This window comes from Budorcas taxicolor, chromosome 11, assembly GCF_023091745.1.
Source record: "Budorcas taxicolor isolate Tak-1 chromosome 11, Takin1.1, whole genome shotgun sequence".
NCBI classification, from domain to species: Eukaryota; Metazoa; Chordata; class Mammalia; order Artiodactyla; family Bovidae; genus Budorcas; species Budorcas taxicolor.
In genome coordinates, this window is record NC_068920.1 from 69737390 (window position 1) to 69798337 (window position 60948).

Consider the following 60948-nt stretch of genomic DNA (forward strand, 5'->3'; position numbering starts at 1 on the left):
GGAATTGTGGGTAGAAGCAGAATATGTAGACGAACCATGAACAGAAAATGATCTCAACACTAAGAAAAGACTCACCAGGGAGAAGAGTAGCAAATTGATAGTCTCAGAGTAATGACACCAAAGATTAAGCTTTTTTTTCTAACATTAAATAATTATCTAAAAATTTTAAAAACAACTTTTTTAGTAATTCATACACCAATGAATATAAAAGTAGAGGTGGAAAGTACTTATTTAAGACAATAGTTAACATCAACAAGAGTCCCCTAAACAGACACCTCCACCAAAAACTTTTAGAAAGTCTGAAGTGAGGAAAAAGTCACTGAATCAAGGATCTGGAGTTATTCCTACTTTGAAGCCACTCCTTTAATTTTAAGCTCTCTAGAGACAGAGATGAAACAAGGAGTAAAGTTCTGTGAAGATATTTTTAGTACTCTGCTTTCTTAAAAGCTTAAGGGAATTGGCACATTCATATTTCTTATGTGTAAATGGTCTGTCCTGGTTTCTTCTTTTCAGCTTCTGGATCTCATTCACCAAGGGTCAGTGAGCTGGATGTTCCATCGGTGTGATCCAAAATTCTTCCCTACTAGCCTTTTCCCTTCCATCTGGGGATTAGCCCAGGCCCATGGGTAAATCATATCTTTCTGCCAGGTAAATAACCCACTGCTCAAACTCAGAAAAGACTGCAGGGCTGGGAGTTGGGGGTAAAGAAAGGGCAAGATCTTACCACCTGATTCAGTCTTCTGGTTGTTTCAAATTTTTCTTACATAAACTTTTTATCATGGAATAATTTTAGATGTACCAAAAAGTTGCAAACTTAATATAGAGAATTAGTCTATACCTTTCATCCAGTTTTACCAAATGTTAACATTTTATAGTATATAATACATTTGTCAAAGCTAAGAAAATAGTATTAGCACATTTTGATTGAATAGACTTTATTAAGATTTTACCAGCTTTTCCTCTAATGTCATTTTTCTGTTCCAGGATCCAATTCAGGATATCATATTGCAATTTGTAATTCATTATTTTAAATTTTAATTGTATAAAATTAACACATATTCATGGTTTAAAAAGTCAAAAGCTTGTATACCACTTAAAACAAAGAAAAGCAATCTACCCAAACCTTCCTCACCTCAAGTTCCTTTCTCCCAAAGGTAAACAATTTTATCTTTCTCTCCCTTTCATCTTCCCTTCCTTCAATCCAGTCACACTGACCTGTGGACTGTTCCTTGAACATGCCAAGCCTACTTTCATTTTACGGCCAAGTCTTTACTCAAATATCTTCTTCCCAAAGAACTCTACCATGACTATCCTATTTAAACTTGTAACACTCATGCACTCCCAATCACTCTTACTTTGCTTTCTTCTTTCTTTTTTTCTATAACACTGTTGTTTATTATGCACATTGCTTATTCTCTCTCTCTACTAGAAGATAAGCTCTATGGAGGCAGAAATATTATCACTGATGAATTCTAAACACCTAGAACAGTGCTTGGCATACAGTAGTCACTCAAATCTTTGTTCAATAATTGAATGAATAAATGAATATTGAGAGAAAAGGAAGCAAGTAGGGAGATATAAGCTTGTTTCTCCTCCAGTTCTGCAATATTCTTCTTGTTCCCAGAGACTAACATGGAGCCAGCTGGCAAGGGAAAATTGTGGTGTGCAGGGTTCTAGTCCCAGCATTACAGAGCAAAGTGCAGAAGGGTGGGTTCAAAGCTAAGACACAATCATGTAATAACTGGCATGTGTACACACACACACACACACACACACACACTTATCTTGCCCTAATGCTTACAATATAGTGTACATTTCTATTTTTGGTTAAATCAATGTTTATCAATTATGTTATGGTTAGTATATACTATTGTTTACAGCTGAGTCATGTACTGTGCATGATAACATTTCCTTTCTTATACAACTTTCTCCTTTTCTTGAATTGAATAATTATCTTATCTTTCTGTGTTCTCAATTTTATCCCCAAAATTCTTCCATAGAACTATATAAACTCTTCTCAAAACAAACACAATTGGTCTATGAGCCCAATTCTTTTCTTGACCACATCCTTCTTGTCCTCCTACCTTGTATTCTCATCTATTTAGTTTCTTTATTTCTGTGGTTAAGTCTTCCCATAAGAGCCTGTATATGTGTGTGTGTGTGTGTGAGAGAGAGAGAGAGAGAGAGAGAGAGAGAGAGAGAGAGGCTTTTAATACAACAGTCCACAAAATCAAATGTATCAGATGATCCATTAGTACTTTAAATTTCTTTCCTCCCAGAGTCCTATACTCTGCTCCAGGTTGGCTGTTGCTTGGTTGTTATGCTGGAACTTTCCTTTCTGTCATCCTGAATGTCTTCTCACTTATGTTGAATCCTCTATATTTTAAATTCTAGGCTTCTTCTTCTTGGTTTAATTGTTTTTTGAGACTCACATCTTGCAGAATCTTCCTGAGAAAGTATGGCATGGGAGATAAGCGTTTGTCTGAATTGGCATAGTCTCGGTCTTGATAGATAGTTTGTCTGGGTAAGAAAATTTAAGTTGAAAACTATTTTCCCCAGAATAATGAAGGTAATGTTCCATTATCTTCTATTTTCCAAGTTGCAGTTGAAACGTCCTATGTTATTCTACCTCCCAGTCCTTTATATGTAACCTATTTTTCTTTCTCCTCTCCAGAAAGGCTTTGGTGGGTTGGTTGGTTGTGTCTTTGATGATCACGACTATTTACTCATGTGTGAAAATAAGAAACCAAAAGTCTGATCAGTGTGTATGGATGGAACATGTTGAAAACTAGCTTTTTTTTTTTTAAAATAAATCCATTCTGTCAGTATTTCTTTTTGGACTGGTCAGTTTCTCTAGATAGAAATAATATAGTTTTTTATTTTAGGTATTTATGATGATTGGAGAGCCTGCTAAGTATACGAATTCTCACTTAATGGCACTCTTCTCAGTATAGTACTCTGCTCTGCCCTCTGCCCTCTGCCCTCTGCCCCTGAGATCTCAACTACAGAGCTTCTTTGCCACAGTCTCTGCAGAAAATATATTTGCTCCAGTTCCCTGTCAATCAATAACTGCTTGGTTGTGTGTAGTAGGGAAAATGATATGAAGCCTAAGGGTTTTATTCAGTCCTCTTGTCTGAAGTCATACCCTGAACCATTTCTTGTTTTCTACTACTGTGTGTCCCTGAGCAAATCATGTTGAGGCCTTCATTTTTTCCTCTGAACTCTGAGGATCTTTGAGACACATGTGTTCTCTAAGGTCTTCTCAGCCCTAGTCTATGGACCTTCACAAGGTAGAGCTCTCTGCCTAGCAAGTAGCACAGATAAGAATCTATAGGAGGCCAAGAAAGGGGTGGTAACAGTAAGACAGAGTTGTAGGGAGACGTCAAAGAAAAGATGGGACTTGAGAAGGACTAGAGACAGTTGGAGAAGTAGGTCATGGGAGAGAACCTCATCAGGTGGTCCAACATGAAGATATATTGGGGCAGAATTGTCAGCAATTTTGGAACCTGGTAAATAGACAAAGGATTCTAGAGGATTGTGAAGTTGGAGAGTAAATTTTGATCAGATTGTGACGAATTTTATTCTCTTCTCTAAATCAGTTGTTCTGATGATTAAAATTATCTCGAGAGCTTTGAAAAAAATGCTCAGTTCAGTTCAGTTGCTCAGTTGTGTCCAGCTCTTTGTGATCCCATGAATCGCAGCATGCCAGGCCTCCCTGTCCATCACCAACTCCCGGAGTCTACCCAAACCCATGTCTATTGAGTCGGTGATGCCATCCAACAATCTCATCCTCTGTTGTCCCCTTCTCCTCCTGCCTTCAATCTTTCCCAGCATCAGGGTCTTTTCAAATGAGTCAGCTCTTCACATCAGGTGGCCAAAGTATTGGAGTTTCAGCTTCAACATCAGTCCTTCCAATGAACACCCAGGACTGATCTCCTTTAGGATGGACTGGTTGGATCTCCTTGCAGTCCAAGGGACTCTCAAAAGTCTTCTCCAGCACCACAGTTCAAAAGCATTAATTCTTCAGTGCTCGCTTTCTTTATAATCCAACTCTCACATCCATACATGACCACTGGAAAAACAATAGCCTTGACTAGACGGACCTTTGTTGACAAAGTAATGTCTCTGCTTTTGAATATGCTATCTAGGTTGGTCATAACTTTCCTTCCAAGGAGTAAGCATCTTTTAATTTCATGGCTGCAATCACCATTTGCAGTGATTTTGAAGCCTCCCAAAATAAAGTCAGCCTCTGTTTCCCCATCTATTTGCCATGAAGTAAATGGGACCGGATGCCATGATCTTAATTTTCTGAATATTGAGCTTTAAGCCAACTTTTTCACTCACCTCTTTCACTTTCATCAAGAGGCTCTTTAGTTCTTCTTCAATTTCTGCCATAAGGGGGGTGTCATCTGTATATCTGAGGTCATTGATAATTCTCCCAGCAATCTTGATTCCAGCTTGTGCTTCCTCCAGCCCAGTGTTTCTCATGATGTACTCTGCATATAAGTTAAATAAGCAGGGTGATAATACACAGCCTAGACCTTATAAATCAAAATGTTAGAGAGTCAAGCCCAAGAACCTGTATTTCTCTAAACTTGCCACTTGACTCTGCCAAACCAGAAAGTTTGGAACCACTTCTTCAGGCAATGAGCCATGGATGATTTGTAATCAAGAATCATGATTGAGGATTCTAGAAAAGATGAACTTGATGAACCATATGCAATGTAGACTGGAGTTGAGGAACAGGAGACAAGGAATCATTGGAAACAATTTCAATTCCCCCAGCAGAAGGTCACGAGGGCCTACAGAAGGGAGGTGGGTAGGGAGAGAGAAAAAATGGAGTGTGCCAATTCATCTGTTATGGTAAACTTTGTCCACCACCCACCCCCCCATTCACATGTTGATGTCCTAGCCCCTGGTACCTCAGAATGTGACCTCATTTGGAATTAGGGTCATTGCAGATGTAATTAGTTAAGTCAGGATGGTATTATTAGGGTGGGGCCTAATCTAACATGATGTGTTCTTATAAAAAGGGGAAATTTGATCACTGGCACAGACACACATAGAGGGAAGATGGTGTGAAGAGAAATAGGGAAAAGATGGCTAATTACAGACCAAGGAGAGAGGCCTAGACACATTCTTCCTTCAGCCCTTGTAAGGAACCAATCCTGCCAACACCATGATCTTGGTCTTTTAGCTTCCAGAACTATGAGACAGTAAATTTCTGTTTAAGCCATCCAGTTTGTTTTACTTGGTTATGGCAGTATAGCAAAGTAAAACATACCATCTTTTTGGAAACATATTCCTGAATTCAGGGTACTTCTCCTTCACTTTTTCATGAGCAATGATTCCCCACAGCCACACGCAGAGAGGACTAGAAGCAGTGGTTCCATGTACAAGATCCTCTTCTACCTGAAGAGTGAGTGGGGGTGGCTTTTCTGGGTCATTGGTCAATTATTCCCAGAACCACCTGAAAAGTCAAAGAACCAGCTCTAGTGATTGGAAATTGCTGGGCAGAAATGCCCATTCTCCCCACTTGAAAAAGTAATCAGTGCCAAGACTTTCAGATAGTGGGTAAACCACAGAGGAGAAAGGAAACTCATCTCTATGGAGCCATTAACATCTCAGTGGTGGCTCATTCAGAAAGAATCAGAGCTGCAAAGGTGGAACAACCTACAAAAAAAGGTAAACCCTGGCTCTGTAATTTTATAACTTGGCCTTTGCTGAAGTAACTATCCCTCTTGGCTAGACAAAGAATTTCCAAGAACTCTATATATCAACGTGCATGGCATGATGAGCATGGACAGGCAAGGCTACCGGAGAGATCCTGGCCTCCAGCCAATCAGTGCTGCCATTGCTAACATCGTTGTCTTGGCCTCCAGCCAATCAGTGCTGCCATTGCTAACATCGTTGGCCCCCTTGGCCCTTTTACCTGCCAGTGTTCTCAACACCAACCCTCACTGTAGGTCACTGGACATCTGCTCTCTTCAGAGCTGCCAAGTTTTGCTAGAGAAAGTATCCCAACCATTCCACAGGACCTGCTAAACATTCCACTTCCCAACCACATCTGGGCCCTCCCTGCTTTCACAGCTATCCGCCCGAAATCGACTTCCTGTTGCTTCTCTCCCAGACCTTGCACCATGGAAATATCATCAGCAAAATCCATACTGTGGATTTCTTCAGAAAAGAAATTCAAGGAACAACAGAAGAGGTAAAGAGGTAGCTTTAAAAAGGTTTATGAGCTAGAGTAACCAACTGCAGTGTGTAAACTATGGATCCCAATTTAAATAAACTAAAAAAAAATTATTATAAGACAATTGACAAATTGTGAATGCTGAATATTTGGTAATCTAAGGAATTATTGATGGTTTTAAGTGTGATAATGTTTATGTTTAAAGGACATTTATTTTAGAGATACCTGTTGAAATATTTATAGATGATATGACTGCTTCAAAGTAATGAAGTGGGAGGAGCATGTGGGGGTGCATATGAAACAGATTGGCCGTGTACTAATAATGTTGAAGCTGAATGAGTCAGGTTCATTAAAGTATTTTCTCAGCTTCTGTGAATGCTTGGAAGTTTTCCATCATTAAATGCTTTTTTAAAAAAGAAGATTCATCTATACAACATTCAAAATTCATTAAAAATGAATTTCAACTTTTGCTTCAGTTTTTCAATAAAGTACACAAGGAATCACATTGTTTGAGAACTGGAAATATCAGCGCAAAAATCTGAAGACTTATGTGTCTCCTCCAAGTCCCACTAACTCAAGCCATGTCTCTCTTCTCTGATTCCCTCTCAAACTCTCTGCCCTACCTGGACTCATCTGCATTTTTCACCACCCTTTCCCTCTTGCATCTTCCTGCCCTCTTCCTGATCTTCTCTGATCCTTCATGCAAGTAGCTCCAAGCCCTTTTCAATCTAGTCTTCTGAACTCCTTCCAGTTCTCACCGGTACATATACCCTGATTAGCTCAACAAGAGCAGAAGAGCCTGGCAGAAAATACAGGAAAGCACTCCAATATATGTTAATATTTTATTCATGTAAAAAAGGAGTGAGGACTAAATAAAATTAGGATGTTATATATAGTTTGTGTCCTCTCTCTCAAACTTGTTTTATCTATGTATTTATTGCTTAATATTATATTATAAGCACTTTCCCAAATCCTTAAGCTTTCTTAGAAAACCTGGATTTTTTCATGTCCACAGAATATTCCACCATATGTATTTATCTCATTCTTTTGTTAGATCCAGTGATCCCTTAGTTGCCAAAGCATTCAGTCCTCTTTTTCTTTGACTTTCCACAGTACATTACTGATTATCCTTCTGCCTTGAAATTTTCCACCATTTGCTTTTGTAAAGTCCCCTTGGTCTCCCTTCTCAGTGAAGCCCTACATCAAGTCAGGGAGAGAGGCTTTATCCTAGCTGTTGGCTAGAGATTTGCTTTGAAAGACATACTTCTGCTCTTTATCACTGTTAGCAGTTTTCTAGGACTGCCCTAACAGACTGGGAGGCATCAACAACAGAAATGTCTTTCACAATTCTGGAGGCCAGAAGGCTGACATCAAGGGGTCATCAGGGCTGTTTTCTCCAAAAGCCTCTTTCCCTGGCCCTACACCCTCAGCCCTAACCTCTTTCCAGGGTTCCAGACCTGCATCTCCCCTGCCTATTGTGCACGACCACCAAAATATAGTCCAATACAGAATCCCCAGCTCCACTGACCAACCTCAGGGGGCCATCTTCAACTAGCCCTGCTGCCTCCGTGTGCCTGCCCATGTTGCTGCCACTTCCTCAGGGTTCAGCTTGATGCCTCAGAGTCACTGTCCACCCTTCCCTTTACCCTCCACTTCACCGAGTGACAAGCCCTACAGAAACCTATGTCTGGATATTTCCCACAACAGTTTCTTATGTCTCATTCTCACTGCTCCACTCAGACTTTGGATTTTCATCTTCCACTTGCATTCACCACCTACTTGATCTTTTATCTTCTATTTCTGTTCTCTCCAATCTGTTGCATCCAATCACCATATTAATCTTCCTTAAGTTTGGCTTTCAGTGCGTGGCTTACCTGTTCAATAATCTTCAGCAGCTCCACATTACTTACCAAACTGAGTTTTGATGTTTAAGGCCCAATTGAATATGACATGCCAAATAACATCCCCAATCTTATCTTTCATTTCCTCCCACACACATCTTGGAGGGGGAATAGCATAGCTCCAGAGTCAGAACCCAACCTAGTGCTTTGGCCTTGGGTAAATTATCTTAAGCCTCTGCTTCACCATCCACAAAATAGGAGTATTTGCAGCACTTACCTCATGTGTTATTGGGAGGATAGGATGAGATAAAGCACACAAAGCATAGAATCAGGCATAAACAACCATCAGACATTGTTACTATTATGACATCACTGCAATCAAACTGAACCTCTTGGTCTCCCCATACAAGTTTTGAGATTTATCTTTCATCCCCTACTTTTGCTCATACTGTTCCCTTGCCTGCTGTTTTTACCCCGTCTTCACCTTCTGAAATCCTATTCAAGGCCCTGCTCAGATGCTCTTTCTCTGAGCTTTTCCTCAACCACAAGCTTTAAGAGCTTTATCCTTACCCCTCTCACCTTGGCTTACAATACTTCTCAGGCATTTACACCACCTTCTGGTAAGCTATGTGAATGCTCTATCTTCCTACAAATTAAGACAGTGCGTGTCTTCCTCATTTTTAATAACCTCTACAGAGCCCAGCACAAGGTCTGTCACAGAGCTGAAACTCAGGAAACTTTAATCAAAAGTTTAAGTGGATGATATTTCCTGTTTCTCAACCATAAAGTGGCATCCCGATACCTGTTTATTAATCAAATATTTACTAAGCATCCTATTAATCTTATTAATACCTCTTATTAAGTCTAGGATTAATGAATATGGTTCTTGCCCTATCAAAACTTAGAGCCTAGTTCAGAAGATTATGCTTTCAGAAATAAAACTGAGAACAAGTCAAGGCAATATTTAGCAATGTGTTTAATCAACTGTAATCAAATTTCACAACATATAATCCAGACAGTTTCCTGGGTGGTCAAGCTAGAGAGGAGTCTTTGAAGGAGTCAGAAAGTGGGGAGGGGAGAGACAAAGACAGAAATCTTCACTAGAAGGTTGAGCTCACTGGAAGGCAGATGAATTCAGACAGAGAAAGTAGAAGGAGGAGTAATTTTACAACAGAATTCTTATTATACCTGCCTTATCGGGGAGGAAGATAAGCTAATTGGAATATGATACCTACTAAGTTAATGATTCTTTGCTATGAAGTATCAGTAGATGACAATGGATACCAGCTACAGTGTTCACATACAGTAATTATCATAACTATAAACACCAGGGATTAGCATTTCCCGGTCAGAAGTCCATGTGAGTAATGGGAATTTCCCAAACCTGTAGCTGAATAAAAATAGCTACAGTTTCTGAGGAGTCAACTTTGATTGAAGAAGTTTTTGAGTTTTTTGCCTTTTTTATTTTAAGGCTCTAAGTTGCTATTCAGATTACTAAAGTCACCCATGCTTCATCCAAGAGAAGAAGGTTTGCAGGGAAGTCAGATTTCCCTCTACATCACATACATATGGTCTTAAGTAAAGGTCGGCTCCCCTGAGAGTTCAGCTGGTAAAGAATCCTCCTGCATTGCAGGAGACCTGGGTTTGATCCCAATTGGGAAGATGCCTTGGAGAAGGGGAAGGCTACCCACTCCAGGATTCTGGCCTGGAGAATTCCATGAACCGTATAGTCCATGGGGCTGCAAAGAGACGGACACGACTGAGCGACTTTCACTCACACACTCAAAGACTTGAGCCAGTTGTGAGGCTCACTCACACACTCAAAGACTTGAGCCAGTTGTGAGTTAGGAGATGCAAGGTGAGGAATCCTAGGAAGAAAACTATTGTCCTAAAAGATCTCCCTCAAAAGCCTGTCCACAAGCCTGAAGCAACACCATTATACACCATGCAGGTGCATCCAGTTCTTTTCTTCCGGAGGAAGGCCACATGGTTTGGATGTGATTAGCATTCATTTGAGAGGAGGAAAGAGGACGTAGAGACTGAGGATGAGTCCCTGCCAGGAAAATTGGGAACAAAATAACTGGGAAAAGGGGGAAATAACTTGGTAAAGGCAAAAAAGCCTCCTGCCCCGAGACGACTGAGCCCGGGGCGCTTCCTCCGCTCTGCGGGCGCCTGCAGTAAGTGGGGAGGCCCGGCGGCCGAGCCCGCCGGCGCGCAGCCCTCAGACGCGCCGAGCGGCAGCCTGTGCCCTGGGCGGGGAGCACGTGAGAGGGCGGCTGGCCCGCCCTGGTCCGGGTAGCAGAGGATGCATTTCTGTCCGGTCTTACGAAGTGGGAACGGCCGGGCTTGGCCCAGCAGTTTGGCCGAGAAGAGACTGATATCCACGCAGGATATTACTCAGCTCCCTTACCCACCGCGACTTTCGCGAAGGCTTCCTTGTGGGCCGGGCAGAGGATGCTGCGCCTGCCCGCCCTGGGCCCGCCCCGCACTGCACGTCTCCGGGGCCAAGGCCTGCTCACCGGGAGTTTCAAGTTCAGCCAGACGGGAGGGGTTTAAATGAATGACATGTTTCATCCGAAGTCAGAATTCATGGGTCTAGTTTCTGTATCTAACTCCTTTCCCATCTTCAGTTTTCTGTGTCATGAACTCCGCAGCCCGCAGCGTCCTAACCAGACCAAGACCGGCGCTGCCACCTGCGGGTGAAAGAACTCGAGCGGCCAGCCGACTGTGTTGGGTGGCCAGTGACTGGAAGGAGGATTTCAAGACAAGATAGAGTATATTCCAGATTACTGGAACTGCTGCTGCTGCTGCTAAGTCGCTTCAGTCATGTCCGACTCTGTGCGACCCCATAGACAGCAGCCCACCAGGCTCCCCTGTCCCTGGGATTCTCCAGGCAAGAACACTGGAGTGGGTTGCCATTTCCTTCTCCAATGCAGGAAAGTGAAAAGTGAAAGTGAAGTTGCTCAGTCGTGTCTGACTCTTAGCGACCCCATGGACTGCAGCCCACCAGGCTCCTCCATCCATGGGACTTACTACTGACGTTTAAATATACTATTTCCAAAGAGTACAACAGTTGGCAGAAGACTTGGTCTAGGCTCCACGGGTCCTCTGGAGGTTTCTCTTTGGTTTCTTTTTCCGTTTTGTGGATTTAGAAGGGGATTGATATTTGCACAAGTGCAGTTTAGTGCAATAAAACAGATGTTCACCACCAAAGCATGTAATGGATCCGCATAGGTCAGAGCTGGTGAGTTACTAATGCCACCTCCATGATGTCACTGTGATTTCCATCACAGTTGGCTCTGCCCTGCCTAAATTGCTCAGGATGCCCCCTATGACACACCGGTGGTCATCATCTAGGTAGTCCACAGCCCAGTGGGTTATCTCATTGCCCTGTATTCTGGGCCATAGTGACTCTTTCTTCAGACACCCTGATAGTATGATTTTGAAAGTGAATGAATATTTTAAAAATAATTTTAGAACCATTCTATTAGAGTGGTGGTTAAGAGTATAGACCCTGAGGTCAAGCTGCCTGCTTTAAATCCTGACTCAAACTTTTAAGCTTTCTGGCCTTAGAAATAAGTGACAGAGTCACTTATTCTCTCTATGCCTTACTTTCTTGTCTACTAAATGGAAGTGATAATACAGTCCTCATAGAATTGTTGTGCATTTTAGATGAGATCATGCACATGAGTGCATGCAGTGAGTCTACTAAAAAAGAGGATGTGCTCTAAGCTCAAATCACTCAAGTGTGTGTTCAGGCTTTGACACTTGCTCGTTTGGGGGATATGGGATAAGTTACCTCACTTCTCTGTGCCTTGGGTTTATCATCTGTAAAATAGATATGATAACAGCATTATCTCACAAATTATTTATGAGAATTAAATTAAATAGGTCTACTATGGTTCTTACACAGCAAGAACTCAAATGTCAGTCTGTTAAACCTGAACTAGATTTTGCTATATTCAGCATTTTGTTGCTTGGGAGATTCTGGTTTTTAAATTCCCATATAAACAATTTCCCATTTGTTCATCATTTTACAGTTGTCTTCAGTACAATTGTATGTATTCTTTCCATTGCCTTGGGTGGTAGATGTCCTCACCCCCATTTTATAGATGAATAAACTGAGGCTCAGAGTGGTTTAGTGACATACCTGTGTCATACAGCAAGTAGGCCAGAATACACATCCAGCTCTTCTCTCCCCAAGATCAGGGCTCTACTTACTGTATCACTCTTGCCTTTATAATTCTTCTAAATGTGATGAGTACATATATTATGTTTTAACTGTTTGTCAAATATCTATGCAGTGCCGTCAGTTTTTCAAGTTTTAGTAACTTCCTAAAACCAGACCTCCAAATTTTAAGGAAATTGGGAGAAATAAGTGTATTATTAATAATTGAGCCCAATCCCCTCACACTCCCTTTTTGAAATGCTCCCCTACAGAGCTGAAATTGCTTCTTTCTTCTTTTTTCTTCCCTGCAGACTGAGAGCTCTGTGAAACTTGAGACTGAACATGTCGGTTCAATTTTCTTTCTGTAAAAAAGAAATACAGAGAAGAAACTGTTTGCACTGAAAGGAGTCAGGAAACAAGATGAAATTTCTTTAAACTCTCAATAGCAGGTCCATCCCAGTCTATAGGGAAAGAGATTAAGGATAGATTTAATAATTGAGAGCCAAATACTTCATTGAAGATCTTTCTTTCCTGGTTAGTAAAGTAATAATAACAAGGAGCAATTATCAAATGTCAACCATGAGCAGGCGCTAAACTAAGCATGTTACATGTATAAGCTCCATTCACATTCTGCAGCAACCCTACATACGAGTACTTTCGTTATCCTCATTTTACTGATAAAGAAGCAGTCTGAGAAAGAACTTGGGTTTGCCAGCATCACACAACTAGTAAGTAAAGTAGCAGAAAAGGAACTTGAACCCAGGTCTGTCTAACAGTAAGGGAAGAAGCTCTACCCTTTGCCTGGCCTGCCCCCCAAGAAGGAGCAGGGCAGCTGCTGCCAGGCTTGCACAGGGAAGCTGACTCGTGTGGAGCAACAGATGGGGGGAGTGAGTGCACACTCCCTACCACAACCATCTCATTCCTTCTCTTTGATTTAGTCTCCACCTCCAGTGGCCAGGGTTTATACCAGAGTCATCTTCTTTGGCTCCTTCCCTGGTTGTGCCTGGCATTCCTAGCCCTGACTCATGCCCCAGAGCACTCTCTCCCCTAGTTCCTGGCAGCAGTGTCAGGGATCAGCAAAGCCCTTCGTGTGACACAGGGCTACTCGCCTTCCCAGTGAACAGCACCTATGTCTCCAGAGAGTGGTTTCAATGACATCAGCCCGCCCAGAACTTGTCTTTCCTTCCACAAGTCCCTAGGGCCCAGCTCACAGGGAGCAGCTGCTCCTTGCAGCTAGCCAAACATTTCTACTCAATTCATGCAGTTCTGAGCTTCCCCATTCTCTTCCCATGCCCCTGTTTGTTCTTACTCATCAGGATCTCCCAGGGCCAGATCTTTTTATGACTGATGGCACAGCCAATTTGTTTATGGGATTTGATTTCCAAATAATCAACAGCTCCAGTAATTTCAACAATAACTGCACAAGTAGCCCCAGACGATTCATGGCTTCTGGTCTCAAAAAAATTTTTTTTAATTTTTCAAAGGTTGTTTAGAATTCCAAGCTCATTTTCCTGTCATATCTGGTTCTAGTCTGTCAAATCTGTGGCAGACTATAACAACCATCTATCACATACTGAACATCTGTAGTGGAAGTCAAGGGAAAACTGAACACCTCTATAGGACTTGAGGAAAAGCAAGTACAACAAAGGAGGGAAAGAAGATGAGGATTCTGAGAGGTTAAACTTCTGAGGAACTTCAGATGCAATAGGAAAAAGAGTTTCCTAGCTCCCAGATGCAGAGGGACAAGAGGAGACCTTGTTGAAAAGCAGATTCCAGGGTCCCTCCCCCGGGTCTGATATAGGGCAAGAACTCTCAGGGTCAACAGAGAATTCTTCCAATACAGGAGGTTCATGGAAAACACTCAGAGAAAGGCTCACTGCAGGACCAAAAACACCTGCTGAGGGGTACTTCACCCTCGAGGGAGGGGACTCCTGGAGCAAGGAGAGAGAGAAGGGCTTCCTGGGGAAAGCGTTCAGAAAGAACAATCAGGAAAGAGGAGAGGCGGGAGTGTGCTACAGATGAGAACGAGGTCAAGACCCCCAGAGGCCATATCATGAAGGGATCTAAAAGTTCAGTTCAGTTCAGTTCAGTTGCTCAGTCGCATCCGACTCTGCGACCCCATGGCTGCAGCACTCCAGGCTTCCCTGTCCATTGCCAACTCCCAAAGCTTACTCAAACTCATGACCATCGAGTTGGTGATGCCATCCAGCCATCTCATCCTCTGTCGTCCCCTTCTCCTTCTGCCTTCAATCTTTCCCAGCATCAGGGTCTTTTCCAGTAAGTCAGTTCTTCCCATCAGGTGGCCAAAGTATTGGAACTTCAACTTCAGCATCAGTCCTTCCCATGAATATTCAGGACTGATTTCCTTTAGACTAGTTTGATCTTCTTGCAGTCCAAGGAACTCTCAAGAGTCTTCTCCAACACCACAGTTCAAAAGCATCATTCTTCAGCATTCAGCTTGCTTTATTGTCCAACTCTCACATCCATACATGACCACTGGAAAAACCATAGCTTTGGCTAGACGAACCTTTGTTGGCAAACTAATGTCTCTGCTTTTTAATATGCTGTCTAGGTTGGTCATAGCTTTTCTTCCAAGGAGCAAGCATCTTTTAATTTCATGGCTGCTGTCACCATCTGCAGTGATTTTGGAGCCTAAGAAAATAAAGTCTCTCACTGTTTTCATTATTTCCCGATCTGTTTGCCAAGAAGTAATAGGATCAGATGCCACGATCTTAGTTTTCTGAATGTTGAGTTTTAAGCCAGCTTTTTCACTCTCCTCTTTCACTTTCATCAAGGGACTCTTTAGTGCCTCTTCACTTTCTGCCATAAGGGTGGTGTCATCTGCATATCTGAGGTTATTGATTTTTCTCCTGGCAATATTGATTCCAGCTTGTGCTTCATCCAGCCCAGCATGTCTCATGATGTACTCTGCATGTAAGTTAAATAAGCAAGGTAACAATATACAGCCTTGATGTACTCCTTTCCCAGTTTGGAACCAGTCCGTTGTTCAATGTCCAGTTCTAACTGTTGCTTCTTGACCTGCATACCTGTTTCTCAGGAGACAGGTAAGGTGGTCTGGTATTCCCATCTCTTAAAGAATTTTCCACAGTTTGTTGTGATCCACACAGTCAAAGGTTTTAGTGTAGTCAGTGAAGCAGAAGTAGATGTCTTTCTGGAATTCCCTTGTTTTTTCTCTATCTTTTTTTTATGTCTCCTGTCAATATTTTTATTTTTTTAGTTAATTTATTTTAATTGGAGGATATCACAATATTGTGACAGTTTTTGCCATCCGTCAACATGAATTGGCCACAGGTACACATGCGTCCCCTCCCATCTTGAACTCCCCTCCCATCTCCTTCCCCACCTTATCCCTCTGGGTTGTCCCAGAGCACCAACTTTGGGTGCCCTGCTTCACACGTCAAACTTGCACTGGCCATCTGCTTTACATATAGTAATGTATGATCCAACAGATGTTGGCAATTTGATCTCTGGTTCCTCTGCCTTTTCTATAAATCTAGCTTGTACATCTGGAAGTTCTCAGTTCATGTACCATTGAAGCCTAGCTTGAAGGATTTTGAGGATTACCTCACTAGCATGTGAGATGAGTGCAATTGTGCAGTAGTTTGAACATTCTTTGCATTGCCCTTCTTTGGAATTGGAATGAAACTGATCTTTTCCAGTCCTGTGGCCACTGCTGAGTTTTCCAAATTTGCTGACATGTTGAGTGCAGCACTTTCACAGCATTATCTTTTAGGATTTGAAATAGCTCAGCTGGAATTCCATCACCTCCACTAACTTTGTTCATGACAATGCTTCCTAAGTTCCACTTGACTTCACCTTCCAGGATGTCTGGCTCTAGGTGAGTGACAACATCATCATGTTTATCTGGGTCATTAAGACCTTTTTTGTGCAGTTCTTCTGTGTATGTTGCCACCTCTTAATATCTTCTGCTTGTTAGGTCCAAACTGTTTCTGTCCTTTATTGTGTCCATCTTTGCATGAAATGTTCCCTTGGTGTCTCTAATTTTCTTGAAGAAATCCCTACTCTTTCCCAGTCTATTGATTTCCTCTATTTCTTTGCATTGTTCACTTAAGAAGGCTTTCGTATCTCTCCTTGCTATCCTCTGGAACTCTGCATTCAGATGGGTATATCTTTCCTTTTCTCCTTTGCCTTTCACTTCTCATCTTTTCTCAACTATTTGTAAGACAACCATTTGTGGTCTGAGGAGTCAGCCTGGTTGTGAATTTTCTCTAGCTAAACCTCAGTGGAGAAAATGAATAGTAGGGTGCTTTCAGAATTGGGAAACAGCCTGATAGGTACATAAGGAAAGCAAGTGGGGGGTTGTTGATGAGAATATAGCTAAAACAATTGGCAGTTGGTCCCAGGCTGGAAAGGGGAGGGAGGTAAACCCAGGAGGATCTGATACCCAGAGTGTCCCAACTCAGGCAAACTGTGGGTGAATCTGTGAGGATCTCAAAGGGATGAAACATAGGGCACCAGGGAAGACAGTCGAGGACAGAGAAAACTAAGGCAACTGACACTCCCATGCCCAGTCTGGCTCAGTAACCCACGCAGGCTCATCTCTTCCCACAAGCAAGGCAGCAGAAATCCTACACAATCCCCTGTGGCCATGCCACATCCTCCTCATCAAAGACTCCTGGATATCCGGGCTAGTGAAACCTTAGCTTCCCAAGAACAACTCAGGCCCTCCAGCTGAATCTCTCCAGTTTCACCTTTTATTATGACAGAGGGTATCTCACAGTATCAGAAGCATGGCTGAAGAATTAAGACTCAAGAAAACAAGCCCAGAAAAGCCTGGACCTCAAGGACTATAACCAGGAGCTCAAAACCATTTGGACCCTTATCTCTTTAGATTCCTTCTCTCCTTTGCTCTGGAAGTTATCTTCATTCTCTCTCATTAGAGGAACTTAAGAGCTTAGACTCTGGAATGAGCTACCTGATATTCTTATCGTAACACTGCTCATCCACTTCCCAGCTGAATGACATTAAGCAAGCTACTTACCCTCTCTGTGCCTCAGTTTCCTTGTGGAGATAACAATAGTGTCTGCCTCATAGAGTTGCTTGAGGAGTAAATTATTTCCTATTCTTAGAGCACTTGGAAGAGCCCCTGACCCCCCAGGTTCTTTCTCATCCAAGAAAAGAGCTTGGACACCAAGGATTTAATCAGATATTTGTCCTTGAGGGGGATGGTAATTAACTGGGATCCCATTCAAGCCAATGGTGGGATCCACAGTTATCCAATCTTGTGGGTGGGGTGGAGGCACAGCAGGAGCTGCAGTGCTACTCAGGGCCCAGCAGGGGACATATTATTTTGTTAGGAGCAGGGCAATATATTCCTCACCCTGGTAACTATTCTCAAATCCCGACTCTACCATTGCACCCCTCGATCATCAGTACATGATGATACCTTTTATGTCAAGAAGAAACTGGATATCTTGCCCTTAACTCTCTTCCCCAACATTCCAATTCATCTGCTTTGAAACCCACCCACACTGTCTTTTTTCCATCTTTGTGAATTTGGTGCCCATTCCAATCCGTAAAGGATCCCTCCTCATGTCCTTCATTATCCCCCCCAGTCTTCCTCGGGACCATCATTCCATCAACCATCTTCTATCTCCCCACCCACCACTTCTCTTCCGTCTCTCCCTCTGTCTCAGCTCTTTCTCACAGAACTGACACAAGCTCAGGTCTCTCCCACTCTAAAGATATATAGATCTCCCCAGGCTTCCCCTTCCTTGGGGCTCCACTTTCCCTCCCAGCTTAGCATCTCAAAAATTCATCTCCACTCACTTGACTCTACTTCCTTGCCTCCCGTTCTCAATTCTTCTAGCTCTCACTTCTCCTAAGAAACTGACATCTCCCTCAACTGCCAAAAGAGTGGGCCTCTGCTACATTAGGCGTCACTGCTACCCCTATTTAAATTCTCTCCTCCCTGGGTTTCTAACACTCTCCCTGGTCATTCTCCTGCCTCTCCAACCGCTCCTCCGTGTTCTTTGTGTGTTCTTCTCTCCTTCTCCACCCAGCCTTGAACAATCCATTCTTTCCTTACCTCACGGCCCCCTAGGGTGACCTAATCTATGCTCAAAGTTTCAGTCATGCCCTACACAAGCTAATGATTCTCCAATTTATATCCATTAGCTTAGTTCTTTCTCTTGAATACCAGATTATCCCATCCAACTGCCCCCACAACATCTTCACTTGGGGAGCCTCTGAAGCATTGCAAATCTAGCATGTGGATTTAGGGAATAGTCCCTAAAACTGTATCATATGGAAAATAGTTGAAGATACTAAAGGTGTCTAATCCACAGAAGTGATTCAGATAGATTACAATGGTAAACTGGGGCATAGTGGTCAACTGGTAAAGGAACTGAAGCTTTTCTGTATAGACCCCAAAGGGTCAGATTCAAACTAGTGATTGGGAAATTGGAGAATTTAGATTTCAGCCAAACCTAAAGAAGACCCTTTGGACGTCAGTGACTCAGATGTGGACTTCACTACCATACAAGATTGTGAGACCTTGGTTACTGAGAACATTTAAGCACCAAGATTTAAATTCCTTCTAACTCCAGGAGCCAATAACTTTCTGAGAAAGTGAAACTGAGCTTATGAAGACTTGAGCAAATGCAGTAAAAACCTGATAATATTGACACTGGTGCCAGTTAGGCATTGACTTGCTGGCTGGAATCACCTGAAATGGAAATAGTAGTAGGAACATTTTAGGATAGCTGAAAGGACAAAATAATCTGGATAAACTCTCAAGGAGGGAAGGACTGATAGTCAAAGAAAACTCACCATGGCATGATTTTCTTGGAGGTGTTTTGTGCTTAGTTATATTTTTATGGAACCGCTCAGCTGACAGTGTTTTTGCATTACCCACATTGCAAAGGACTCTGGGAGTTGGTGATGGAAAGGGAGGCCTGGCGTGCTGCGGTTCATGGGGTCGCAAAGAGTCGGACACGGCTGAGCGACTGAACTGAACTGATATTGCAAAGGGATCCTTGAGTTAAAGTTGTGCTTCAACAAACCCAACCACGTATTGCTTGAAGCAAAAGATTGCCCTCTGAATCTGGGCAGAACATGGTGGCTTGACAACCAAGCTGGAAAGGACTTTTGCCCGAGCCTACAGACACCTCTGCCTTCTGAGTAGAGGACAGAAGACTGGAATTACAGTCTGAAAAAGACTGGTTCCCACCTACAGTCAGTGCTGTGTACCTTCCTGTGACAAGATGCTCCAGCTCAAGACAGCTCCCTCCCTGCCCATCCCGACCATCCCATTCCAGAACACGTGTTGCACTTGTGTCTTCCTGCTTCCTGAGCTTCTCCGACCTCTGCCTCCCTTCTGCATCTTCAAACCCTTTTTACTATGAATATATTTCACTGACTCCCGTCTGGCTTGTTCATACCTGAATTTTCTATCTCTCACTGATGCCTGCAGATTGATAATTTGATGGAACTCTTTCCCATAGTACTATCCATAGGCCCTGTAGTTTAGAGGGTCCTGCTCTGACGAGAAGCCTATGGGCCCAAAGGGGTGTGCTCACCTGGAGTCTTAACTTCCCTCTAGGCCATCTTCCAAGTACCTGAGATGTTGGGATTCCATATCCACGCAGCCCTAAGCCTGCTTCCAGGGTCTGGACAGGCCCTTTCCTTGGGTCTGTACGGTGGATCTTACTGCAAGTGTGAAATTCTAGGCCTAAGGAGGTGGCTGAGGCCAGTGCACGGGGCTCCTGGAGAAACAGGGATGGGGCCATGGCCAGGTTTGGAAATGGACAGCTTGAGTCTGGCATCTTCTTTTTGTACTCTTGTCCCGAGCCCTGCAAATCCTAGAAGTACCAGGTATGAAGGTGGAGAAGGCCCAGTCCCTGGTCCATAGAAACATTAAGGATGCAAGCAAACCAGGCTGCCATAGAGCACTTGAATTAAAGAGTCTACTCTTTTAAGCCTGGAGCCTAGAACCATCCTTCAGTGCTACTCTCTGCTCCCTCTGCATGACCTGCATCTCCTCAGCAGGAGGCAGCCCCAGCTCAAAAGGCCCCCATCTCAAACTGAAACCCCCAGTCTTACATCTGAGCCCCTACCCTAAGAGAGGAGCAGGCAATCAGAGAGTGCTGTCTCACTCTTTTGTGCTTCGGTTTCTTCATCTGTCAAGTGGAAATTATAATTACTCCTCACATCCCACGAGATCACTTTAAGAATTGCCTACCTGATTATCCAATACCCAAGGTTATTCCAAGCAAGGGCCTCTCAAAGAGAAGTGCAGGAAAGAGCTAATTTGTAGCAAGAAACACTGACACTTGTGGGACTATGTATTATGTGTTAGCTGTGCCAAGTTTTTAAGTCTAAGCTGGTTCCCCACGTTATCCAACATGCCTCGGGACAATATCAATGGTATTTACTCAAAAGATGAAATAAAATCGCACATTAGTTCAAGCAGAATATAACTTGGGAAGACAGATCACTAGCAAAGATCAACTCTGTGGGGGAAGAAAGCATGTTTCTACTCTGCTAAATGGAATGCAAAGCGGGTACAGTTCCTATGGAAGGCAGTCTGACAGTTTATCAAAGCTATACTTGCAGTTGTCCTTTGACCTCATAAATCCACTTCTGGGAATTTATTCTAGAGACACACCTACATTCCTACAAGATGACATGTGTACAGGGATATTTACGGCAGCACAGGTTGCAAAAGCAAAAGATTGGAAATAACCCAAGGGTCCATAAAAAACAACTAGTTAAATACACTATCGTTCATTCTTACCGTGAACTATCTTAGACAAGAAAGCTTTATATGCATTTATATGCAAAGATCTCCTTGATACATTGTGTTAGAAAGAGTAAGAAATAAGAATCTTAATATTTTTAGATTTGCTTGTATTTCCACAAAGAGACACCAGAAGGATGCATAAGAAATTAATAAAAGTGGTGGGAGAGAATCTTTGCAATGTACATCTTTTCATAATGTTTTTGTTAATGTTTTGTTTCTAAATCATGTAAACATTTTAACTGTGCAAAATAGAAATGAATACAAGATCAAAAAAATCCCCTCTAGAATGCATTCCAGAAGGACAAAGAGTACTGGACTGAGCAACCGAAGATCAGATTTGATCCTGGCTGGACCTCTGGGCACCCTGAGTTTCCTCGGCTGAAACACAAGCGGGGCTGGCCCTGTCTGCTCTCTGTCCTCCCAGCCTCACACTTCTATAAATAAAATCCTTTCCTGGATCATGCCCTGCTTTTTTATGATTGCTACCTCCTGTGCCCTTTTGCTTCTTCAGACAATTTCAAGATACCTGAGTGTGTTTAGCACCGTTTTCCAGAGAATTCCAGATCTAACAAGTCATATTCCTCACTCTTGGATTAATTTGTCAATTGTCCATGCCCCCATGCTCCTCTCTCAAGCTTTATTCAAAGGCTTTTAAATTTTCACTTTAACCTGGATTAATCCTTCTGTGTGTGTTAGTCGCTCAAGTGTGTCCAGCTCTTTGCAACACCATGGGCTATAGCCCGGCAGACTCCTCTGTCCATGGGATTCTCCAGGCAAGAATACTGGAATAGCCATTCCCTTCTCCAGGGGATCCTCCCAACCCAGGGATAGAACCCAGGTCTCTCGCATTGCAGGCAGATTCTTAACTGTCTGAACCACCAGGGAAGCCCTTTCTAGGAAGCAGTTTGGTCATGTAAAAGATGAATCATAAAAATTTAATATAGCATCCTGTTTCTCAGGTAATTGCCCTCTACATAACAAAGTCCAGTTCTGTTCTGTTCATTCATTTGGAATTGCTTCTCTTAAGGGTTGTGGGAATGAGGGCGCAGGAGCTGAACAAGGGAGTGCAGTGTATCTGGAAGCTTTGGGAGCTGCAGGCTGGACAGAGGACTGTGCTAGGGAGATGCCCTGCAGGAGAGTCAGGAAGAGGGCCTAGGCTACAGGCTGACGAAGGAGTTGAATGGAAGGCACCAGCTCTGGGTGGGGTCTGTGCCCGCTACAGAGGCGGCGGCTCTGCTGTCCCATCTAGCCGACTGTCTAATGCTGGTGTAGACAAATAACCCACTGAGATGCCCAAAGAACCCAACACCACAATTTCCTTTTTTTTCTTTAAAAATAATTTTTGACCATATACACTCTGCTATATTTAAAATGGATAACCAACAAGGTCTTACTATGTAACACAGGGAATTCTACTCGATGTTATGTGGCAGCCTGGATGGGAGGGAAGTTTGGGGGAGAATAGACACATGTACACGTATGGCTGAGTCCCTTCGCTGTCCACCTGAAACTATCACAATATTGTGAGTTGGCTATATTCCTATACAAAATAAAAAGTTTAAATAAATCATTCTTGAGCAGAAGCTAAATTTTTAAATAAAAAAATCCTGATTATCTTTACCCAAGTACAACTCTACTGATTTTTCCATATTTACTTCTAAGCCTTAATCATAACATCTTACTTTCCCAGAAGAGGAATAATTGTGTAGGTAAATTTCTGCTGCTTTCATTTATCATTACTTTATTAGTCTGTGGCCTCAAAGTCTTCACAATGATTATTTTAATGACTAAATAATATCCCATTGCATAGACCTACTCTGGTTTGGTTAACCACTTCTGTATTATGGTGAAGCACCTTGCACATTTAGATTCCCCATCCATAGAACATTTTCCTTAGAATAAATTCTCAGAAAGAGGAAACTAAGTTAAAGGATATGAACATGTTGAACATTTTCACGATTTTCTTACGTTTTTTTCCTTTCGTGACTTTATCCTAGCTCCAGCCATAGAGTTTACTAATATCATAAGGCAAATTATCTGTTTACATTTGTTGCCAGGATTTGAAGGTGAGGTATTGCTTTCTTATGTATTTAATAAGCTTTTTAAACCTGGGTTTAAGTTACTGAAGCCAGTTTTTATTTTAAAAGTAATGCTTGCTCACTGTAAACCTTTGAATGTCTTTTATAAATTTTTGTATAATTTATCATATTGACTCATAATCTTGTTTTTAAAAATGTATTGGAGTAAAGCTGATTTACAATGTTAGCTTCTGCTGTATAGAAAAGTGAATCAGTTATACATATACATGTATCTACTCTCTTTTATTTTATAAATTTATTTTTGACTGTACTGTGTCTCCACTGCTGTGCACAGACTTTCTCTGGTTCTTGGGTCTTCATTGCTGTGCCCAGGCTTTCTCTGGTTCTTGGGTCTTTGTTGCTGTGCCCAGACTTTCTCTGGTTCTTGGGTCTTCGCTGCTGTGCCCAGGCTTTCTCTGGTTCTTGGGTCTTCGCTGCTGTGCCCAGGCTTTCTCTGGTTCTTGGGTCTTCACTGCTGTGCACAGACTTTCTCTGTTTCTTGGGTCTTCACTGCTGTGCACAGACTTTCTCTGGTTCTTGGGTCTTCATTGCTGTGCCCAGACTTTCTCTGGTTCTTGGGTCTTCGTTGCTGTGCCCAGGCTTTCTCTGGTTCTTGGGTCTTCACTGCTGTGCCCAGACTTTCTCTGTTTCTTGGGTCTTCATTGCTGTGCACAGACTTTCTCTGGTTCTTGGGTCTTCGTTGCTGTGTCCAGGCTTTCTCTGGTTCTTGGGTCTTCACTGCTGTGCCCAGACTTTCTCTGGTTCTTGGGTCTTCGTTGCTGTGCCCAGACTTTCTCTGGTTCTTGGGTCTTCACTGCTGTGCCCAGGCTTTCTCTGGTTCTTGGGTCTTCACTGCTGTGCCCAGACTTTCTCTGGTTCTTGGGTCTTCGTTGCTGTGCCCAGACTTTCTCTGGTTCTTGGGTCTTCGTTGCTGTGCCCAGACTTTCTCTGGTTCTTGGGTCTTCACTGCTGTGCCAGGCTTTCTCTGGTTCTTGGGTCTTCACTGCTGTGCCCAGGCTTTCTCTGGTTGTGGCAAACAGGGGCTACTCTTCATTGCAATGCTCAGGCTTCTCTTGTTGATGAGCACAGGCCCTAGGGCACACGGGCTTCAGTAGCTGTGGCCCACAGGCTCAGTTGCCACATGTGACAGCCTGTGAGTGCCTCCTGGACCAGGGATCGAACCCGCATCCCCTGCATTGCAAGTGGATTCTTAACCACTGCACCACCAGGAAACTCGCCACCCATTTTTTAGATTCTTTTCTCATACGGGCCATTACAGAGAATGGAGAAGAGTCCCCTGTGCTACATGGTAGGTCCTTATTGATTATCTATTTCATATATAGTAATGTGTATATGACATATAATTTAGTGTATTCTTATTTATTTAAACACTTTTTCAAATTCTCCATTGTTATCTGTCGTTCCTACTTTATTTTTCTGTAGCATCAATTCTAATAAGGCTATTCCTCCACAAGAAAAATGAATGCTTTAATCTTTGCTAGTTTTTCCATGACTTGAATTAAATTTTTTAATAAGCTTGTAGACCAGGAGTTTACATTGGTGTGTGGTGTGAGGACCTCAGAAAGGAGCAGATCTGTCTGATTGTATATGTTTTCTAATATACACAGTCCCACCCCTGGAAAGTCAGTTTAGTATATATTATCTGGTGGAGTAGCTATTTTTAAGGTTAAGCAGTCAACTTACATATTGCTTTGCAAGACTGGATTTCAATTTGTCCGGATATGAGTCTTGATTTACACTTCAACATTTCCTACAGCAACTAGCCTTATGCCGTCCACATGGTAAACAGCCCAAAAACATTTGTTAATTTGACCTGATTCAACATAAAAATAGAGCTAGTAGCACAGAGCTGCCATTTGAAAGAATAATCCAGAAGCTGAAAGGTACTGTTTTTGATTAAACATAAACCCACCAGTCAGTCTTTCCCAGCAGAATGGGAGGCCAGCAAAGCTGGGCATGGGATATGAACATGTTGAACATTTTATGTTCAACATGGTTATGAACAAGGTTAACAGAGGAGCAAACAAACTTGGCTTCAAATCCTGCCTCTACTACTTCCCAGCTGGGAGCCCCGAGCAAACTAAACTCTGGCTTCCTCATCTGTAAAAAAGACACAGAAGAGCTCCCGGTGTGCTTGAAGAAATAATACACTCAGAGCACCCAGCACTGTGCCTAAATCTGAGAAGGTGCTCAGTGTGTGATGATGATTACTGTCTTCCTTGTCTCCACCGTGACCTGCATCCTTGCTAAGTGGCTTCAGTCGTCTGACTCTTGTGATCACACGGACTGTAGTCCGCTAGGCTCCTCTGACCATGGGATTCTCCAGGCAAGAATACTGGAGTGGGTTGCCATGCTCTCCTCCGGGGGATCTTCCTGACCCAGGGATCGAAACCACGTCTCTTACATCTCCTGCATAGGCAGGTGGGTTCTTTACCAGTAGTGCCACCTGGGAAGCCCAGGCTGTGCACAGCTATGGGAAAGCTTGAGTGTGAAGAAAGAAAGGTGACAGGTATCCAACAACCACTCCCCTTCCTCCCCTCCCCACGTGTACTTGGGAGAATTCCAGCCCCAACTGTCTTTGCTGGTGCTGTTTTATCAAACCCAGGAATAGATTGTTGCCAAGTTATCTAAACTCTGCTTATCTGAGTCAGATTTTTCCCGTCTAATTATCTATCACTAAAATGCTGAATGCTTCCCAATTCATTCTAACACACAAGCAGCAGTCCATGAAAAGAGTAGGGTTTGCACACGGCTTGAAACATGCAGCCTTTTTTATGAAACTTTCAAGAGCAGCAACGTCCCCTTCCCAGGCTGCAAAATCACGAAGACAGGATTCATTCTAAGAAACCAAGGTATTCTCAGCACCAGGACATTAGCAGGCTAAAGGGGAAAATCTGTACCATGTTAATGGATGATGGAAAGGTATTTGACCCCATTCAACATCCATCCTGATTCTCCTAAAAGAAAAATATACAACCCTGTTAGTGTTTGAGATATAGGAGTCTCCCTTAATACTATAAATGTATTAGAAACCAACAGAAAACGTGAAAATAAATGGTGAATTCTTAAAGGCACTGCTATTAAAATTAGATTCAGGTCAAGAATGAGCTGTATCTGGGCTTGTTTTGGAAGTTGTAGTCAATGTGCTGAAATAATAAACAAATTTATCATTATTCTAGGAAGATATGATGTTAATCAACAGAGGGGCTCATTAAAAAAAGAAATATCAAGCAAAAGAATCTTATGCAGCTATTAAAATAATGGTGTAGAACTACATATGCTATTGTGGGAAAGTGTCCAAGATATATTATCAAGTGGAAGAAACAAGATACAAAGAGCATTATCATATGATTTCATTAAACCTATATTTATATACTTACATTGAATATATATACATATTGAAGTGAAAGTTGCTTAGTCGTGTCTGACTTTTTGCGACCCCATGGACCATACAGTCCATGGAATTCCCCAGGCCAGAATACTGGAGTGGGTAGCCCGTCCCTTCTCCAGGGGATCTTCCCAATCCAGGGATCAAACCTAGGTCTCCCACATTGCAGGTGGATTCTTTACTAGCTGAGCCACAAGGGAAGCCCATATATATTGAATATATACATATATATAGAGAGAGAGAGAAAGAGAGAGAGAAGACTGAAAGGAAATTTACCAAAACATATTTAGAGATAATATTTCTGGCAAGATACAGTGGGATTCCAGGTGATACTTATTTTTTATACTTTTCTGTATCTTCTGAATGTTTTATACTGTAATAAGCATATTTGTATAATGGGGAAAAAAACAATGAATCTCATTTACCCACAAACACATGCACATTGGGCATGCATGCAAAATTCATTTCAAAGGATGAGCTGTTTTTTTTCCTAAAGTGATTAGTGTTTGTGACCTAAGGCCACTTCCCTACTTACCAAATTGGTCTGTTCTGCCTGGTCCCTTCCCCCTGGAGAGGCCCAGATCCGTGGGTTCCAGAAAGACCTAGCCCTGGGCCTGATTGCCCAAGTGGCTGTGGCCCATAGTGTCACCACCTGCCCATAGTCCTGCCCCATCTAATCTATTTGTAAAGAATTTCCAACCCTCTAAGGCTGCCCACCTTGCCCAAAGTTGAGAGGACTCTTCCTTGCAGTCATCCAGCAGAAGTCTTTGCCTCATTGGTAGGTAGATTTGGAAACCATTCTGGCAGTGTCATATACCAGGCTTCTTTGCCCCACTTCTGGGCTGAAGGTCATGGGCAGAGCATGCCAGGTCCAGTAACCTCATCCCAGGTTTCTTGGAGACCTTAAGTATTCCCCACCTGTGCCCCAGCCCAGTACCTCAGATAGTTGGTTGGGTCCATACTGCTACCTCATTCCTAGTGGCCACAATTTTGTGTCTGAACTCTGCATCTGCCACGGCCCACCTCATCGTACATAGACATTGTCTGGCATATGTGGTTCATCCAGTCCTCCATTCTGCACCCTGGAGGTTGTAAGAAGGCCCCTAGTGGGTCTCAATGCTTGCTAGGAAGAGGACTGGATCATCTGTCAACTCCCTGTTTCATCCTGAGTCGTAATCTAGCAGCCCCTCCCCTCAGCCTCTTCTACCTTTTACTCACCCCATACTCCACCAGCTTTCCTCCTGGTCCAGAACCCACCAGGCCATCAGAGGTTGTCAGGCCAGCTCTATAAGGCTAGATATCCTCACCCCAGACTGGAGCACACCCTTCAAATCGCTACAGCATTGAAGTGAAAGAGCAAGTCCCAGGGTGACTCAGTAGACTGAAATCAAGACGGGTGTTGATTATTGGGATTTTTGAAAAACTTGGCATAGTCAACCTGCATCTCTCCAGAACCAAGTCCCTATCAGTTTGACCCAGTAAGTAACATACAAATTCAAATGCCTTCAAATAGATTCACTTTGAACTTGCTAACTTCATAGTCATTTCTACCTAACCTGGGTATTTGATTTATAATTCCATAACATTTGAGGGAAAGCAAACTAGAAAAGGGGAAAATAGCAACTACAAGGCAGGCATCAGGAAGTGATAACCCAAGAAGAATTGCGTGTGAGGTTTGGGAAAATGTAGACCCTCAGAAGGAAAGAGCAAAAACTCTATGTATCAGACATTACCACAAAGCACAATAATGGATGTTTACAGTGTAACTCGTAGCCCACACAAACATGAGTTACATTCAGCATGCTCCCCAAGGATGCCTGCTGCTGCTGCTGCAGCTAAGTTGTTTCAGTAGTGTCCAACTCTGTGCGACCCCATAGCCTACCAGGTGCTTACAAAGAACTCGCAGACTACTAAAGGCTGCCTACTTGCCCAAATTTCAGGGCTCCGCTTTGCAGTACATCCATCAGGAGCTTTTACACAACCACACTGCACAAGCAACATGGGTCAGTTCTGATCATCCGGATGTCAGTTCTTGGAAACTGATTTGAATGTACTTTTACTATTGATACTTCAATATACTGATATATTTAAAGCACAAATAGTGCTGTTTTGCTATACATGTGCAAGTTTCTAGAACTAGCCAATGGAGGGAAAAGAAACCTGAACCAATGAACTGTTGATGACTTAAGTTTCCTGGTTAACTTCAGTTTCCTCCTCTGTACACTGGAGTATATACTACCTGCCTAGCAGTACTTCAAACGATTCCTGTAAAGATAGGATGTATATGTGAAAAGCAATAAAGAGTATGTTTTACTACAGTAATTTCTCTTACCGAGACTGAGTCATGGAATAAAATGAGGAGAGGAAGGAAAATTACAAGTACATAGTACTCAGAGTTAGAGATTAGCTATATCTGGCAGATAGATAATTGGTTTACAATGAGCACTGCTCAAAGAGGACTTCGTTAACAATATGCAGCTCTCTGGGAAATAGCGGCACCTACTGTACCTTGTCTGGTACTGCAACTGATTTGGAATACGGAAAGCCTTCAAACTTAGGCGCAAAATACCATTGCACAAATTAATTTTTTTGATAGCGGCACTATTTATAATAACCAAGACATGGAAGTAACCCAAGTGTCCATCGATATATGAATGGATAAAGAAAATGTAGCATTTATATTACTATTCAGCCATAAAAAAGAACAAAATAATGCCATTTACAGCAACATGGATGGACCCAGAAATTACCGTTTTAAATGAAGTAAGTCATACAGATAAAGACAAATATCATATGATATCACTTGTATGTGGAAACTAAAAAAAATGATATAAATAAACTTATTTGCAAAGCAGAAATAGACTCACAGACCTAGAAAACAAATTTTTGTTACCAAAGGGGATAGTGGGTAAGGAGTGGTAGATTAGAAATTTGGGATTAACCTATACACACTACTATATATAAAATAGATAAATAACAAGGATTTACTGTATAGCACAGGAAACCATATTCTATATCTTATAATAAACTATAATGGAAAAGAATTAAAATATATATAGTGAAGTCGCTCAGTCGTGTCCGACTCTTCGTGACCCCCATGGACTGTAGCTTACCAGGCTCCTCTGTCCATGAGATTTTCCAGGCAATAGTCCTGGAGTGGATTGCCATTTCCTTCTCCAGGGGATCTTCCCAACCCAGGGATGGAACCCAGGTCTCCCGCATGGTAGACAGACGCTTTTACCGTCTGCGCCACCAGGGAAGTCTTAAAAATATATATACATACATGTATATGCATAATTGAATCACTTTTTTGTACTTAAAACTAACACAACATTGCAAATCAATTAGCTATCATTAAATTTTTAATTATTTGAACAATTTTAAAGCGCCACATAGTATTTTCCTTAGAAGAAAATCACAATTTTCTTCCATTTAAAAGTAACTTCTATTATTTTTCACTCGAATGTAATGTATATTAATTGTAGAAAATTTTAAAAAGAAAATATAGTCCAATAACATCATCAACACTTAATACTTCATTTAGAGCCACTGCCACTACCACCATCATTCTCTCCTCATTCTTCTCTTTCTTCTTTCCTTTCTTCTCTTTTCTTCTCCTCTCCCCTCAAAAAAAAAAATAGTAAAGTAAAATCCCTCACCAGGTTTTGTAAAGTCTCTCACCGTTAACAACAGCTTGGTATGTATTATTCTACATATTTCTGTAACAATGGCAGTATATATCTATTACAAATAATAATGGACTGGACCGTTTGCCCTTGACCTCCAGCCAGAGATTACCAGGAACACAGTGGTAGTTGGGTTTATCACTCTAGAGCGAGAGAGAATGCACGGCATGGGCAACTATGGGGCGTCTCAGTAACAGGCTGTCCGGAGGAACTTACTCACACTTGTGTTGGGGGCTTGCAGGAGGGCTTAAGGACGCAGGGCTTTGCTCTAGATTGGGTGTTGCCAGAAGCAACATAATTCTCTGCTGTTACTGTTGTTCAGTTGCTCAGTTGCTCAGTTGTGTCCGACTCTTTGCGACCCCATGGACTGCAGTACTTCCTGCAGGCTTCCCTGTCCTTCACCATCTCCCAGAGTTTACTCTAACTCATGTCCCTTGAGTCAGTGATGCCATCCAACCATCTCATCCTCTGTTGTCCCCTTCTCCTCCTGCCTTCAATCTTTCCCAGAATCACAGTCTTTTCTAATGAGTCAGCTCTTGGCATCAGGTGGCCAAAGTATTGGAGCTTCAGCTTCAGCATCAGTCCTTCCAATGAATATTCAGGATTGATCTCCTTTAGGATTATCTGGTTTGATCTCCTTTCAGTCCAAGAGACTCTCAAGAGTCTTCTCCAACACCACAGTTTAAAAGCATCAATTCTTTGGCACTCAGCTTTCTTCATAGTCCAACTCTCACATCCATACATGACCACTGGAAAAACCTCTAGCCTTGACTAGACGGACCTTTGTTGGCAAAGTAACATCTCTGCTTTTATGTCTGTGTCCACATTATGTCTTTATGTCTTCTTTATGTCTGTGTCTACTTCGCTGCTCTGCATGTAGGATCAATATCATCTTTCTAAATTCCATATATATGCATTAATATACAGAATTTGTCTTTCTCTTTCTGACTCTCTTCACTCTGTATAATAAGCTCTAGATTCATCCACCTCATTAGAACTGACTCAAACATGTTCCTTTTTATAGCTGAGTAATATTTCATTGCATCCATAACTTCATTATCCATTCATCTGCCAATGGACATCTAGGTTGCTTCCATGTCCTAACTATTGTAAACAGTGCTGCAAATGAACACTGGGTACATGTGTCTCTTTCAGTTCTGGTTTCCTCAAGGTATATGCCCAGCAGTGGAATTGCTGGGTCATATGGCAGTCCTATCCCTAGGACTTTAAGGAATCTTCACACTGTTCTCCATAGTGGCTATACCAATTTACACTCTACCGATGGTGTAAGAGGGTTCCCTTTTTCCATACCCTCTCCAGCATTTATCATTTGTAGACATTTTGATGGTGGCCATTCTGACCATGTGAGATGATGCCTCATTGTGGTTTTGATTTGCATTTCTCTAATAATGAGTGATGCTGAGCATCTTTTCATGTGTTTATTAGCCATCTGGATGTCTTTATTGGAGAAATGTCTGTTTAGGTCCTTTGCCCACTTTATGATTGAGTTTTTCACTTTTCTGGTATTGAGCTGCATGAGCTGCTTATATATTTTGGAGAGTAATTCTTTGTCAGTTTTTTCATTTACTGTTATTTTCTCTCATTCTGAGGGCTGTCTTTTCACCTTGCTTGTTGTTTCCTTCATTGTGGACACCAGCGTTCTACTTGCTGTCTCCATGAATCTGATGACTCTGAGTACCTCATACAAGTGAAATCAGACAGCCTTTTTGTGGTTGGTTTATTTCACTTATCATAAGTCCTCAAGGTCCACCCATGTTGTAGCATATATCAGAACTTCCTTCCTTTCTAAGTCGTGTAAGAAACATGTCATTTCAAACCACTAAGAATATGGGGTCGCATATTATTACATCATAGCAAAGCCTGTCCTGAGTAGTATAGCAATAAATACCCAAAAGAATAAGAACTTATCTAATAAAGCTCCTAAGGACAGCTTTGTCATAAAACTTGGCAGTGGTAGCATACGGACAACTTAGTTTGTCAACTAGGAACAGGTTCACGTTCCCTTCTAAGAATGTTTACCTGGGGATTACAAAGTGATCACAACACAGTGAGCTATAGTATTATGATGAAACCACAGACACATTGCCAAAATCCAGTAAATCTGAGAGGTGATCAGTTTTGAGTCTGATTTAAAAAAATATTAATTTGGTGGGTATGTACGCAGATGAGCTACACTAGGGGGACTGACTCCTGCAAAGCGTTGGAAGAAGCCCTTCCGTCTTCATTTCAGACAACTAGTAGTCTCTCCGTTCTACTGTGTCTACAGTCGGTTCTGCTCTCCCCATCTATAGGCCAGTTCAAAATGCAGGGGATCTAGACTCAGTTTCAGATACGCTGGTGTTAGTTATAAAGTGTGTGGATTTTTCTCCACAAACTCTTAGGTACAAAAACTATTATCTAAGTCTAATTAACCTGGTTCTGAACTCCCAGTCACCTCGTGGGGAAAATATTCTATCTCAGCCATTTGCAGATGGTTATCCTTCTCCCTAGAACTGAACATGAATTCAGGGTACTTCTGTGGCTCCCACCAAAGCAAAGAAGAGTCTCTGGTTCCGTGATTGCTGCTGATATGTTCATCATCCAACCTCACACAAAAGATAGGCAGTTCCATCCTTCGACAACAAAGCATGGGGACACCTGCCCGTAATCCTCAAGGCCATGACTGTCTCCAGCATCCATAACTTCTATCGCACCAGAGCAGGAGTCCCTCCTGGAGAAGCTGCATGGAAACGGGACACAGTTCTCCATCACTGAAAGGAAAAAACAGCCAACTCCATCATCACCTCTCTTCTGCCGCCTCACTTCTTCTAGGAAAGGAATAGCTTACCTACCACACACAATTAAATGCATCTCGTAAGGAGAGTATTGAAGCATGTGCCAAGTCTTTGCCCTCTTGGGCTTTGCCCTCTTGCCCTCTTGGGCAGGGGAGAATTCCAGAGGACTCATCTGAGGCTGATTAGAACCTTTCCTAACAGATATGAGGCTTGCTGGCAAAGGCCTGAAGCCTGATCTTGTCCTAGGAGCTCTCCTCCTCAGCTTCTGATTAGAGAGGTCTGGTCAGCCTCCTCAACATGTAACCTTCAGAGAGTCCCTGGAGTGAACCTCAGCCCCAAGTGGACTGTATTCCCAGCCTCCTCAACCCAAAGGACTTGCTTGAAACTGAAGTTGAGATGTTGGTCTTTGGATCCGGTGTCAGCTGCCGACTCCTGCCTCAACCATAGCTCCAGCTGCAGGTGATGAACGCCTTCAGCCTGTGGTTCAGCGTCGCCACGCCTTGAAGTCCAGGAGAAGGGTGCCATACACACCAGTGGGAAGCTCTGGATTCATTTGTAGCCCTAAATCCTAGGCTCAGTGTGTTTAGGGAAAACCCAATCTCATGGGCTGGGAACCCAAGAAAAAAGAGAGGAAGACAGTTCCTGGCTTGCATTTATTTCTCCACGGGACCAGAAGCAGTTCTCTGAAACTGACCCCTTATCTGGGCTCTTCCAAATACCCCTGACTCCACCTAACATCCACAGGGAGCCAGGTCATTCTCTCTGTTGCTTGCCCCTCCGTACCCTAACCCAAACCTGGTGCTTTACATCAATCCAGTTGCACTTCACCTCGCCTGGGACCACATCTTCTGTCTACTGGCCACACAAACTGCCATATCACAGAGAGGTCTGTGCCTGGACTCTACTAGCGAGAATTTTAAACTGCATAAACAATTCTTACTGCTTTTATTGCTAGTTTTTCCTCCATTTGGTGAAAACTGATCTTTAAAAATTCCAATCCTGGCTCTACTACAAACAAAAAAGGCAAGTCCAGTCCCCACACCCTTGAGATAGGAGCTCTGTGCCGTTGACCAGAACAGTCTGTTGTAGCCATGACTGCCCCCTCTGACAGGGGCACAGTAGCCAGGAGGGACAAGGTCCAGCAGATACCTAAAGGAAGCCTCTCCTCCCATCACTTGTGGGCCTACTGGGGAAAGGCAGGGAGTCAGGAGACTCCCAGGAAAAGATGTGAGTCTGCCTCCTGTTGGGTTAGGGCCAACATTCTGGAATTCACTTCGCTCATGACAAGTATGCTGGAATTCACTTGGCTTGTGACAGTCAACAGTGAGCGTCTCTTTCTGGCTCTACTTTCGGTAAGGTCACGTGGATAGTAGCAGACCACTGGTTAGGGTTGACAAGCTAACAGTCACAATGTGTGGACCAAAAACAGAGGGGAATTTAAGAGTGAGGGCCAGAAAGTGGATGATCTTTAGAATCTGGAGGTAAACACAAATACAAACCCCATCCCCAACCCTCTCCCTGGCCGCTTTTATGTGCAAAAGCCAGTCAGGTCTCTGGTAGCCAGAATCCTCACAGTCCTACCCGCAGAAACCCTGCACACTTCTTCACCTCCCTTATCACTGGATTCTTTCCAACCCCACAACCCCACAGTCTGAAGATAATGCAAGTTATTCACACTATTTCTTTGGGAACAGGTTTCACATTTCTATCCTATCACTCACTCTTGGGGCTTGAACCTTCCACAGCTGAAGATGTGGCTCCCCTCCATTCATGCCTATTTCCAACTTTCCTCAGTTTTCCTACATTTCACTTCTCATTTTCCTCTAACTATCCAAGGACCAAATGCCCCCAATCCACTGTGATCTGGCCCTCCCTCCTTGTGCAACCGTTCTCCCCTTTTCCCAGAGACTCCAGGTCCCTCGGAAATCTCCCATTCCCTTCCTTCCTCAAAATAAAACTAACCCATAACCTCAAGAGAGTACAGTGAGTGAGGATAAACCAGATACAGAGCCCTCCTCCATTCCCACTAAGATTAATGAGGTCACCAAGGTCAGATGCATCTGAAGAGTATAAAAATGACAGGCCCTGCTCCCAAAACCTAGACACTGGCAGCTAAGATCTGACCAGAGATGACCCAGGACAGGATGCTTATGTGTGGCAACGACTCTTCTCCAACCAAATGAGGCTTCAAATGACGGCATGTGCCATGGTTATCAGAAGGATAAACTGTGTGATTATGGCACGATAAGCCAACTGTTACAGAAACCACCACTACTGGTATAGATGGTGCTTTATTGTTTACATGTTCTCTCATTTAATCCTTGCAGCAGCCCTGAGGTAGGTATTATTATCCCCACTTTACAGATGAGTAAGCCATTGTTCCAAGCTTAGATTACTTGCTGAAGATCACACACTTATTTACGACAAAGCCACCATAAGTCACAACCCAAGGGGACTCTTGAGTAGTTCACGGGCTGTTGTCAAGGAAAGTAGAGCTGAAAACCTCAACTGGGAAAGGCTGGACCATTTCTGAGAGTTCAGGGGGGTCCCTCACCAGGGATGAATGAGGCACATTCACAGGCCAAGACTAGAACTGAGCAGGAGAAGCTTAGAGCTCCTGGGAGTTGTGAAGCAAGAGGAGGTCTTTATATTTGGTGAGAGTTGACGTGTCTTCAAATAGGCACAGGGCCCACCTTCCAAGGAATGGAGCAACAAGAAGGTATCCGGCAGCTGCCAGTCCAGAGGCTAGCCACAGGGCAAGTGTGGCAAGGCAGGAAGAGCTGCACCTGCTTGGCACTACTTCAGCTTGGCCAACACGGGTTGACTTTCAGGTAGTGGTCCTTTACTTTTGTTAAGGCTTGAGAATCTGATGAGAGTCATAACCCCTGCCCCCCGAGAAAAATACAGACACACGTGTACAGACAGCATCTTGCATATGGTTTTAGGGAGGCCATGAATCTCAGGTGAAATCCTGCTTTACAGCAAGGATGTCATGAGTAAAGTCACCGAAACAAACCTATCTTTGTGAGGCTTGTATTTACCATGACTGTTCCCATTTTGCTATCCCCTGATATTTAGAATGTTGTGAAGTTTTAACGGAAGTCAAGGAGAGGGTTCTAGTCAGAGAAAGAGTAGCTGTGCATGGCAGTGGTGGCAGCCAGGAGGCAAAAACAAAGAGAGAGAGAGGGTCATATGCACTATTCCACCCAGAAGATCACTTCCGGGGTTTTTGTCTACTCAACAGAAGGGCTGTGAGAGGTGATGGAGACAGGGCAGCGGTTTTCTCCTTCAGAAAGGAGAGCCATTCCCTCACTGGCTACAGGGTCTAAAGTCCTGTAGGCATTGCCCTTACTCCAACCTGACCCTCTCAACATCCCATGAACACACCTGAGCATCGGGCCAGTCATCCATGCACGTGTGGCCAGGTAATCTATGAACACCCATGTATTTACACATGCTCTTTCATGGAAGAAGGAAAACTGGGATGGGGTAGATCTCAGGACAGAGATTGCGTGTTGCAGTTTGGGGAGCATGCATTCCCCACAGAGAATCACATAAATTTCAAGAATCAGCAAAAGGAGTCAGTCACATGAGCCCCCAAACACTTCCACGGTTCCTCCTTCTGGCCAGGGCCCAACCCGAAAGCAACAGCGATGTCCTGGGCCAAAGCGCCAAACTAACAAGCCGAAGAGAGTGGGCTGAAGGGGTCACAAGGGTTGAGCAGGCAAGTGCAGGAAAAATCCTGATTCACCGCAACAGCATTTCTGATCTCTCAGGGGCATCAGGCAAAGGCCTGGCCCTGAACCCGTCCAGGCCCAGAGAGAGCAGACAGGGAAGTCGACGTGACCATTCAAAGGACAAAGAAAACTCAGAGGCCATGGTGACAATCCAGGCCCACTGACCCCCCAGCATCCCAGTGGTCATTCCATCCAGGGGTCACTCATGCACTGGTGCTTATTTGCCCGGCCCTAGATGGATGTCTCTGTGCTGGTGGTTATTTGCCCGGCCCTAGATGGATGTCTCATCACAGGTGGCTAGAGGAGCCCCAGTTAGCCGAATGTGGGCTGGGCTTGGACAAGGATCAAGTAGAAAGGGTGGAGGGAAGCCACCAAAGCCACTGCCCCTCTTGGCCAGGGCCAGGGGCAGCCGCTCATCTTCAGGAGAGGGAGAGGGAGGATCCTGGCTGTAGCTTGTGGTACCAGACGGAGGGACCCCCAGGTCCAAGCCCACCTTGTCTCTAGCCAGAAGTTCCCTTTGTCGCTGCCGCTGCTGATGCCGGCCAATCAGGAGGAGAGTCAGGGATGCTGCAAGAACTCCCAGGAAGAAGCCTGCTAGCCCAGCCCCTACTGTGTGAGCCTGGCTCAAGGGGCCCCGTGGGGTGCCCCACACCAAGCTGTAAGCAGCCACCACGCGGGCTGCCCCACCCTCCCGACACTCACAGGCATAAGCACCCATGGCCCCTGGGGATATCACCACTTCTAGCCCCTCCTGCCGGCGGGGGAGTGCAGTCACGCCGCTGGGCTGGCGCCACACGCAGGATGCCCAGGCTGAGCTCGGGGAACACGGCAAGACCACATGTGCAGCTGCAGCCACTGGAACTTCAAACACCACTGGGTGTTCTGGAGAGAAAGCAAAGGCACAAACGATGGTGAAGCTGTAGGTTTGGGGTGACAGAAATGTGGGGTGATATGAGAAGGGGCCTTGGGGGACAAAGCCAAAAAGTGGATTCCCAAAGACAGTAAGGCTGCCATATCTTCCGGAAAACAAGTTTTAAAGTAGGTCCAAAAAGGACTACTTTCTAGGCCCTTCCAGCCACCCATATTTCCCTAAACCATACAGACCTCCAGGCTCTTCAGGACACAAAGAAGAGACATCCGCTGACTCTATGTCTTGAACCAGCCTATAAAGAAGAAAACACTTGATAAATTCAGTGTCAACATCCCCTCTACCCTCCTCGGTACCACTGAACATTCACTTGCCAATTGCACCTCCTGTCATCTCATAAATCACTTCTAGAATTATCAGTCAACATTCTCTTCATCCCTAAACTTTTTCTCAATACCTTTTAGACGCATGACATTTTCTACAAATTCTACAAATATTTCTAGTAGTCGACAGAGAATTAAATCTGCACGAGGTCTGCCAGAAAGACATTTGGTGGGGTACTTTAAAAGAAACACAGGAGCCTTCCAAGAAGTACAGCTGGTTGTCCACAACCCCAAGATTTCTCTGGAAATCTCTGGTAAAAGATTTTTCTGTTAAGAGAAAAGCTTCTTTTCTATCACAATTAATCAAAATCCTGTTAGGATCAGTGAGATGACTGTCTATTTCATAAAATAGCTCAGCTAAAGGCACCTCTGTGGTTGTCACCAGCGCTCGGTACTGAATACAATGGGAATAAATCACCTTGTAAGTGCATAAAAGTGTAAAGAGAAGGATTAAACCTAGGGGAGTATTAGCGTTCAGAAACAAGCTGGAAAAAGAACCAGTAAGACAGACATCTAGATAGGTGAGAGAGGTAGGAAGGAAAACCAGGAGAATGCAGAATCATAGAAGGCAACAAGATAACGTTTTTCAAGGAAGGAAAGAGGGAGTGAAACCACTTCTAAGAGCACTTGTAAAATGAAAACTGAAAAGCAAATGGCAACATGCAAGTCAACCACAGGCAGGGCAGGTCCAGCAGGGATGAGGACAGACGGATGAGTTAGTATGGGCTGACAGATGGACGCACAAGTGATACGAGCACACAAACCACACACACACACACACACACACACACACACACACACACAGGGCAACATTAACCCACGAGAAATAGACTCAGACGGATGGCTGGGCCAGAGCTGCGACACCAGGCAATGTAATAGCCACACTCACCCTCCATGCTCTCCAGGGTGGGCCACACACGCAGCTAGCCGAACGCTCCAGGCACAGGCAGGGTCTCGGGCCAAAATGCACTCTGAGCAGCTCTGCAGACGGCCGCAGTTGGCTGTATTCACTTGCGTCACCTCAGTGTGGGAGCCAACCAGGAGCCAGTTCTACAGAAAGGGGGTGAGCAAGAGGAAGGTGCTAGCTCTCCCAGACCTCAGGGTCACCAACTGTCTCTGCATTCAGACGTCTTCCCACCAGACTTGCCAAAATCTACAACTCACTTGATATAACTTCATACTCTCAACTGGCTGAGGCTCTGGGAATAAGGCCAGATCCTCAAGGACACTGAGCTGGGCTCCAATCTGCACTGCTCGGTGGAGGTGTCCATCCTCTAGGAAGCAGGCAAGGGGCGAGACATCATAATAGAACTGTACCTGTGCCTGGGACCCTGATTACCTGTATGCAGGGGACCCTCTCTGGCCACAGCCTGTGTGCACTGGATGGGCAACTTGCTTGGCTATTAAACATACCTGTCCCCAGATAGAGCACATCATACTCTTTCCCTGAGAGGCTGGGCACCCTGTGGGCCACAACTCTGAGGTAGGCTGTATCGGTCGTGACCAGGAGGGGGCGGCCATCAGCTGGAAACACTGGCCTGTCCATGAGTGGGTGGTCCCGGATGAAGGTGAGCACACGGTCAGGCAGGAAGAGTGATGAGCCAAACTGCTGGAGCTTCATGTTGTTGATGATGCACTAGAGGGAACACAGAACGCGTGACGAAGCTTCGCAGGGGCCAGGAAGTGTCCGTGATGCTTAGCTGGACTCTTGTCCTAGTGGGGCAATTCAGTTCTTCAGCCCCCTCACCTCTCCAGGCCTGGGCTGGGGTACGTCATTGTCCATGACAGGCAGTCCCCTGTTGCAGTCATGTTTCAGCTCTCTGAAGGGACCATTCAGCACAGCCCGAATATCTTGGGGTCGGAAGGAACAGACAGCAGAGATGGCAGCCCCTTCCCTGGAAGAGCCACAGATTGGAGCCAGATATTTGGCAGGAACTCGGGGGAGGCAACTCAGCCCCCGTCGAATGAGATGACCCATGAGAAACACACAGGGAGCTGTGTAGCCTGCCCCAGGGCAGAGGGAGCAGGGTTCTAGGGAGAATCCACCCCACTCTGGAGGAGACCGCACTGACACTGAACCAATCCCAGGTATCTTCCACCCTGTAACTCTCCATATCAGGAGCCCCTCACCACTGGGAGGAAAAGATGCCGTAAAAGACAGGGGTCCCTGCTCCACTGTCAGGTCGAAGAATGGCCACGTCCTGCAGGACACTCGAGGCCCGGCCATGCTCAGGCCCTGGACACAGCAGGTCAGCCTTTAGAAAGGTCGTCCATCTCTGCTGGAGGGTCTTCCGGCCCCCGAGATCGCCCTGGGATGACAAGCACATAGGAAGTTCTCTTTAGAAGACCAACGTTAGGGAAGGACCGTGGAGGCCGATACACACTCCCCCCAGACACAGTCAAGGAGACAGATGCATAGAAATGCAAGGACAGAGAGGGAGTAACTGAGGAGGACAGTGTGACATGGGGCGGGCAGGGTCACAGTAACGAGCGTGACCACGTTTATTGCACACGTGTAAAGTGCTGCACTACCTGCTTCACATAAGGTGCTTCCTTTAGTCCTCAGAACAGTACCTGTTCCCGCCCAGAGTCACACAGGCAGTAGGCAGTGTAGCAAGGACTGGAACCCAGGTCTGTTTGTCAACAGTTCCCGCCTTTAACCTCTACACTGCAGTGTCACACGGGGTAATAATGGGGTAAAAGAGGCCAGAGCCTTTTCTCCCACATTCCTCACGCTGCCAGAAAAGTAGTAAAGGTCCAGCAGAAAAGGAGATGGAAGAGAGACACAAAGACAGAGGCCCGAGGAAAAGACGGGAGGACAATCAGAGCAGAGAACAAGGCAGACATCTGGGACCAGGGGCTCACCGCGCACACACGAGCCACCCTCGGGACTTTAATGCGTTCGTAGGAATCAAACGCTCGGGAAATCTCCGTAAAGAAGAAGTAGATCTCATCGTCTCCATCTTCATCCCCCCACTCGGCTGGGCTCAAGGCCATGGCTGCAACAAAGGCTGGGGCTGGGGAGACCGGCGGCTTCAGATCCCACGTTCATAGCCTGGGGCCGCCCAGCCTCCCCCCACTCTGTCCCCCGGAGCAGCCCCCCTCTGCCCACCGTTAAGCCAGGATGGCAAGGTCTCTGTCCGGACCCAGTCCTCAGCTCGACCCACGGCCCGAGAGATGATCGGCTCCGTCCCCAGGTAGTTCTTCACAGTGGCAGCGTAGAGGGCGCCCCCTGCAGGGTGACAGCGAGAAGATGGGCCGTCAGACTCGAGGGAGCCTGCAGAAAGGGTCACAGGGGCAGAGGAGGGAGTAAAAGCAGGGGCAAGAACCCTCAGGGGCTGAGCACCCATGTGCCTGCCAGGCACTGCTAAGCACAGAGGGCATTATCTCACTTAAACAGAAACAAAGTGTTCCAGGGCAGTAACAGGAACCAGGGTTAAGGGGAAAATGCTGGAATGTTCATGTATAAGAAAGAAGAATAAAACCTATCCCTGTGGAAATCAAGATTTTTTGTTGGTCTCTTTCTTGTTGTTGTCATTTTTGATGACTTTTCTGTTCTGCAATATGCTAATTACATGATAACTTTCCAGGAAGAGGTCTGCCCTGCAGCGTGTTCCCATCTTGCTGAGCTCTCCCACTATGGTGAGTGTCTCAATGAACTAGTGTTCTTTCTGAGCATTAGTGGCGTACGCTGCCCTGGAACAAATCACAACTTTAGGGTACACTAGCATCATTTAGGGAACTGATCAAAATGCAGGTTCCTAAACCTGGGGCCCACCATTCTCACTCAGTAGCGTGGGGGGTTAGCCCAAGGACTACGTTTCCAACAAGCCGAGTTACTATGGTGTGGGCAACTCAAGACCTCACTTTGAAAAACACCAACCCAAGGGGTTTCTGGATATTTCACAGCCAGCCACAGGAAGCGACGAGGAATCAGATCCTTCCTCCTGGTTCAGTGGCAGAGCAGAGGTGCTCTAGTGATGGTGGGAATCGGAGAAGTAGATATCACAGGCATTCTGGGAAGAAATGGAAGGTGCAGCTCTGTGGGCTGAATATAAGAACTATAGCCACTCTGAGCAACACCGCCAAAGGCTCGGACAAGAGTGGAGAAAACGACTTAGGGGATGAAAGAAGGTCACAAACCCCCTACTGGAGTTTTGAGGATTACAGGGACTCTGCAGAGAACAGAGAAGCATTCCTTCACCATCTACTACATGAGAGGCACTGCACTGGGTGCTTAGAACATCACTGCTCCCCCAAGAATTCCCAGTTGAGTCTAGAAGACCAATGTAACCAGATACCAGCAGGTGTGGACTCCTAGATGTGTTGGGGAGCACAGAGGAGGACCCAGCCACATCTAAATAGGAGAACAGCATCTCAGAGGTCATGTCTGAGCTGGCTCTGAAGAATGAGCAATTTGCCAGGCAGAAGGACTTCAGGGAGAAGACAGGCAAGTGGGGAAGGGGGGAAGCCATGTTTGGGGATGTGGGGCACTCCCTGTGGCTGAAGCTCCCACAGGGTGCAGGGCAAGTAAGCAGAGATTGCTAGAGGTGCAGTGATAGGCACTCAGTTGTGATGAATCTTCTCTGTATCACCAGAAAAATGTGGACTTTATCCTAAAGGTGAAGGCAAAACCTCAGAGATTTTCTTGAGGAGGAGTGACATAGTTTTGTTTTTTAGGAAGACAATGCTAATTAAAAGGGCCTTCTCACAGTAGAAACTAATACAAAATTGTAAAGCGACTACACTCCAATAAAAATCAATTGAGGACTTCCCTGGTGGTCCAGTGGTTAAGAATCTGCCTGCCAATGCAGGGGACGCAAGTGCTACCCCTGGTCCAGAAAGATTCCGCATACCGCCACTTGCTGCCACTGAAGTCACCACAACTCATGTCTGCGCACAGCAAGGAAAACCCAGAGCAGCCATTAAACAATTAATTCGTTTTTAAAAAGGACCTTCATACAGTCCTGAAGGAGGACTAAGGCACAGCAGAGGAAAGAAAGAGGTTGGATTTGGGAGATATTTCTGAGGTTACAGCCCATTAACAAAATTTGAAAATCGAGTATGAGATATGAAAGAATGTACTGAGACAATGTCTCTAAGGTTTCCACCTATAAGATGGACAATAGAAGACGGTGATATTATGAACCAAGTGAAGATATGACGGAAGGCTCATAAAGGAGGTGGCCTGAGAGGAGGCGATTTCAGTTTTTGGATGCACTAAGGTTGAAATGCCTTCGGGACATCTGGTTGGAGCCACTGGAAGGCAATCGAACAGAAGGGTGTGGCCAACAGGGCCAGAGTCAGGCAACCTGGGAGTCATGTTTAGGTCACTATGTGAACCTAAAAGCCAGGGAAAAAGGGAGAAGAAAACCCTGGGGCACAGCCACTTGAGAGCAATTGAGAAGATCATGTCGAGGAGGCTGGAGAAGCAAGCAAGGCTGGAGTGCTGGAGGCTGGTGTCCAGAAACCCCAGCAAGAGCCGCGGGGTCCTGCACGCTGAGGGAGGCAGCAGAGGGCAGGGCCACCTTGAGGGAAGCCCTGCAACCCAGGCTCACAGATGCTCCTGTGAAGCTGCATGTCTCAGGCACTGAAATGATAACCGCTAAACTTAAAAACACTTGATGCAGGGCAAAAAAAAGGTGGGAGGTCAGGAGGTGGGAGGGGAGACTACACTATCACTCAAGCTTGTGAAAGGAATCCAAGCATTTTAGAGTCAGGAAGGGTTGGGTTTGAACTCTGAATACTTATTAGTAGTATGAACTTGGGCAAATTACCCTTCCTAAGCCTCAGGTTCCTCAAATTAGAATATGAATAATACCGCCTTCCACACAGAGCAGTAAGATAAAGTAAAAATAAAGTGTTAGTCGCTCAGTTGTGTCCAGTTCTTTGCGATCCCATAGACTGTAGCTCACCAGGCTCCTCTGTCCATGGAATTCTCCAGGCAAGAATACTGGAGTGTGTTTCCATGCCCTTCTCCAGGGGATCTTCCTGACCCAGGGTTAGAACCCAGGTCTCCTGCACTGCGGGCTGATTCTTTACCATCTGAGCCACCAGGGAAGTCCTACTCAGAGCAGTGCTTAAAGGTTAAATGAGATAAACAGAGAAACCCAGGTGGGGCCTGGCGCACGGCTGGCACTCACTATGCGTCGGCTGCGGCAGCTTGCGAACCTTCGAGGGCCATACACTTGCTTTATTGCCCTAAGGCAGGAGGCCACAACTATAAAATGGCACCCCGTTTCCTTCTGGAGTGTTTCAGAAGGGAGAAAATAAGATTTGGGCCATAGCTTCAGGCAGCTAAGGAGCAGCAAATAAAAAAATCTTCAGTAGTTCTGGGGTGGGGGGGACGGGGCGGGTAGGGGTGGGGGAGAAGTTGATACAGAAGCCAGAATTGGAATGAAAATTTTTCTAAAAGCATTGTATACCAACCACTTTAAAACCAAAATTCTGACAGAAGCTGTGTCATGGATACCCTGAGAATGGGGGAGATGTGGTGAAAGAGAGAGTTATAAATATTTTGGAAGCATAACTTGATGTGTTTGAGGGAGAACAGTCGAAAATATTGTGGAAACATTAAAGGACCACAGACAGCCATGCAGTGGCCAGAGGTGAAGTCCCAAGACTTTCTAAGGGATCAGTGGGGCAGCCAGCAACTCTGGAGCCTAGAACTGCGGAAGAGCACGCTCACTCAGGGTGGGAGAGCGGAGGGCCACAGAGGGACCGCAGGAGGGATCGGGCGCTTTGGGAGGGCGCAGCAGGGCTTCAGGTGTTCTAAGAATACTGAGGGTTTCGCAACACAAATGTCACACCCACACAGAGGAAAAGGAAGAGCAGCCTTCGCAGTCACAGGGGCAGGAGTCCACAGGAGTCCACAGGATCCCATGCCCTGAATTTCCCGGAACAGTCCGTTTCAAATATTCTATTGTACTGTCCATACAATAAAATATCCCTGAGAAATTGTTTGGGAAATTATTGCTGACCAGATCACGCTAGTAAACATGAAAATATACATCTACGATACTGGCAAAAGATGATATGTCACAGAGTGATGCCCAAAGTGCTGAATTCAGTGAATAAGGTGGTCAGAAAAAAACACCAGGTGTAATTCAACCCTATTTTAAAAAAATTATATATATATATATATATATCTTTAGTAGCAGGAAAGATTGAAGGAGTCACAACTGTACAGTGTTACTGATGCTTGTTTCTGACTAATGAAATAACAAATAATTTTTATTTTCTCCTCTCTATTGATTTGTATTCACTGAATGCTTTTTGTAGTTAGCATCTTTTATTTTTATAAATCTCCCCCCAAATTAAGATACTGTCGTTTTGGAAATATGAGTAAAACAAGATTGAAAAACCACAAAGATGAAGAATCACAGCCAAAGAAAGGTGACAGCTATGTGCAGAAATAGGTCTCTACTTGCTCAGAGGTAAAGTCTGTGAACACAGACCTCCCAGATATGTTAATAACTCAACACCAACAGACTAGGATACAAGCCATGGCAGTGAATATTTCACTATACCCTCGAGGCATTCAAATTTTAACTCTGGTATCAAAATGCCCACTTTTAAAGAAGGTTTATAATAAGAATTATCACTCATTGGCTTTAAAAAGAGGGCTTTAAACATATCCTGTCCTGCCTTCTTCCTCTCTGTTTTCTTCTCATGGCCAGAGCTTTGCAGGGTAGACAGCTGGGGTGTGTGTGTGTGTGTATGTGTGTGTGTGTGTGCACGCATGCACGCACGCATGCACATGTGCACTTAGTGGCTTCAGTCATGTCCGACTCTGTGCAATCCTATGGACTGTAGCCTGACAAGTTCCTCTGTCCATGGGATTCTCCAGGCAAGAATACTGGAGCGGGTTGCCATGCCCTCATCCAGGGGATCTTCCCAACCCAGGGACTGAACTGGCATCCCTTGCATATCCTGCATTGGCAGGTGAGTTCTTTACCACTAGCACCACCTGAGAAGCCCAGGATAGACTGCTATTGACCTAATATTCTATATTTCCTTATCTAAGGATTATACTAGCTTTTTGTTCAAGTCAGGACATAATTATAGATCATTGGAGATGCGGTTTTTACCCTACCTTTTCCTCTGCTGGCCATATAGGATTTCTCTAACTATCTCGTTTTGGTGTGTGAATGCTAGTCTCAGGGTACACACACTCATGGATTTAAGAGATAAGCTTGACCCCAAAATGCAGGCAGCGCCCAGTACACCTGGAACACGTACAGGGCTCCTTGACTGATGCAGTAATCAAAAGATGCAATGAGACCAAAAGGAGAGAAGAAAAACAGGAGATGGGTTCCCAAGAGAAAACAAAACTCCCTTCTGCTCTTCTTCGTAAGAGCCCTGTTTATTACCAGATATGACCGGGAGGGCCGAAGATGACAAATCACCTTCTCCAGCTTAGGTACCTTGGTGCGTGATGGCACGAATGCACTCACGGAAGGGGACACTGGTGGAGAAGGTTTGGGGGAGGTGAGTGAAGACGATGAGCTCGGTTTGGGACATGCTGATTCCGAGATTCCTGTGGGACATCTAAGTGGAGCTGTCTGGAAGGTAGCTGGATATGTGGTCTGTAGCTCCAGAGAGGATATGGGAGGCATCAGAATTTGGTGGAAACAGAATCCATAGGGCTGGCTGAGATCACAATCACAAAGAATACAAGAGAAAAGGATCTTGGGAACCCCAGCATTTAAAGGATGAACAGAAGACAGACCCTGCAAAGAAGACTAGAAGGAATTGCTGACGATCTTAGGCTAATGTGAATGTTACTGTCAAAATATTTGCATTTTTCCAAACAGGAATAGTGCAAATAGAGACATTGAGATCATTTTTTTAAAATTTTATCTCAGTGCAGTGCAGATAAATGTCAAATTTGAAGATAAGATTTCTGAGACTTTTTCCTAAAGAAATACAAGTACCAGTAAACACATGAAAAGCTCTTGTGATCTAATAGAAATGCTAATCAAAAACATCAAATTGGACTCTGGAGAAAGTCACTGTTTTATGTTTATTAACTATTTTTGATTATAGCTAACAGGGTGTAATGAAACAGACCCTCTCATCACTGCTGGTAGGACTAACTGAAGAGCAAATGTGGCCAAATCCATCGAGTACTATAAAATCTTTTTATATCCTTTGGCCCAGCAATCCTACTTTTTGGATTGACTAATGTAATTAATTGCTGTTGTTTAGTTGCCAAGTCATGTCTGACTCTTTTGTGACCCCATAGATTGTATCCACCAAGCTCCTCTGTCCATGGGATTTCCCAGGCATGTATACTGGAGTGGGTTGCCATTTCCTTCTCCAGGAGATCTTCCTGACTCAGGGATCGAACTCCAGTCTCCTGCATTAACAGGTGGGTTCTTTACCACTGAGCCACCTGGGAAGCCATGTAACTAATTAGATTCATGTGAAGCATGGGGTCACAAAGAGTCAGACATGACTGAGTGACTGAACTGAACTGAACTGAAAGGATTTACATAAAAATTTATATAAAAGGATTCCTTACACAGTATTATTTATAAAAGCAATAGTTTAAAATCTGAATGTATAACTATATGGAAATAAATAATTGTACTATATTCATAGGATGAAAAAGTATGCAAGCACTAAAAAAATCAAATTTTGAATAATTAAATAAATTCTACGATGATAAAATGCTCAGTATACAATACTAAGTGAAATATACATAATTCCAATTTATTATAAATGTACACATATTATATTTATAATACATGTACACACACAGAATAAAAGAAGATACTCCAAAATAATAATAGTGGTTCCCTGGTGACGACTGAATTACAATCAGCTTTTTAATTTCTTCTTTATACATTTCCGTATTTTCCCAATTTCCCACAATGCATGTTGCAATTTTTATAATTTAAAATAAGCAACACTCCTGCCATCATAGTCTAATACTTTCATTACTAAGAGCTTTTACTTTTCTTTCAAAATACCTCTATTATCCTTAAAGACATTTGTATGACTCCTAACTGGGAATTTGGGTTCTAATTCTTAAATAATGTTGCTGTTGTCTTCTATCTGCGATTTAATATTTTCAAAGCAGAGAGACAGTAGGGCACAATAGATCAGCATTAAAAGCCCCAGCTAAGTATCGGCATACATCAGACCAAGAGAAAATTGCATCATAGCCCTATACAGCACTTCAGAGGGACATACTTAATTTGTATATAGCTTTTAAGACTTTTCTTATAAAGTCATGCATAAGAAAAAAGCTTAATGCTAGATCTTACACCTAATTTTTGCTATTCATAAAATACTGTGCAATATTTAAATTAAAATGTAAATTGTCTACACTATTGACAATATGTATAAAATTGATAACTAATGAGAACATACTATATAGCAGAGGGAACTCTACTTACTGCACTGTGGTGACCTGAATGGGAAAGGGAGTCCAAAAGGGAGCAGATACATGTCTATGGCTGATTCATTTCACTGTACAGTAGAAACTAGCACAACCCTGTAAATCAACTATACTTCAATAAAAATTAATTTAAACAAAAAAACAAGTAATACAACTCCTTCCTGCTCTGTACCACACACTAGCCATCAGGCCAGGGACCCAGCGGAGTTTCGAAGGTTATATTGCCATCTCAACGCAGACACTCCAAGCAAATGCGCTTGCTTATTTTGAATAAGTAGTTTTCATAGTTAAAAATTTTAATTGTCTGATATTTTATAATAAAGTTTGCAGCAACCTTAGTGAAGAAAGAAAAAACAGTATGATGAATGATGCTAAAAGTCAACTGATTAGCTAGTTGGGGAAAATCAATTTTGACTCCATTCTCATGCTATTTGAAAAATAAACTTCAAATAGATTAGAGTTAAAATGTTTGGGAAAAAATTTGAGAAGAAAATTTTACCTGCTCTCTAACTGAAGAAGGGTTTAGCTTAAAATATATAATCACAAAAGAAAAGATATAGATTGGAATACTAATACCTTACCTGAAAATTGGCCCAAGAACATGAGCAGAGGATTAGCCAAAGAAGAAATAAAAGCAAGTACTAAAACATGAAAAATGTTTACCTTCACTAACATTCAAAGAAATACAAATCAAAGCAAGGTGCCATTTTTAGCCTCAAATCAGCAAAAAAGAAGACATTTAATAACAACAAAACAGTACAGTGAAATTTATGTGAGAAAAAAACTCATTTACCGCTGATTTAGGGTGTAAACTGGTATACCCTTTCTAAAAACTCAATTAGCAACAGATAATGAGCTGTAAAATATTCACACCCTTTAATATAGCAATCCATTTCCAGGAGTCTTAAAGAGACGATCTAAAATGAGGATAAAAATTTATGTACAAAAAGGTTCACTACAGTGTTACAGTGGTGATGGTTTAGTTGCTCAGTCGTGTCCAACTCTTTGTGACCCCATGGACTGTAGCCCACCAGGCTCTTCCGTCCATGGGATTTTCCAGGCAAGAATCCCAGAGTGGGTTACCACTTCCTTCGCCAGGGGATCGTCCTAACCCAGGGATCAAACGCAGGTCTCCCGCACTGCAGGCAGATTCTTTACCAACTTATCCACTAGGGAAGCCCTTGGTGTTATAGACAATAGTAAAAACTTTGAACTGAACTAAATCAATTTGAGAATAAGTTCATATAAATGATCTGGAATTGTTAAATCAGCATATGCTCACAGGTTGAGTAAGATAATATCATTAAAATTTTTCTTCACAAAGAATTTTTAAATTATATAGAAATGCCTATGTTATAAAGTCACGTGACAATATTCAAATTTATGTCCATGCAGCATGACATTTTAAAGTTTCATAATACACACACTCATAAAATTTCTGCTTGTCTTAAACTATCATGAGAAAAATGGTTGTGTTCTCACTGAATTTGCAGAGTGTTTGTGGAGCAGTCTAACCTAATATACAGGCTATGCGGCATACAAACTGTTTACTTTGTGGCTACCAAAGAATTAGTCATTCTCCAGAAAAGCTTAGGTATAATCTGTGATAGAACCATTCAACACTTGAGCAACTGTATACGTATAACTTGTTCAAAGGAAGTAACAGAAGAAATTTATTTAATAGTCATTACTGATTCTTCCCGGAGAAGGCAATGGCAACCCACTCCAGTACTCTGGCCTGGAAAACCCCATGGGCAGAGGAGCCTGGTAGGCTGTAGTCCATGGGGTCGCTACAAGTCGGACACGATTGAGCGACTTTACTTTCACTTTTCACTTTCATGCATTGGAGAAGGAAATGGCAACCCACTCCAGTGTTCTTGCCTGGAGAATCCCAGGGACGGAGGAGCCTGGTGGGCTGCCGTCTATGGGGTCGCACAGAGTCGGACACGACTGAAGCGACTTAGTAGTAGTAGTAGTAGTACTGATTCTTCTGAGCAACAAAGCACTGGCCAGCAAAATATACATGCATGAGTATATATGTGTGTGGACATAAAAAGGCTAAAAGGAAATACCCTAAAATACTAGCGTGGTTTTCAGAGTAGAAATACTCTAGAACTCTGTTAATATGGTACTCACTAGGTATGAATGGCTATTTACATTTAAATCACAATTACATAGAATTTAATATTCTTCCCTTCAGTTGCACTAGTCACATTTCAAGGGCTCAACAGCCCATGTAGCCGGTGGCTACCATATTAGACAGCGAAGATACAGAACAATTCCATCATCACACAAAGTTCTTTTGAACTGTGCTGTTCTAAAAGATTTCTTATGTCCTTTATACTTTTTTGCAAACTCATTATAATATGCATTGTAGTAGATTCCTCTTCTACTGAGGAAAAAATGACTAAAAGAAATAAGGGTAACAAAGGAAACGTTCACAGTCTACTGTGAAGAGCAGACACATTCTCTAGAGAAAAGCAAGGGAAATGGCAGTCTGTGGGGAAAAGCAAGACACAAGCACTCTGGGAAGAACAGGAAAAGCTAGAAAGAGATGTGGGGATAATAGACATTCCAAGGAAAGAAAAGAAAGGACACAGAAATTCAAACAGCAGGGTGGGGAAGGAGGCGATTATAGCAAGAAGTCACAGGTGCTGGTCTCTCCCCACTCACCAGCCATCACAGCTGCTGACCGCTGAGCTGGCTCAAAAGGACATTTCCCCCGGCCACTCTCAATTCTTTCAACCTGCTGGAAACTGGACACATCCTACAGACCAGAAGGGGGCAATTGGTTTAGAGGTCATGGGGAAGTTCGCAGTGAGAATTACAAAGACGGTCAGATGAAGAAAAAACCCAATTCCCATTCATCTCTCATTCCCCCACTACCATCCCTGTACTCCCAGTCTGCTTTTCCTGATTCCACCGCCCATTCCTGTATTCCCTATTGCTCCCATCCCTCTTTTCATCAGTTTATTCCTCTTCCCTCAGTTCCCACAGAACCTGACACCCACATGCTCTAATGAAGGAATACCTAGGATGGCACTAGAAGAAAATGAGGGACTGAAAGGTAGATCTCTCTGAAATGCTGCTGAACTGCCAGCTTGACAACTGGCTGGAGGACGTGCTATAGGATAAGGAGAACCAGGGAAGAAAGCAGGCCTCCCAAGGGCGGGAGCCCTTAAGAAGGATAAAGGAAAGTACAGGTTGATATAGGACCATCTGAAGCCCAGGGGTCTAGAGAGAAGGGCCATCCTTCCCCTGATCCCACCCAACAAATAACAGAACCAGAATCAAGGATAGACAGGAGGGAAGGGAACCTGCAAAATCAATGAAGACCTGAAGCTCAGGTCAGAACCTGAAGATTTGGTGAGGAAGTTTCTTCCTCATCCAGGGATTCCAGAGACTGACCTGGGTTGGGGGGTTTCAGGCGAGGGCAAGAGGTCTAAGAGTTGCACAGAGTCAGTCAGACAGTCCCTTAGCTGAGCATCCAGCACTAAGAGAGGCTTTAAGATAACATCTAAAAATGAAAATCAGGGGTGATTTCAACCTGGACTGGCAGGGACGTTAGATGTGGCCAGTTAGGAATCAGTTATGACATGAAGTGCCAGCACGATATATCTAGCTCACAAACCAGGATGGACATATGATGCTGCTGGAGCCTAATTACTGTAACGGTAGTGGGAGTAGCAACTCAGATCTACGTCCCCTGAGCATATGTGTACCACCGGCCCGTTCTGACTACTCACTTATTTGCTGCGGTTGGTAAACAGGGTTTTATTTTACTGAGAGAGGCTTGAAAAAGGTCTGTTAAAATCAGGTGTTATCTGATGTTCCCTCAAAGGGGACTGCTGCTGCTTTGTTTAGTCACTAGCTCATGTCTGACTCTTGCAACCCTACGGACTATAATCTGCCAGACTCTTCTGTCCACGGGAATACTGGGTCGAGAATCTTCTGGAACAGAGGACCCCACAGAAGCACAATCACCTACCCTGTGTGGCACTGGGCACATCGCAGCTTGAGGAGAAAGATGACAGTTCAATGAGAGCTTACCAAGATGTCTAGGCTCTCTGAACATGGGGTTATTACGTGCTGCTCTGGCCTGTCTTATTGCCTCCTTTTCTCCACACTGCCTAGCCTTGCCCCTAATTTACTCTCCATATCCACCCCAGATTAATATTCCAAGACTATTAGTCACTGGCTTGATAAATGCTTGAGTCAGAGAAAGACAAAAAAAAATGGCTCACCATCGCCTCTTTATCCCAAACTACTGCTGCTGCTGCTGCTGCTAAGTCACTTCAGTCGTGTCCGACTCTGTGTGACCCCATACACGGCAGCCCACGAGGCTCCCCCGTCCCTGGGGTTCTCCAGGCAAGAACACTGGAGTGGGTTGCCATTTCCTTCTCCAATGCATGAAAGGGAAAAGTGAAAGGGAAGTCGCTCAGTCGTGTCTGACTCCTAGCGACCCCATGGACTGCAGCCTACCAGGCTCCTCTGTCCATGGGATTTTCCAGGCAAGAGTATTGGAGTGGGCTGCCATTGCCTTCTCCAATCCCAAACTACTACTTCTAATCAAACCTGGATCACCTTTTATTCCTAGAAAATAATTCCTGAAACTACACCCTTACATTTCACCAAGGACTTTAAAAGGATCAGCCTTTTCTCAGTTCTCATTCTCTTTGATCTTTTTGCACTACTGAATACTTCCGATTTACTCCCTTTCTTGAAATATTCTACTTCTTGACTCCCTTGAAATTCTGCCTCCTGGAGCCCCTCCTCCTATCGGTTGTCTGTCTCCTTTGGTTGGTTCTCTGCTTTCTAAGCCTCTAATCGTGTATCCTTAGTCATTTTCACATATTTCCTTCAAGATCTCATTAATTTTTCACATTTCTGCCCAGACTTCCTGTGCGAATCATTCCCCTCTCTAAAGCCTGATGTCTTCCAAACTCTAGTCCATATTTGCACTTGACTGCTGGACTTACAAAGATGATCTATTAAAACTCAACATGTCAAAAACTCATCTTCTTCCAGTTTTCCCAAATGGCATCATTATAGTATGTAGGTTTATAGCCTTTGAGTAACTGAGCCTATTGACTACATAGGTTATGATTACTGTATGTTCAAGGTGACATTTCATTAGGGTCTAAAAGGATAAAACCACTGTACCACATTATCTGAATGTTGAGATTCTTCATTATGTCATCATGTGTCAGTTGGCAGTCTTATCAGCATCAGTTGGGATGAAGGCAAGTCTCTCAAGTTGAAAGCCAGAGCTACGTAGGCAGGCTCTCATTAATCTGTGGGGCTGGAACCCATCCTTTGACTTTGGCCAACAAGAATGCAAGGCATATAAAGGACCTTTCCTAAAAGATTAGGAGTGAGGGATAGAGGGGAGGTGGTCCCTGTTACCTGAAACAAATCAAATGTCACATAAGACTGAAGCCACCTAAGGTCTCCTCTTAGGGTGCAGGCTAGATTAGAAGGACAGGGTAGTGGAGCTGAGCCAGACAAACCCTGGGTTTGAATTTTGGCTGTGCCTTGGCCAGCATTATCTCTGAATTTTACCTAACTTTTGGGAACTTCTGTTTCATTCATGTAAATTGGAAATAAATACTATCATGATGTGCTATCACTATCATAATAAATAAATATCATGATATGGTGATAAGAATTAACCTCATCTGTGAATGCAAGTATCTAGCACCAAGCCTGAACAGAGTAGGCACTCAGTTAAATTGCAATTCTTCTCACTGATGTTGGTGCTGCTTTTTTAAGTCTAAAATTTATCTTTGTTAATCACTGGAGCTCTCTCAACAAAACAAATTAAAATATTTTCCTCCATGTCTAATGAGCTGTCACTGAAGGGCAGCACTCCGCATTTTTAGAGCTGGCAGGTCCTATGCTTCCTTTTGTAATAACCTTCATTCTTCTGAGCAATCAACTCTGAGCAAGTTGTTATGGCTGGATCAGCTAGTCAAAGCTCTCAGATAATAGTTATACACAGTCTCAAAGTCATCCATCTGGGACATGAGAAGTTCAGCACTAAGGATAAGGCAAGAAATTGCTTAAGCAGATGGGGACTGCCAGGTAGCAGGATAAGACAGGTAAAAGCAGAAGAGAGCATTCAAGGGGTCTAGAGAGCAGTCTTGGGATGCTTGAAGAGTTAGCACAGTTGCTAGTTGTGACTTATATTTTCCTATAAACAACTCTTGATTAAAGGATGATTCTTCATTTCATGAGCTTGCTGGATAGGAGGGTTCAGAAAAAGAGCTGAAAGTCATAGGAGTGCAGACCACAGGCCCCTAGCTTCACTCTTGGTTGCTGATATTCCTCAAGAAAAAAAAAAGGATAAGGGTCCAAGTCACACCAATCCTGACAGGTATGTCCAGAACATTTTCTGTCTAGATACTTATGTAATAACCATTAAAGCCAAAGAAGAACAGAAGGCCCTGTGCAACCAGCTTGGAGCGACTGCACCATCTGTAAACCGTGGCTCTGGTATTCACATCCGTGGGCTCCCTGATCCTATATATACTGGGAAAGGACAAATATGGCAATGGCTGCGCCACTGCCACTTTGGGGAGCTTCATGAGAACCGCAGGGAAACTAGACTCTCAATGTTACCTGAAGGGATACAGAGACTGTCAACATCATTCTGAACTGGGAAACCTTCCCAGGATGAGGGAACTAGCCATACCTCAACAGGGAACCTATCACCAGCATGATGAAAATAACTCAACATAAGCCCAACTCCCTCTAGGGAGAGCTCAGAGGGACTGACTAAGGCATCAAATATATACAGTTAGAACATTCTTAAGTCAAAAATACAAGGGTGACGTTTAACAAAGAGGTTTCAAGGTATATGCTGAGTAGACCCATGTGGCAAAGACTACTGCAAGAGGATCAAGTCAAGATCTACTATTAATGACCGTGGTCAGGAAAGGGAACTGTTGCACTCCCTCCTATCCCTAGCAGAAAGGGATAAAAAGTGTCCAGTAATATGAAGGATATTTGAGGCTTTTGACGCATTCCAGGGACTGATCACAAATGTGTGCTGCCAGAATAACAGTACTTGACTACCAGGTGACTGATGGGAAAAGGTGAAGGGTCAAAAACATTAAAACCCTTCCTAAGATGTCACCAACCCCAGGTGCTTTTGAGGCCATGGCCAATCTACATGTTATTAGGGGTATCCATGTCCCAAGCCTGCCTGGGTTTGCGGTTGGAGATGCCCAGGGCTTTAGCAGCAATGAAGAGGATTAAAAGAAAACATCATTGACAGAGTGCCCACCTTGAAGGCAAGATCCAGAGTATGAGGCCAACATGTACTACATTAGTGGGCAGTGACCTCAGAAGCCGTGAGAGCAAAGAGTCACAGCCCGCACGGAAAAAGGTTGACAGTGGAGGTGGGAGAAAGTGGTGAAAGTCAATTACATGCCATGGGAGGAAGACACGGGTACAGACAGTGGTGTTTGAGAAACGGACCCAGGTTACCTGGACAAAGCAGGCACAGGGCAAGGAAACTGTGAATTACTGACCTCTGAAGTTCCTCCCCTCAGCCCAGCTAGCATCCTCACTTCCTTTACCATCCCACTACGTCCCTCCTTACGCTTCGTATTCCTCACCTTCTACAGACAACCTCTCTCCCCCTCCCTTTCAAACCCTCCTTCGGTGGACAAAGGCTCTACCCTATGACGGCATCCTTCACCCACAAGGTTTATCATGCACAAGGGCTGCCTTAACCATGACCCCTGCCACAGTGGATCACAGAAGACCCCTCCCATCCGCCCACCCCTGTCACTCACAATAACCCCGCACTTCGGATCAAAAGCGAAGGTGCCACAAGTGAGGAGGTGAGAGGCATTGGCAATGGCGAGAATCTGGACAAAATTGTGACATTCGTCCTAGGGGTCAGAGATGGTTAGAATCAGAAGCAGCAGGTACAAGGAAAGGGAGGGTTAGGACAGTTATATGCAGCTCTGGGTACGGTGTTAGAGTCCTTGCCTGGGTCCACTGGGATGGGAGCATTATGGAGGGCTGGACCAAGGCCTCAGCTGACACCCAGGACAGGGCCTGGATTTATACCTACCTCCTTCTTGCCTTTCTTCCTACAGTTCTCTCTGTGGGCCTCAGGTACCATCCAGTCAATCTAGAAAGGAAGAGTGACCATTTCCCCCACATTCTCACCCAAATCCCTCCCAAATCAGGGTAGGTGACACAATTCCACAACCTCCATCAACTTGGGAACTTCAGAGACAGAACCCCCTCTCCCAACCACAGAGCACTGCTTTTCACACTGGAGGTCTCCACCCATCAATGAGCAGTGAGATCTCAACCAACATTATTTCTAATGAAATAGAATACATCAGAATGTACCACATGTAGGAGAGTAAATATTGTTTCAAAAGTTTTCTTTCAGTACATACTTTGTGCACTGGGTCAAAATGTACCAGATATTTCTTACTAAGGGATGATCGAAAAAGTCTGAAAGCTATTGCTCTAGAGCAATGTGATGTTAATGATTCCTCTGCCCGCTGCCACCTGAACCCTGGTCACTGTGGTCTCCTCCGCATCATCATGAACCTCCGTCCTAGTCTCTGCAGTCACCATGATCCCCCCAGTTACCCTCAGCTGAAACAATGAAGTTGATTATCTACCCTTATTCTTTTTCACCCAGCATTCCCCCTCCTACCACAGTACCCTCCCTCATATGCCATAAAACCAAGGACCCAATCACATGCTCTGGAATCTGAGGTCCTCCCCACTCTCATCTCTCACCCTTCGAGGTCTCTCCCCTGAAAAGGGCAGGGATACAGCGAAGATCGTGTCCCGGGCGCCGACATAAAGCATGTGAGAAGCAGGATCCACAAGGAGAACTGAGTAATTGTATGTCTGAGGGACGGTGAACCGGGTGAGATAGGAGTCAGCCTCTAGCAGGAACAGCGAATGAGAGTGAAATGCGATATCAGCCATCATTTCATAACAGTTAGGTCCACAGGAGCAAAGCCAAAGGGGCCAATTTTTTGCTTTCTTCCAAGAACCATTTATTTAGCAGCCTTAAGGACTAAAACAAAGCCTTGATAGGCCCACCATCTAATTTCCTCAGGGACAGATAACTGATGAGGCACACAATAAAGTATGCTTTTTCTATAAAACAGTTTGTTAAAACAGCATAAAATATTAAGTCTATTTAATATTGGGTTGGCCAAAAAGTTCATTCGGGTTCCCATAAGCTGGTTATGAAAAACCCAAATGAACTTTTTGGCCAACCCAATATTTATTTCCATTCATAGCAACATGATACATAATTGAAAATACCCTTAGAAGGTATGAGTACTTTCCTCTCTAAATCTCCTTTTTTTAAAAAATAATTACTTAATTGTCATTCAGTCGCTAAGTCAATTCTGCCACTGCATGGACTGCAGCACTCCAGGCCTCTCTGTCCCTCACCGTCTCCCAGAGCGCACCTAAGTTCCTGTCCACTGAATCAGTGATGCTCTCCAACGATCTCATTCTCTGCCGCCCTCTCCTCCTCCTCCTCCTTCTTCTCTTGCCTTCAATCTTTCTTACCATCAGTCTTTTCCAGTGAGTCAGGTGCAAACTATTGTTACTTAACAGTAACTTCTTTTTACTTAGAAGGGAAATGTCTCACTCTTCTTACCAACACATTAGTAGACTATTTCCTCTCTCTCCCACCACCCTTGATCCCAACCTGATTCTACCCAAAGAAGTAGACAGTAGCATGGACAAGAAGAGAATGTGCTTCGGAAATACATTCTAACCACAGTTTCAGCCCAAGCTTAAACGTGGCTCTTTTGCTTACCAGGTGTCTGATCTTGAGTATGTTACCTGCCCGCTCTGAGCATCACTTTGCTCATCTGTGAACACCACCATCCAGTGTTGTTGGGAATCAAACGAGATAACCTACATGGAGGCATCTGACACACACTACGTATTTCACAAATTGTTCCTTCCTTCCACCCTTAAGCATGTGTTCTGTTTGGGCCAAATCTAAACACGTATCAGCATTCAAAACTCTGATCTAGGACTTCCCTGGTGGTCCAGTGGATAAGAATCCACCTACCAATGCAGGGGACCCAGGTTTGATCCCTGGTCCAGGAAGATTCCACGTGCCATGGAGCAATTAAGCCCCATGCACAAATCCTGAAGCCCACAGGCCCTAGAGTCTGTGCTCCACAACAAGAGAAGCCACCACAACGAGAAGACCATGCACCGCAACAAAGAGTAACCCTTACTCGCTTTAACTAGTGAAAGCCCACACACAGCGACAAAGACCCAGTGCAATCAAAAAATAAAGTAGATAATTAATTAATTTTAAAACCCTGATCTATTTAAAGATTATAACAAATAAGATGACTTTACCTTCTTCGCTCAATCCCTGGCTCTGGGGCCCTGAATTAATACAGCTCTGCTCTACCTGCTTCATCTGCTCAGCTATCTTCAAGACTGGTAGAATGGCCATGCAGGCTTATATGTGCTGACTGGAGCCCCACCCACCCCATCCTCCCATACCGGTACTCATGTCTGTGCTGTATCCTGCCTACTCTCCCATGCTTACTATTAGCCCCAGATCACCCAACCACCCTCAGATCCCCAACTCTGCCTCGGCTTGTCATATGGATTCCTGGATATGCACCCAACCTGGCAACCTCAATGCCATGCTGTGGCTATTGCTCCAATAGAAACTGAAACCTAGGCTCTGATCACAACTTTGTCTTCTGGATTCATAGCATCCCTATATGTTACTGGTCTGAAATGACACAGTAATTTAGAAAACTCTATTACCCGGTTGTGAGTTTTTCCCAACAGGTTGTACTCTTGGCTTCACTGGTTCTGTCTGTACAAGGTGCTAACGCTCAGGGCCCACTGCGAAAAACACTAGGTTAATGGCTACACTCACGCCCAACTTGGCAAAGAGGCTTTAATGTCTTTAAATCACTCCAGTGACCACCTTTAGCCTCATGGCATCCCTTGGCTACTTTCACATCTTTTGAAAGGACATCTCCCTCCTCCTTTTTTCCCTTCTGAAGATTTTAAAAACCATTTAAACAGAATTTTAAATCAACTCATTGAATCGTTTCCCAGCACTCAATGTAGGGCATGGATAGAGGAACACTGAGGAAGTTAGGAGGGTTATGTTGGATCACATAATGGGAGACCAGGAGTTGGTGTCAGAGATGAAAGGGCTGCAAGTGGGTTAGGGATATTAAGGCCATGAGTCGGACAAAAGGCTCCGAGGAGGTTAGAACTGAGGATTAGGGAATGAACTTGAGAAGCGGCCAGATGTAAATGCTTAGCTGGCAATCAGAAGGATGGGTGTTTGGAGTAGTGTGAAAGATCGATGGGTTTGATAGCAGGATGGTCTTCAGGCTAGCATGATGGAAACAAGTGCATGTGAGGAAGAAGGGAATAAGAGAGGAAACTTGGAAATGGACAGTCTCCGGCAACCCCCATTCCCCTCCCCAGGCCTCGGTGTCTGCGTCTACACTGTGAGAGGAGGCTGCATAAATAAGGGAGAGCGGGAGCCGCCTGGGCGTGTCGTAGGAGCCCAGTCGCCCGGTCGGGTGGAGCGGCACCACGTGGGGGTCCCGCCAGCATTCGGGCGAGGCACGGGCAGCGAAGGAAGCCGTGGACCGAGCTGTGGGGGCGCGGGGTGCTGCCCGGGTGAGACCGGCAAGTGGGTTTGGGTACCTGCAGGCGGGATCTGGGCCGGGAGCCAAGGGCTAAGGGCGAGGGCGCCCGCGCCTTACCGGAGATAGGAAGCGAGATCCTGGGGACCGAATGTGGGACGCGGCCACACACTGGGCCTCTCAGCAACGCCAGCAGCAACAGCAGAAATAAGGGCGAGGTCCGGGAGGGCCGCAGGCGCGGGAGGAGCCGCGCGACAGAGCCCGTCATTTTTGCCACCTCCTGGCCACCAGGGTGTGGCGCGCCCCGCAGCCTCGCTGAGCAGCTGAACAGCCACCAGCCTGGGCCCACTCAGTTCCCCTTGGTTCGGTTGGGCCTGCGGCTGCCGGTCACAAAGCAACCTGGCTCCACCCCTTCAAGAAGAGACCAATGATTGGGCTAATTTTCTCCTCCCTCAAAGGGGTTGCGTGGAAGAGGCTGGACTAAGAGAAAAAATCCAACCCAGACAGAGGGAGAGCTACACCCAGGGTTAGGTGGGAGGTCTACCTCCGAATTGGGCTGGACTTGTCATTCCAGGACCCCCAGTGACAGATTGCAAAGGCTCTGCAACCTAGAAGAAATAGACAAATTCCTAGAACTGTACAATCTTCTAAGAGTAAACAGGAAGAAATAGAAAACATGAACAGATCAATTATGTAATGAAACTGAATCAGTGATAAAACAACTCCTACAAAACAAAAGTCAAGGACCAAATGGCTTCCTTCTACCAAACATTTAGAGAAGCGTTAACAGAAGTCTAGGACCAGATAGCTTCACAGGAGAGTCTACCAAACATTTAGAGAAGAATTAACACCCTATGCCTTTCAAACTAGTTCAAAAAAATTTCAGAGGAAGAAATGCTTTCAAACTCATTCTACAAAGCAGGCATCACCCTGATACCAAAACCAGACA

General features: G+C 44.2%; 1 protein-coding gene across 1 annotated transcript; it reads right to left on the reverse strand.

Annotated features, from left to right (window-relative positions):
• Positions 1 to 36895: 36895 nt before the first annotated feature.
• On the reverse strand, positions 36896 to 60267 carry SEMA4F (ssemaphorin 4F). Its single transcript, XM_052649064.1, has 14 exons — positions 60120 to 60267; positions 57127 to 57278; positions 56438 to 56497; positions 56154 to 56252; positions 51025 to 51118; positions 41056 to 41175; positions 40809 to 40960; positions 40074 to 40252; positions 39691 to 39838; positions 39357 to 39579; positions 39108 to 39217; positions 38833 to 38993; positions 37797 to 37855; positions 36896 to 37574 (listed from the first exon to the last, which is right to left on the reverse strand). The coding sequence occupies exons 1-14, from the start codon at positions 60265 to 60267 to the stop codon at positions 36964 to 36966; spliced, it is 2316 nt and encodes a 771-aa protein (XP_052505024.1). The 3' UTR covers positions 36896 to 36963.
• Between the last annotated feature and the right edge of the window lie 681 nt (positions 60268 to 60948).

Excerpts from the sequence above, each read along its gene's own strand:
- SEMA4F (XM_052649064.1), bottom strand. The coding sequence starts at position 60,267 with ATGACGGGCTCTGTCGCGCGGCTCCTCCCGCGCCTGCGGCCCTCCCGG. Across the intron at positions 56,498-57,126 it reads CAGGGGAGAGACCTCGAAGG|ATTGACTGGATGGTACCTGA; the intron begins GTGAGAGATGAG and ends CTTCCTTTCTAG. Across the intron at positions 41,176-51,024 it reads GTCAGCAGCTGTGATGGCTG|GGGGCGCCCTCTACGCTGCC; the intron begins GTGAGTGGGGAG and ends GTCACCCTGCAG.